At 45.0% G+C, this 72089-nt stretch overlaps 2 protein-coding genes across 3 annotated transcripts; one reads left to right on the top strand and one right to left on the bottom strand.

Annotated features, from left to right (window-relative positions):
- Nucleotides 1–14690: 14690 nt before the first annotated feature.
- On the top strand, nucleotides 14691–51538 carry LOC136510628 (bidirectional sugar transporter SWEET3a-like). The gene is made up of 6 exons (XM_066505016.1): nucleotides 14691–14727; nucleotides 14807–14843; nucleotides 14935–15158; nucleotides 50071–50231; nucleotides 50333–50458; nucleotides 51401–51538. The coding sequence occupies exons 1-6, from the start codon at nucleotides 14691–14693 to the stop codon at nucleotides 51536–51538; spliced, it is 723 nt and encodes a 240-aa protein (XP_066361113.1).
- Nucleotides 51539–52432: 894 nt separating this feature from the next.
- LOC136513064 (uncharacterized) lies at nucleotides 52433–64807 on the bottom strand. 2 transcript variants are annotated; one of them, XR_010773285.1, is made up of 3 exons: nucleotides 64364–64807; nucleotides 62793–64239; nucleotides 53113–53218 (listed from the first exon to the last, which is right to left on the bottom strand). XR_010773285.1 is itself a non-coding variant. In XM_066507062.1 (2 exons), the coding sequence occupies exons 1-2, from the start codon at nucleotides 64759–64761 to the stop codon at nucleotides 52801–52803; spliced, it is 816 nt and encodes a 271-aa protein (XP_066363159.1). In that variant the 5' UTR covers nucleotides 64762–64807; the 3' UTR covers nucleotides 52433–52800. The 2 variants fall into 2 exon arrangements, 1 of the variants encoding a protein (XP_066363159.1); XM_066507062.1 differs by lacking the exon at nucleotides 62793–64239 and having other exon boundaries at nucleotides 52433–53218.
- Nucleotides 64808–72089: the final 7282 nt, after the last annotated feature.

Raw genomic sequence — 72089 nt, 5'->3', positions numbered from 1 at the left:
AACACATGAACATTACTTCATCCACGCCTCGTCTGCACTTTACGCTACGTCTGGTCGTTAAGTATGGATTAAGGCCAAGCCTCATGAGTGTCAGCTGACAGTGGTTCTTTTTGCTAGTGGTTGTCTCGTCAGAGGGCAGTTGATTTGATAGTTGGTCTTTTTAGTGGTGATTATATTCAAAGAGTGTTAGTATGGCTTGGTGCAAGAACGTCGGGGGTGGTCCTAGCGATGATGAGAGTCGTCTGCCTCGCCTGACAGAGCAGGAGAAGGGGAAGGAGACAAAGAAGACAATTAAAAAGAAGAAGCGCAAGCATGGTGACATAGAGGCAGAGAGAGCAACAGCATTGGCCGCCGCCGTAGAGCATGCTGAGAGAGGTGGCAGAGGTAGTGGTATTCGCATTGGTGATCAGTTGTCACCAGCATAGAGGGCCGTAGTCGAGGAGCTTGAGGCTAGGCATGGTAGTTCATGTGGTACTAACATGCTTGGAGGTCAGCATGTCCCTCTAGAGGATGCACTAGAGGGCACTCGTGTAGAGGAGGTTGAGCCCTGGGAGGAGACTGAGCAGCATCAGGAGGAGGGAGAGCAGCATCAAGAGTAGCCACTATGATGCTCAGGTCATGCTCATGTTTAGGTGACACCCATACCAGAGAGGAAGAGGCATGGCTCTTGGCCACCTCCTAGACCACGAGGCCCACCGCTAGTAGAGCATTTGGACTTGAGGGTTGTCACAGCTCGATAGGTGCAGCAGCTATGCTTTGTGGAGGTTGAACCATCTTAGTGTGATGAGAGAGCTTCAGAGGGCTTCTACACTATGCTCTAAGAAGATTTCTATAATGCATATTTGAACAGTGGAGTAGGTTTTAGATCTCAGAGGGTGTGCCGTTTAGAGGCTATTGAGGCCGCTGGAGGAGAGCAGGTTCGTCCCCACCAAACTTACCTACCTGGCTTGGCAAACCTTTTGGGGCAGACCGGTAGGTACATTGCTAGCTGGGTCAGAGAGTTCTATGCCTCTTTGTGGATTGACCTCGGTCACAGGTTCATTCACTTCACCTTTAGAGGATGTGACCATAGGCTATACAGCAATAGAGTTAGAGAGATACTGTGGATTCTAGAGTTAGCCACCTAGATTCACTAGATTTGCTACAGACAGACTCAGCCACCGAGATGTCCTCATGGCGGCGAAGTGCCTCCCACTGACCTTGTCAGGGCCTATTTTTGAGAGCCATTCGACGAGGGCTTGTGACAGACTCCGGGTGCCCTTACACCTATGGCTCATCTCTTAGACATTGTTATGAGGAGGACTTTGCTACTGAGAGGTGGTTACCATGAGGGTTTGACTTGCATTCAGCTTTGGCTAGTCCACCACCTGATCTCTCAGATGTCGTTTGATATTTGGGACTTACTACTTTCAGAGATGGCGAACACTCTTGCAGAGGGATTCAAGGGCCACAGTCAGCTACCATATGCCCATTGGATCTGCTTTCTTATACTCAAGGCCTGTTCACATATACCCTATTAGGTAGTGTATGAGTTGACTAGCACTACTACTGAGTTCCCTGAGTACGACATGCACTAGCTGATGGGTTCTAGTACTAGGAGTAGGACACTAATGTCGAGTCGTCACTAGAGGCCAGAGGTGCCAGAGACTGCAAGAAAGTAGGATGAAGCCATCAGGGCTATTGCCGAGATAGAGCTCGAGCAACTTGAGGTACAGCAGGAGGACATGGTCGAGAGTGACCTGACTGATAGCTCAGATGATGACTACCAGCCTATTCCACTGATTCCCCCATGGGCTCACGACAGCGAGGCTGGTGGCTCCAGCTTAGCTCCACCCCAGCCATCAAAGATAGACCCCGCTCTGATAGCGATACTTGATAGGATGCAGCAGGAGCAGACTCACCAGGCATAGGCCACAACTGTTGCTCTCACTCAGCTATAGACCCATCAGGATTAGTTCCAGCAGCAGCAGCAGGCCATGCAGCAACAGCAGCTTGTCATTCAGCATCAACTTCTTGGGTTCATGTAGCATGTCTTTTCCGCTACAGGGATTGCTATTCACCAGCCCATGTTGTAGCTAGGTCAGCCTGCTACTACTACCCCAGTGACTCCAGCTATATAGCCCAGTGGGTTTCAGAGTTAGGAACAGCTGGCTGTATAGTTTGCCTCACCAACTGAGCAGGTGTCTCAGTGGTTTGCTTCACCAGGGATAGAGCAGGCTCAGCACTTCACTCCTATAGTCACGGGCTTCACTCCTACTCAGTCCATGTCAGTGCTAGTGATGGACACCCCTGTCTCTAGGAGTCTAGGTGCTACTTTCAGTGAACTCACAGGACAGCCTACACTGCCTGAGCTCAGAGCTCATGCTCCTACCATAGCAGCTCCCGTCATAGGGACTACTAAGACGATAATCCTCTGTTGCTTTGTCCGAGCTGCTTCTAAAAGTCACCCCACCCTTGAAGTTTCAGCGACAGCGATAGTTGAGGCTACACTTCCTACAATGACACCTTCTGAGCCACAAGGTCAGGCTACTACTTTAGGTTCTACTTCATAGCTAGCCAACCTAGTTACTGAGACCGCAGAGCAGACCCAGACCGCTTCACCTCCACTTCCAGTGATAGAGGGTCTAACCGCTCAGAGTTCTGGGTCCGAGGATGATGCAACTTAGTTTCAGATCTCTCACCGTACCTCAGCGCCCAACTCGTCTGCTACTACCCCGTTGTCCGATCCCTAGTGCTTGATGGCAAAGGGGGATTATGCCTTCTGAAAATCAAATTATTACCATTCCATTGCACAACAAAAACATTGTTGTCTTTCATTGGCTTTTCCAGGCATAGACTTCCAACCAAACATATCAACTCCCAACTTAGCTTGGCTAGGCAGACTTCAACAAATTTCTAGGCAACTCTGAGGCAACACTTTGCTAGGCAAATCAACCACGACACCAACCAAACAGTCCCTTAGAGCCCCGATATAATGTAGACAATCCCAAATAGCACTAAACAATCTAAACCTACAATGGACTTCAATATAACAATGATTTTGCATCTAATTCTAACTAAAAGAGACAAATTCTTGGTTAGTTCTTCATCGATGGATTTCTTCTGATTCACCTCTTCATGCACATCAGGTGCACTCTCTTCAGAGTGCTCAGCCACATTTTTTTGGCAAAAAGTATTGCGACAAGGGAGACAAGGATAGGAGATTGGGGATGAATGGGTTTGCACGGGTCAAACCAAGCAAATAAAGGCTTGGACCATATATTTCTGCCGGGTCAAAACATAAATCAACAGTGATAAAGGTGCATCACTGTTAGAACCTTTGCCTTCAATGCTTTGAGATGCTTTGAGTGTGGATAAGAAGGTCACTTTGCTCATGAGTGTGAAACTCCACCACCACAACCCTTGCCCAAGCATGCTAGAACCTTTGCCTTCAATGCTCACTACATGCTTAGAAAAGATTCTAGTGGAAAAATAAAAGTCATGTTCTTATGTCCACCCAACAAGAATAGGCCTAAGCAAATCTGGGTTGCTAAGTCACTAGTTGAGAAAGTCAAGGGCCCTCATCAAGTTTGGGTCCCTAAACAACAAGCTTGATCTCTTGTGTATGTAGGTGAACTACAAGACCGGTGGAAGTCATTGGGTTGTTGATAGTGGTTGTACTCAATATATGACCGGTGATCCTCGTATGTTCACCTCACTAGATGAAGAACTAGATGGTTAAGAAAGGATTACGTTTGGTGACAATTCAAAGGGAAAAGTACAAGGGTTGGGCAAAGTTGCAATATGAAATGATCACTCAATATCAAATGTGCTATATGTTGCTTCTTTGAGCTTCAACTTGCTATCCGTTAGTCAATTGTGTGATCTTGGTTTTCAATGTTTGTTCACCGAGAAGGAAGTGGTTGTGTCAAAGTAAGACGATCTTCAAGTTATATTCAAGGGCTTTAGATACAACAACCTATATCTAGTGGATTTCACCTCCAAAGATGCAAACTTGAAGACATGCTTATTCACCAAAATATCACTTGGGTGGCTTTGGCATAGAAGACTTGCACATATTGGGATGAGTTCACTCAAGAAGTTAATGAAAAATGAGTTGGTGAGAGATTTCAAGGATGTGAAATTTGAGAAGGACAACCTTTGTAGTGCATGTCAAGCCAGCAAGCAAGTTGCAAACACTCATCCAACCAAAGCTTACATGTCAACAACAAGAGTGTTAGAGCTTTTCCACATGGATCTATTTGGACCAACAACTTATAAGAGTTTGGGAGGTAATCTCTATTGTCTTGTGATAGTTGATGACTACTCTAGATACACTTGGGTGTTCTTCCTTCATGACAAGACCAAAGTGGCCGCATGTTTCAAGAAGTTTGCCAAGAGAGCACAAAATGAATTTGAAGTGAAGCTCAAGAAGATAAGAAGCAACAATGGAAAAGAATTTGACAACAAAAACGTTGAAGCATATTGTGATAAAGTTGGGATCAAGCATGAGGTCTCCGCAACCTACACTCCTCAATAAAATAGTGTAGTAGAGAGAAAGAACCAGACACTAATCACCTTTGTAAGAACAATGCTTGATGAGTACAATACACCTCAAGATCTATGGGTGGAAGTAATCAACACCGCATGCTATGCATCCAACCGCCTATTTCTCCAAAAGTTTCTTGGTAAGACCCCTTATGAGTTACTCAATGGGAAGAAGCCGGACGTCTCCTTCTTCTGGGTGTTTGGTTGCAAATGCTACATCTACAAGAAGCGCAACACCTAGGGAAGTTCTAAAGACATTGTGATATTGGTTTTTTTGTTGGTTACTCATCAAAGTCCAAAGCATATCGAGTATTTAATCATGCCACTGGCTTGGTTGAAGAAACATATGATGTGGAATTTGATGAATCTAACGGCTCCTAAGGAGCACATGAGAATCTTGATGATGTAGGTGATGAACCAATGAGGGAGGTCATGAAGAACATTCCTGTTGGAGACATCAAGCCCAAAGATGATGAAGATGATGTACAAGTGATTGATCCACCTTCTTCATCAAATGTGCCACAAGATGATGATAAAGATGGGAGAGTAGAAAATGAAGATACTCACGTCTCCCATGACCAAATGGTGGCACAATCCCAAGATGTTGATGCTCCACATCCTCCTCAAGTGGTTGATAGAAGAAATTCACCCCTACTACAAGCACATCCACAAGATCTCATCATAGGGAGTCCTTCAAAGGGTGTAATGACTCACTCTCAAAAACTCACTTCATTTATTAAACATCACTCGTTTGTTTTTTGCATTGAGCCTAAGAATGTAGAAGAAGCTCTTCATGATCCGGATTGGATAAATAACATGCATAAAGAATTGAACAACTTCACCCGCAATGAAATTTGGACACTTGAAGAGCGACCACAGGATCCAAGAGTCATTGGAACAAAGTGGGTGTTCCACAACAAGCAAGATGATCAAGGCATTGTTATGAGGAACAAGGCAAGGCTAGTTGCAAAGGGGTTCTCTCAAGTTGAAGGGTTGAATTTTAGAGAGACCTTTGCACAGGTTGCAAGACTTGAAGCCATTCGTATCCTTCTTGCATATGCATCTCATCATAAAATGGAATTATATCAAATGGATATTAAAAGTGCATTTTTAAATGGCTTCATAAATGAACTAGTCTATGTCGATCAACCTCCTAGGTTCAAAGACCCTAGATATCTTAATCATGTTTATAGGTTGTCCAAGGCACTATATGGGCTAAATCAAGCCCCAAGAGCTTGGTATGAGCACCTTCGGAATTTCCTCATTGAGAAGGGCTTCACCATTGGGAAGGTTGACACCACACTATTCACCAAGAAGCTTGATGGAGAGATCTTCATTTGTTAGGTATATGTTGATGATATCATATTTGGCTCATCAAATGAAGACTATTGCAAAGAGTTTGGTGAATTGATGTCGAAGGAGTTCGAGATGTCTATGATTGGAGAGCTTACATTCTTTCTTGGTTTTCAAGTCAAGCAAATGAGAGAAGGGATCTTCATCTCGCAAGAAAAATATACTAAGGATCTTCTCAAGAAGTTTAAAATGGATGAATGTAAGCCAATTAAGACACCAATGCCATCTAATGGACATCTTAACCTAGATGAGGGAGGTAAATTGGTTGATCAAACTCTCTACCATTCTATGATTGGTAGCTAGTTATACTTAACCGCATCTAGGCACGACATCATGTTTAGTGTGTATATGTGTGCTAGATTTTAAGTTAATCATAAGGAGGCTCACATAGTTGCCGTTAAAAGAATCCTTAGGTATCTTAAGCACACACCAAGCATTGGTCTTTGGTATCCCAAAGGAGCTAGATTTCATCTAGTTGGTTACTCCGATTCAGATTATGCTGGTTGTAAAATTGATAGAAAAAGCACATCCGGAGGGTGCTATTTACTTGGTAGATCACTAGTGTCTTGGACCTCTAAGAAGAAGAATAGTGTGGCCTTGTCCACCACCGAGGCAGAGTATATTTCCATGGGTGCATGTTGTGCACAAATCCTTTATATGAAGCAAACTCTTCTAGACTATGGTGTAGTTCTAGAAAAGGTACCTCTTTTATGTGATAATGAGAGTGTGGTAAAACTTGCTAATAACCCAGTTCAACAATCTCGCACCAAGCACATAGATATCTGGCATCACTTTCTTAGAGATCATGTTGCTAAAAATGATATATCACTAGAAGGTGTAAGGACCGAGGATCAATTGGCGGATATCTTCACAAAACCATTAGATGAGGCTACGTTTTGTCGGTTGAGGAATGAGATCAATATGCTTGACCTAAGTAACTTCACTAAAAAATGAGCTTATGTTGTCCCTTGCATTGCATTATAATATAAAACATGTTTAATTTTTAGTAAAGCACTTAGGGCTTGTCTAACATGGTTAAGATAATAGCCGAAAAGCATGTGAAAAAGCTTAATCTTGGATCAAACTTGGCAAGTAACTTGATTTTCCTTCAAGTATTGCATTGCATATGCATGTGTGTTGTTTTGTCATTTCTTTTTTGTTATTTTTTTGAGCATCCACTGTGTTCATCAACAAATAGGGAGAGCATTTGAAGCTCCTATTGGTTATAAACCCTACCACATGTTGCTCCTCGACTCTAGTGTTGCCTATTTTTCTAGAAAGAACTATAGCTGAAGGCAAATTATTTTGAAAAACTTGAGGGTTTGAGAGAGGTCTCTCATATCTATCCCAATTGGTGTTTATTTTGGTCTTATCGAAGTTGGGATTGGATTGGGACAAAGCATCACGAAGAAAGGAGGAGCTGCTGTGGAACATGGATCGGACGCTGGACCGAACTCACTGCTTGGCGCGTCCGATCACTCTACCTGCCGCATCTAGTCATTCGATATTCAAGTGAACTAACACATGAACATTACTTCATCCACGCCTCGTCTGCACTTTACGCTACGTCTGGTCGTTAAGTATGGATTAAGGCCAAGCCTCATGAGTGTCAGCTGACAGTGGTTCTTTTTGCTAGTGGTTGTCTCGTCAGAGGGCAGTTGATTTGATAGTTGGTCTTTTTAGTGGTGATTATATTCAAAGAGTGTTAGTATGGCTTGGTGCAAGAACGTCGGGGGTGGTCCTAGCGATGATGAGAGTCGTCTGCCTCGCCTGACAGAGCAGGAGAAGGGGAAGGAGACAAAGAAGACAATTAAAAAGAAGAAGCGCAAGCATGGTGACATAGAGGCAGAGAGAGCAACAGCATTGGCCGCCGCCGTAGAGCATGCTGAGAGAGGTGGCAGAGGTAGTGGTATTCGCATTGGTGATCAGTTGTCACCAGCATAGAGGGCCGTAGTCGAGGAGCTTGAGGCTAGGCATGGTAGTTCATGTGGTACTAACATGCTTGGAGGTCAGCATGTCCCTCTAGAGGATGCACTAGAGGGCACTCGTGTAGAGGAGGTTGAGCCCTGGGAGGAGACTGAGCAGCATCAGGAGGAGGGAGAGCAGCATCAAGAGTAGCCACTATGATGCTCAGGTCATGCTCATGTTTAGGTGACACCCATACCAGAGAGGAAGAGGCATGGCTCTTGGCCACCTCCTAGACCACGAGGCCCACCGCTAGTAGAGCATTTGGACTTGAGGGTTGTCACAGCTCGATAGGTGCAGCAGCTATGCTTTGTGGAGGTTGAACCATCTTAGTGTGATGAGAGAGCTTCAGAGGGCTTCTACACTATGCTCTAAGAAGATTTCTATAATGCATATTTGAACAGTGGAGTAGGTTTTAGATCTCAGAGGGTGTGCCGTTTAGAGGCTATTGAGGCCGCTGGAGGAGAGCAGGTTCGTCCCCACCAAACTTACCTACCTGGCTTGGCAAACCTTTTGGGGCAGACCGGTAGGTACATTGCTAGCTGGGTCAGAGAGTTCTATGCCTCTTTGTGGATTGACCTCGGTCACAGGTTCATTCACTTCACCTTTAGAGGATGTGACCATAGGCTATACAGCAATAGAGTTAGAGAGATACTGTGGATTCTAGAGTTAGCCACCTAGATTCACTAGATTTGCTACAGACAGACTCAGCCACCGAGATGTCCTCATGGCGGCGAAGTGCCTCCCACTGACCTTGTCAGGGCCTATTTTTGAGAGCCATTCGACGAGGGCTTGTGACAGACTCCGGGTGCCCTTACACCTATGGCTCATCTCTTAGACATTGTTATGAGGAGGACTTTGCTACTGAGAGGTGGTTACCATGAGGGTTTGACTTGCATTCAGCTTTGGCTAGTCCACCACCTGATCTCTCAGATGTCGTTTGATATTTGGGACTTACTACTTTCAGAGATGGCGAACACTCTTGCAGAGGGATTCAAGGGCCACAGTCAGCTACCATATGCCCATTGGATCTGCTTTCTTATACTCAAGGCCTGTTCACATATACCCTATTAGGTAGTGTATGAGTTGACTAGCACTACTACTGAGTTCCCTGAGTACGACATGCACTAGCTGATGGGTTCTAGTACTAGGAGTAGGACACTAATGTCGAGTCGTCACTAGAGGCCAGAGGTGCCAGAGACTGCAAGAAAGTAGGATGAAGCCATCAGGGCTATTGCCGAGATAGAGCTCGAGCAACTTGAGGTACAGCAGGAGGACATGGTCGAGAGTGACCTGACTGATAGCTCAGATGATGACTACCAGCCTATTCCACTGATTCCCCCATGGGCTCACGACAGCGAGGCTGGTGGCTCCAGCTTAGCTCCACCCCAGCCATCAAAGATAGACCCCGCTCTGATAGCGATACTTGATAGGATGCAGCAGGAGCAGACTCACCAGGCATAGGCCACAACTGTTGCTCTCACTCAGCTATAGACCCATCAGGATTAGTTCCAGCAGCAGCAGCAGGCCATGCAGCAACAGCAGCTTGTCATTCAGCATCAACTTCTTGGGTTCATGTAGCATGTCTTTTCCGCTACAGGGATTGCTATTCACCAGCCCATGTTGTAGCTAGGTCAGCCTGCTACTACTACCCCAGTGACTCCAGCTATATAGCCCAGTGGGTTTCAGAGTTAGGAACAGCTGGCTGTATAGTTTGCCTCACCAACTGAGCAGGTGTCTCAGTGGTTTGCTTCACCAGGGATAGAGCAGGCTCAGCACTTCACTCCTATAGTCACGGGCTTCACTCCTACTCAGTCCATGTCAGTGCTAGTGATGGACACCCCTGTCTCTAGGAGTCTAGGTGCTACTTTCAGTGAACTCACAGGACAGCCTACACTGCCTGAGCTCAGAGCTCATGCTCCTACCATAGCAGCTCCCGTCATAGGGACTACTAAGACGATAATCCTCTGTTGCTTTGTCCGAGCTGCTTCTAAAAGTCACCCCACCCTTGAAGTTTCAGCGACAGCGATAGTTGAGGCTACACTTCCTACAATGACACCTTCTGAGCCACAAGGTCAGGCTACTACTTTAGGTTCTACTTCATAGCTAGCCAACCTAGTTACTGAGACCGCAGAGCAGACCCAGACCGCTTCACCTCCACTTCCAGTGATAGAGGGTCTAACCGCTCAGAGTTCTGGGTCCGAGGATGATGCAACTTAGTTTCAGATCTCTCACCGTACCTCAGCGCCCAACTCGTCTGCTACTACCCCGTTGTCCGATCCCTAGTGCTTGATGGCAAAGGGGGAGAGGGAGCAAGTATGTTAGATTTAGGGGGAGCATGTGAGATGGACTCATTCTTTTGTGTGTGATACTTCATGCATTCATGTTTACTCTCATGCATTATGTTATATATGATATATGTGTGAGACTTATGTGACATGTGTGCTCTCTACCTTGATATATATGTCATGTCACTTGATTATGCTCATTTGCTTTGCTACCACGTTTTACTTCGATACAAATGTGCTTTACTTTGTGTACTTATGCTTATTTCATACCTTGTAAGTACATTGTGTTGGCTTGGATCATATAAGCATGCCTAACCCTCCTTTGTTTCTATTGTCAATTGCTTATATGAACCAAGCATGTTGAAAACCTCACTCATATTTTATACATACTCGAGGTTGTGTTGTCATCAATCACCAAAAAGGGGGAGATTGAAAGCATTTAGGCCCCTAGTTGGGTTTCAGTGATTAATGATGACACAAGATTACTATGACTAACGTGTGTTTTACAGAGGCAACTTGAGTTAGGTCATGGTAATGATGATTGATTGGGCAATTATGGTTTCATGCCCCTGTCGATGGAAATCGCTTAGGTTTTCAAAGGATGGACGATAAGGTTAAGGACGGACTAGTTCTAAGTGTCCTTTAGCGTTCGAGAGACACTTTGTTTCTTTTTCTTTGGCCGTACTATTAAGGGGTATGAATTAGTAGCTTGACCTAGATGAGTCTAATGGTTTAGGAGTGGTGCACACTTATCAAACTTAGCACTAGATAGCTCAAGGATAGCCCATAGATCAGTTGAAGTCGATGTCGTTCACAAAGTTGGTAAATTTTGAGGTGAATGGAGACTTGGATGATGACCGGACGCTGGATCGGACACACAGGTGTCGCGTCCGATCAGTGTTAGCTCACACAGCTAGGTTGTGTTCATCGACCGGACGCTGAACCGGACTCACAGATGTCGCGTCCGGTCAGTATTAGCTCGCGTTGCTAGGGTTTGCTTTTTGACCGGATGCTGAGGACGTTGTGACCTGATGCACTAGAGGTAGCGTCCGGTCATCAACAATAAGCATCCAGAGAAGGAAATTTTTGATGGGATGCGTCTGATGGGTGGCGACCGGACGCTAGTAAGAGTCTGGTCTCTGATAACTGGGCTGGCGTCATGTAGGCGTTGGCCACTGACCGGACACGTCTGGTCACTTTGACCTAAGCATCCGATCACCCCGAAATATGCTGAGTTGGACCCCAATGAGTATGTTTTGAAGTGGGGAGTATAAATACCTCTCCTACTCGTCCAACATAGCACTCTTGCCCATATGTTCAGCTGAGAAACACCTTTGGAGTACAAGGGAGAGCAAGATCCTAGTGGGGTGATTGAGATATGATAATCCAAGGTTAAGGACCTCATTAGTGTATAGGGAGTATCAAGTGTACATCCACCCTTCTCATTAGGCTTGTCTTGGTCAAGTGAGAGCTTGTGCTTGTTACTCTTGGTGATCGCTATCATCTAGACAGCTTGGTGGTGATTGGAAACTTGGTGATCATCTGGCAGAGCTTGTGGATGGCCCAAGTCATGGTGTGAGCGGTTGTGGACGATTCACCTCGATGGAGTATCAAAGAATCAGCCCATAGAGAGCACTTGATCCTTGCATGAATCAAGGGGGAGCTACACCCTTGCGCGGGTGCTCCAACGAGGACTAGTGGGGTGTGGCGACTCTCCGATACCTCAGAAAAATATCGACGCATTCCTCTTTCTCTCTTTACTTTGAGCATTTACATTTGAGCAATTTAATTCATGTCTCTATATTCCTAGAATTGTCATGCTAGAGTAGGATTGGAACCTAGGGTGCAAAACTCTTGTGCGATAGAACAATAGAAACACTTCTAGGCACAAGGGGTGAAATGGGCTAAGTGTAGGGCTTAATTATTGCAAGAAATTTAGAATTAGCCTAATTCACCCCCTCTTGGGCATCTTGATCCTTTCCGAACAGATTTTGGTTTTGGGAGAGAGAATTGTGTTCTTTGCGAGATCTGAAATTCCTGGTGATTGGCTAAGTTCTGGGCGATGGTCTCTTAGAGATAGCCTCCCAACAACCTTGTGACCATCTAGTTAAAATTTGGTGGAGGTTGGAGTTGATTTGGTCGAGATCCGAGCATTTCAATTTTGTTCATGCACTGTTTGTGGACACGAGACCAGGTGTCGGGGCACGGGACCATGAATAGGGGTGGTCCTGTGCGTGCGCTTCAGATCGACCCCGCACCGCCGCGTCTGCTGTACACCGGACCAGACCGGTGCACCTGACCGTGGCACTGCACCATTTGAGCAGAGGGGATTTTTGTCGGTGTCTTCTTGGTTTTGCCACACCAGACCAGTCCTGCGCAGCAGTTCTTGCAGCGCCATTTCGCCCGTTTCTTGTGCGTCTGAGATCTGTTTCGCGTTCCAATTTTTTGCGTTGGTTTTCTCCCGATGTAAGGATCTTTTCTAAGTACTCTTGTAACAAGTTGACTTGGGTATTTTGGGTTGGGAACTTACTCCTTCTCCATAGGAGTTGAGTGTACCGTTTTTGGATCTTCAGTTCTGTGCAAGTGTTTCTCGCTGGGTTGTGTGATGTCTCGCTGTGTTCCTAGGGAATATCCAGCCACTAGTTGGCTCGAGGGCATCACGGTTGTTGTGTCGTGCGTTTGGCGGGAACATGCAGCCACTAGTTGGGTCGAGGGCATCACGGTGGTTGTGTCATGCGTTTGGCTGTGATTTTAGGACAAGGTATTCGATCCTCCAGATGGTGAGATTTATGCTGTCAATGAGCTCGCAAATGTCATCAGGGGAGTATTTTGAGGACCTTTCAAGTTTCAACAATGTGCACGTCTAAAAGCATATCACTAGTACTGCAGTTATTGTAGCATTCTCATGTGCCAGCATCAAGAACGAAAACAACACATCTTAATTGCATGACTGTAATATGGGAATTTCAGAGAGGATTCCTGATGGAGCCGACAAACTTCGCCCATTTCATAAACATGCACATGTGCCGTAGATAAGAAACTCGTCTCTTTAAACACGCTGAGAAGCAGCCAGAAGCAGTTGGATGGTCCTCAGAAAAAGTGAGTTGGGTGCCAGCAGCATCATGAATGGTTCTCAGAAAAAGTGAATTGTCCACAAGGCAGCATCAGTTCTTCAAGCTTAATGATGCAGCCCTACTCAGTGGCGGAGCGTCGAGACAAATCAAGGGGGCGAGGGGGCCAATTTCACACCAAATTGAGGGTGCGTTTGGTATGCCGTAACATTCCGGTTTCTGGTCCGAAACACAATAATCACTTCCAAACGGCCAAAAATCACCATGAAAACATTTCTGGCTTTTACACTACTGGATTGAAACGGCAAAAGGATGGTTTCGCATGAGAATCACTCTTGTTTCTCTGTCTACGTCAGCGCTAACAATTTTATATTTCTTTCAGTTGTAATCCTTTTCTGGTGCAACAAATTAAATGGGTTGTATTTAAGTTGTTCTTTGCAGAAATTAAATGGGTAGTTGGTAGTGCAAAAAGATGACGATGGTGTGAGCAATCCTTTTTTGGTGCAACAAATTAAATGGGTACTTGGTAGTGCAGAAAGATAATGATGGTGTGAGCAATCCTTTTTTGGTGCAACAAACTAAATGGGTACTTGGTAGTGCAGAAAGATAACGATTGTGTGAGCAACTTAGAGAATGGTAATGCTGCATGCCTGTATGCCATAGAAACATAAAACGTGGCTCTAACGTGGCTCCGCCAGTGGCCCTACTCTTCCTGTATTTATTCGCGTCTAGGAAGGGACGTACGGATTCCTACGGGAAACTATTGGCTGTTCAAAAGTTGTAGCACATTTTGTCTTCAGCAGACAATACAACACTCTTTAAAATGTAAAAGACATGTAGGCATCCATTTAGAAAGTTATGCACATTCTTATTACGAAGCACTCTGGTCCATCAACAAGCGCTCTCGCATGGGCTAGGACCTTACGAAACATAAAACGTGTTTGTTTCTGATTAAAATTGGATTCGCGGCCATTCCACTGTGAGAATCGAAAAAATTCCACCAAGTGCCTTGCTGTGTCGATGATTCTTTTCACTTTGTAAGAGACAGAAACTGTGGTGCGGTGGTCCCAAACATGCCAATAAGCATCCTTTACTCTTTAAAATCTCAATAAAAGTAGTTATTTCTATTAGATACAACGTAGTATTATAAACCACAACAGATGCTCGGACATTTGCCACCTCTAACAAAAACGGACCAGGACTAAATAAACAATAAAAGCTTTTATGATGCTTGAAAGAACGGCAGTGGGATTCATTAGGTTGATGCTGGAGAATATATATGAACGATTTTGTTTGTATTATATTGCATTTGAAGCTTTAATGATCACCATTCGAGATTCTGTATCATAGTGGCTTCAGTGCAAGCCTTGTCGCCTGTAGTTTAATTTAAAACGACAGTTATATGCACTATAATAAATATAGACCAGTGTAGAAAACAGTTGTGCACATTTGGCTCCCGGACAACACTGCCTTTGAGAGCAACAATATGATTACTAGCATACGAGTAATAGTTGTAATTATAGGTATTTTCTTTTACAAGTACCTTGAAATTGGTTTCGTTTCATCTCTGATTTGAGGAATCGCTTTGTTTCTTTTTTGCAGGATCTGTAGTTTGTATAGCTCTCTATGCAGTTCCAATGTACGTAAATACATCGTTAACTAAAATGGCCAGAAACACAGTATATTGCATTTCCTAGTACTGTATTTCTAGATCTGACTTTGGTTTCCAGGTTGACATTTAAAAGAGTGATAAAGGAGGCTAGCGTAGGCGAATTCTCATGCGTCCCGTACATCCTAGCGTTGTTCAGCACACTCACCTATAGCTGGTATGGCTTTCCAGTTGTGAGTTCTGGATGGGAAAATCTGACAGCCTCTGGCACCTGCTTAATAGGAGTCCTCTTTCAAATATGGTTCATCAGTTTATACCTATGGTTTGCTCCAAGACAAAAAAAGGGTAGGTGATCAAATTATGAACTCATGAATCATGATGCATTAACATATCCTAGATCTCGGAAGGAAACTGAATGTTATCACTAATCTAATCAATGGTGAATGTACCTAACACTACTTTGCAGAAGTTTGTCATGCTAATGGTATCACTTTTTTTTCGCATCATTATATTAAGATAATAAAATAGGATAAGAATCCATACAACACAACACACAAAAACCACACACAACTCTACACACACGCACTACACTGCTGCTGCTAGAAAAACTAACGCGCCCGTGACATAAAGATCACGACCAAGGTAGACAGGGCTCTAACCACCCAGAGCGAGGGCATCCAAGAGGGATAATCATCGAGCCCCTGCCAAAGACCACGACCTTCTTTCATCTTCAGCTAGAGCAAATGCGCCTACAATATTTGGGGCTGCTCCATCAAAGATGCATTTGTTACGGTGTGTCCATAAGGTCCAAGCTCCAAGGATTATGAGAGAGTTGGTTCCCTTGCTTAACATGTCACTAGCAGCATTGCTCACTTTCTCCCACCAAAAATGGAAGGATGTTTCTGTCAGTTGTGGGGAAAAGGCTTGGAGTCCAATCTGAGAGAAGAAGCGGAACCAAAACTCTCTTGCAAAGACACACTGGACTAAGAGGTGATCAATAGTTTCCGCAGCCTGGTCACACAAAGGACAACACTTAGGATGAGGGAGCCCACGGCGTGCAAGGCGATCCGCAGCCCAACATCGGTTGTGAGCAACCAACCAAACAAAAAAGCGGCATTTGGGCGGTACCCAAGTCTTCCAGATTCTCTCATAAGGCTCAAAAGATATAGTCCCCACAAAAAATGCCTTGTATGCAGTCTTGGCCAAATATTGCCCATCTGATGAAAACCGCAAAATATGTCTATCTTCAACATCTGGTTGCAAAAAGAAATCAGATAGGACATCCCATAGGTGAAGATAATCAATAATTACACTTACTGTGGTGGCCCCTTTCATGTCAGAAATCCAAGACTGGTTGCTGAGGGCATCCTGGACAGTTCGTTGTTTGATCCTCCTTTTAGGAATGATGGCGAAAAGACGGGGCGCAAGATCTGTGATACATTGTCTATGGAGCCAACGGTCTGTCCAAAATAGGGTTTTTGTGCCATCTCTGAAAGGTCCTAGTATGGCTAGAGGAGGGGTGAATAGCCTATTTAAAAATCTATAAATCAACTAGAGCAATTTGATTAGTATGACAAGAGGCGAGATACAAGCTTGCTCTAGCTCTACAAGGGTTGCAAAGATTACTAGGCACACAACTTGCAATGTTACTACTCACTAAGAGCTCTCAAACTTGCTACTCTAAAGAGCTCCACTAGATGAAGTTAAAACAACAAAGCAAGCTCTCAATTCTAATTACACTAAAGAGCTTGTCACAACTAGTTTGCAAAAATATAAATGAATGAGTAGGATGATTATATCGCCGTGTAGAGGAATGAACCAATCACAAGATGAAGATTAAGCCAATCACCGGGAGAATGCCAATGACAAGAGACAACTGATTTTCTCCCGAGGTTCACGTGCTTGCCAACACGCTACGTCCCCGTTGTGTCGACCAACACTTGGTGGTTCGGCGGCTAAGAGGTGTTTCACAAACCTTGTCCACACGATTGGACACCGCAAGAACCTCCCCACAAGTGAGGTAACTCAATAACACGAGCAATTTACTAGAGTTACCTTTCGGCACTCCACTGGGAAAGGTACAACTCCCTTCACAATCACCGGAGGCGGCCACGAACAATCATCAACTCATGCCGATCCTCCACCGCTACACCAAGCCATCTAGGTGGTGGCAACCACCAAGAGTAACAAGCGAAATCCGCAGCGCAACACGAATACCAAGTGCCTCTAGATGCAATCACTCAAGCAATGTACTTGGATTCTCTCCCAATCTCACAAAGATGATGGATCAATGATGGAGATGAGTGGGAGTGCTTTGACTAAGCTCACAAGATTGCTATGTCAATAAAAATGTGCAAGAGTGTGGCTTCAACCGGCCATGGGTCTTAAATAGACGCCCCCACGAAATAGAGCCGTTGTACCCCTTCACTGGGCACAACGCGGGCTGACCGGACGCTCCGGTCAGTTGACCAGACGCTAAGCCCCCATCGTCCGGTCGCTCGTAGTTAGCCACGTGTCCTAACTTCAACGGTCATCAGTCTTGAATGGACACTGTGCTTGAGTTGACCGGACGCTGAACATCAGCGTCCGGTCGTTTACAGTAAGGTTCCAAAACTGACTTTTGCCGACCGGATGCGTCCGGTCATGCTCGACCGGACCCTGCCAGCGTCCGGTCACACTTGTGACTTCTTACTGTGCTGACCAACAACACGACCGGATGCAGCCCTTCAGCGTCCGGTCACTGAGCAACCCGGCGTCCGGTCAGTTGACCGACGCCAGCATCTTTGCGACCAACTCCATTTCACCTCTAACTTCTTCACCCTTGCTCAAATATGCCAACCACCAAGTGTATCACTTTGTGCACATGTGTTAGCATATTTTCACAAACATTTACAAGGGTGTTAGCATTCCACTAGATCCTAAATGCATATGCAATGAATTAGAGCATCTAGTGACACTTTGATAACCGCATTTCGATACGAGTTTCACTCCTCTTAATAGTACGGCTATCTATCCTAAATATGATCACACTCACTAAGTGTCTTGATCACTAAAACAAAATGGCTCCTATATTTTATACCTTTGCCTTGAGCCTTTTATTTTTCTCTTTCTTCTTTTCCAAGTTCAAGCCTTTGATCATAACCATGCCATCACCTAGTGTCATGATCTTCGTCATTGCTTCGACACTTGGAATAGTGCTACCTATCTCATGACCACTTTGATAAACTAGGTTAGCACTTAGGGTTTCATCAATTAACCAAAACCAAACTAGAGCTTTCAATCTCCCCCTTTTTGGTAATTGATGACAACCCTTTTCACAAAGATATAAAATAGGATTCAATTGAATTCATGTTGCTTGCCCAAGCATATTTACCATGTGTAAAGGATATGGACAAGTTTCATGAACTCCATATGGTAGCAATTGCTCCCCCTACATATGTGCTAAAAGTTTGGATTGTAGCTTTGCACATATGCTTAGATAGGAAGTATAGGAGACAATTTCTACCAAATGATGCTAAGGTATAAGAGATGGACCTTTGAAGCGTGATACCAATTGGAGTACACCATTATACCATCCTTAGTACCATTCGTAACTAGACATACATAAAAACTAGAATACCCTATGAGATCAATATTATAAGTAAGGGTCTAGTTTCCATATGATGAACATAAGTCTAGTTACTTTAGCTAGATACCATTTGATAGCTAGATGCCACATGTAAATACATGGGAATAAAATCATTAGATGTCCTATGCATACTAGATTTTCATTTCATCATGCAAATTTACAAATAGCGTACTCCACACAAGCATGGAGGTTGAAATTTTGAACTTGTGCCATGCAAGCAAACACATGAAATGCACATTCAAATGCACCATACAAGTTCATGAGCTTGCTCCCCCTACTTGTGTCCTCAAAATTTTAATTTAATTGATTCCCTTCCTTTGTCATATCTTATCTCTCTACACTATTTCTCCCCCTATCACTTATCTTTGTTTCTCTCCCCCTTTGTCATCAATGACCACAAAGGCTTAAAGTATAGATAGGTTCAAATTATAGATAGGTTGGGGTGAAACCATGTGAAATGAGGATCATTTTTCAATTTGGTTCAATCTAGTTTACTTGCAAAAGATATTTAACTCGGTTTGATCTAAGGACAAGCTTCTTCACACCTCTAAATAAGGGTTATCTTGTACCATGTTGAGTTAAACACTTATAGCTCATTTTATAGATTAAACACTAGGTTTACAAGCCCACAAACATGTCATATGCTACCACTAGATCATTTCAAGCATACAAGCAATAGTGGTACCATACAATCATCAAATTCATTTGATTTTCATGAATGAGCTTATTCAAATGTGGAATATGTCTAGATGCACTAATCGTGTCCTTAGCAAGGATGAATGTCATGCCAATCAATTTATACCTTGTATTGCTCGAAGGAGAGGCATGTCATATAATGGAGGTGCATCAACACATATTGGTGAAATCAAGTATGTTCAATTCATTCCTTAGCTTGCAAAACCTCTTCTCATCAAGTGGCTTGGTGAATATGTCAGCAAGTTGATCATCGGTGCCCACACTCTCTATGCAAATGTCCCCTTTTTGTTGGTGATCTCTTATGAAGTGATGACGGACATCTATATGCTTTGTTCTTGAGTGTTGAACTAGGTTGTTTGTGAGTTTGATGGCACTCTCATTGTCACATAGCAATGGCACTTGCTTGATCCTAATTCCAAAATCACTCAAAGTAGCCTTCATCCAAAGTAATTGAGCACAACAACTACCGGCCGAAATGTACTCTGCTTCAGCGGTTGAAAGTGCTACACTATTTTGCTTCTTTGATGACCAAGATACAAGTGATCTTCCCAATAGTTGACATGTGCCCGATGTGCTCTTTCTCTCAACTTTGCATCCCGCATAATCGGAGTCCGAATATCCAATCAACTTAAATCTTGCTCCTTTGGGATACCACAATCCAACATTTTGTGTATGCTTCAAGTACCTCAATATTCTCTTTGTCTCCTTCAAATGACTTTCTCTTGGTGAGGCTTGAAATCTAGCACACATGCATACACTAAACATCACATCTGGTCTTGATACGGTCACATAGAGCAGGCTTCCAATCATAGACCGATACATCTTTTAATCCACCATGTTGCCACTAGCATCACTATCCAAGCTTCCACTTGTCCCCATTGGTGTACTAATAGCTTTACTATCATCCATTCCAAATTTCTTGAGCGTGTCCTTGATATACTTGCCTTGACTCACAAATGTGCCATTCTTCATTTGTTTGATTTGAAGACCAAGGAAGTAACTAAGTTCTCCAATCATAAACATCTCAAACTCACTTGCCATCATTTTGACAAACTCCTCACAAAATTCTTGATTTGTTGACCCAAAAATGATATCATCAACATAGATTTGCATTACAAACAAGTCATTTCCAAGCTTCTTGGTGAAGAGAGTGGTGTCAACCTTTCCCATCTTGAATCCCTTAGAGAGTAGGAAATCCCTCAATCTCTCATACCATGCTCTAGGTGCTTGTTTCAATCCATACAAAGCCTTTCTCAACATGTAAACATGGTTGGGTTTCTTTTCATCTTCAAAACTGGGAGGTTGCTTAACATACACAAGCTCATTAATGTACCCATTGAGAAATGCACTCTTTACATCCATTTGGTACAACTTGATGTTGTGGGCACAAGCATAGGCTAACAAGATCCTAATTGCTTCCAATCTTGCAACCGAGGCATATGTTTCTCCAAAGTCAAGACCTTCAACTTGAGTGTAGCCTTGAGCCACTAATCTTGCTTTGTTCCTTATTACTATCCCATCTTGATCTTGCTTGTTCTGAAAGACCCACTTGGTTCCAATCATATTATGATCCTTAGGCCTCTCAACTAACTCCCATACTTGGTTTCTTGTAAAGTTGTTTAGCTCTTCATGCATAGCATTGACCCAATCAACATCCTTCAAAGCTTCATCTATCTTCTTAGGCTCAATGGATGACATAAATGAGAAATGCTCACAAAATGAAGCCAATCTTGATCTAGTTTGTACACCTCTTGAAATATCACCAATGATAGTGTCCAATGGATGATCTCTTGCAACATTGATTGGTTGAAGCACTTGCACTTGATTGCTAGCATTTGATTGATCACTTGGTTGAGATGATGAACTAGCCACTTGTTGATCTTGCACATTGCCATCACTAGTGCTTGCTTGGATTTGATCATGAGAACCACTAGCTTGCACATTTGGGTTAGAGAGCATTTGATCCTTGTCATCTTCAATATCAATCACCTCTCTAGGCCTTAACTCATCAATGTCCATGTTTCTCATTGCCTTGATCAATTGAGTGCCTTTCACGTCTTCTAGATTCTTATCTTCCTCTTGGAAACCATTTGTTTCATCAAACTCCACATCATGAACCTCCTCAAGAGTACCACTAGCCAAATTCCAAACTCTATAAGCCTTGCTAGTAGTGGAGTAACCAAGCAAGAAACCTTCATCACATTTCTTTTCAAACTTGCTCAATCTAGTGACTTTCTTCAATATGTAGCATTTACAACCAAAAACCCAAAAGTATGCTATGTTGAGCTTTCTTCAATTCAAAAGCTCATAAGCTATCTTCTCCATCATGGGGTGACAATAGAGTCGGTTGCTATAATAGCAAGCCATGTTGATTGCTTCGGCCCAAAATGAATGACTTACATTGTACTCACTCAACATTGATCTTGCCATGTCAATCAAAGTTCTACTCTTCCTTTCAACTAAGCCATTTGATTGAGGAGTGTACTTGGCCGAGAATTGATGTCTAATTCCAAATTCATCACACAACTCATCAATTCTAGTGTTCTTGAATTCACTACCATTGTCACTTCTAACCTTTTTTATAGTTGTTTCAAACTCATTGTGAATGCCCTTGACAAATGATTTAAATGCAGCAAACACATCACTCTTGTCAACAAGAAAGAATACCCATATGTATCTAGTAAAATCATCCACAATCATAAATCCATATTTGTTTCCACCAATGCTAGTGTATGTGGTTGGTCCAAACAAGTCCATGTGCATCAACTCAAATGCCTTAGATGTGCTCATCATGTTCTTCTTAGGATGTGTGTTACCAACTTGTTTTCCGGCTTGACATGCACTACATAGCTTATATTTCTCAAAAGTGACATCTTTCAAGCCTCTAACTAAGTCATGCTTAATCAACTTGTTCAATTGTTTCATTCCAACATGACCAAGCCTCCTATGCCATAACCAACCGATGCTAGATTTAGTGATCAAACATATTGATAATTGTGCTTCTCTAGCATTGAAATCAACCAAGTATAGATTCTCATATCTAAATCCTTTGAATATCAAGTTAGAGCCATCTACACTTATGATCTCTACATCATCCACACCAAATATGCACTTGAAACCAAGATCACATAATTGAGCTACCGACAAAAGGTTGAAGTTCAAGCTTTCTACTAGTAGCACATTTGAAATGCTCAAGTCATTGGATATTGCAATCTTACCAAGCCCTTTGACCTTGCCTTTTCCATTGTCACCAAAAGTGATACTATCAAACCCATTGCTCTTGTTTTCATTGATTGAATTGAACATTCTTGAATCACCGGTCATGTGTTGTGTGCACCCACTATCAAGCACCCAATGCCTTTCTCTGGCTTTATAATTCACCTACAAAAGAAGATCAATTCCTTTTAGGTACCCAAACTTGCTTGGGTCCTTGTAGGTTAGTCATCAAGGTCTTTGGTACCCAAATGGCCTTCTTCTTTGGGCCTACAATTGGTGTACCAATGAACTTAGCCTTCACACCGTTGGCACCCTTATAAAGCATGTAACAAGAATTAAATTTGATTGAGGATACATTAGGTAGCTTATTCTTGTTAGTCTTGCAATTTTGCTCTATATGCCCAACTTGCTTGCATCTATTGTAAAACCGACCATTGCCCTTCACAAAGCTAGCTTTGGGAGTGACAAAGGCCACCTTGCCTTTCTTGGGGGTATAGCTCAATCCCTCTTTGTTGAGAGAAAAAAATCTTTGGCTACCCTTTAGCAAGCGGGCTTCTCCACCATAGGCATTGCCTAAGGCATGAGTGAGCTCATTCACCTCCTTCTTGAGGGTCTCATTTTCCACTTTTAGTGAGGCATCACAAGTGGTGGTGCTACAAGGAGTGTTAGTGGGAGCAATAAAAATAGATTCATCAATAAGATCACATGTTAGTCCCACATCACATGATATGAACACTTGCTCCTTCTTGGCTTCCTCTACTTTGCATTGCTCTACGAGAGAGGAGTGAGCCTTTTCAAGCTTAGAGTGAGCTTTGCCAAGCTTCTCATGGGCCTCCATTAGCCTCTCATGAGTAGCATTTAGTTCATCAAAGGATTGCTCAAGAAGTTTTACTTTCTTGCATAATTCTTTGCACTCCTTTCTCTTTATCTCATTGCAAGCGTGCACTTGCTCACACATGTCCCAGAGCTCCTCCTTGGTGTACTCTTCATCTTCATCATCATCATTATTCCTACAAGAGTCACTTTCACATTCATCATCATCACTCTCATCATATTTTACCTTGGTAGGCTTTGCCATGAGGCATGTCGATGGAGTGTCAAAGATGGAGAGCTTCTTGTTGATGGCGATGCTTGCTAGTGCTCTTTTGATAGATTTCTTGTCATCATCACTAGAGCTATCACCATCCGATGAATCATCACTATCCCAAGTGACTACATATCCTCCACCCTTCTTCTTCTTTTGGAAGGTCATTCTCTTCTCCTTCTTCTCAATTTTATCTTTCTTGTGCTTCTTCTTCTCATCTTCATCATTATCACTATTGTAGGGATAATTTGCTACAACATGATCGGGGCTCTTGCAATTGTAGCATCTTCACATATATTCTTTGCTCTTGGTGTGATCTCTTCTCTTTCTTGCACCATAGCCCTTCTTCTTCATGAATTTGCCCATCTTGTGCACAAATAGGGCCATGGCTTCATCATCAATGTCACTAAGATCATTATCATCACTTGATTCTTTCTTGGACTTGCCCTTGTTCTTGGATGATGATGAGCTAGCCTTGAATGCTATACTCTTCTTCTTGTTGTCCTCTTCTTCCTTCTTGTTATCCTTGTCATCCCCCTCCCTTTCCACATGGTATGTCTCTTGTGTCATGACATCACCTAGTACTTGGTTGGGGGTAATGTCCTTCAATCCTTCTCTTATGATGAGCAATCTCAACATCTCAAATCTTGGAGGTAAGCACATCAAGAATCGATGAGAGACATCATCATCCTTGATCTTTTCTCCCAATACCTTCAAGTCGTTGACAATGACTTGCAATCGATGGAACATCTCCGAAATGCTCTCATCATCGTTCATCTTAAAACTTGTCAACTTGTCCTTGAGGATGTACAACTTGGCACTCTTTACCGCCGGTGTGCCCTCATATGTTTCCTCTAATCTTCTCCACACTTCATTTGCTCTTTCACAATCTTTGATTTGCTCAAACACCTTGGAATCAATAGCATTGTATATGGTGTTGAGAGCCATTGTGTTACATTGCTTGTTGATCTTGTCTTGGTTGGTAGGATCATTGGGATCGATGATAGCATAGTCATTCTCGGTCACTTCCCATACTTGATCATTTATTGAACCAAGATATATTCTCATCTTTCTCTTCCAATAACCATAGGATGTGCCATCAAAGAATAGTGATTTGCCCCCCCCCCACATGGTTGAACACAACTTGAGCCATAATTTGACACCGATGTTGTTAAGCCTTCAATCAAATGGTGACCACGGCTCTGATACCACTTGAAAGGTCCTAGTATGGCTAGTGGGGGGTGAATAGCCTATTTAAAAATCTACAAATCAACTAGAGCAATTTGATTAGTATGACAAGAGGCGAGATGCAAGCTTGCTCTAGCTCTACAAGGGTTGCAAAGATTACTAGGCACACAATGTGCAATGTTACTACTCACTAAGAGCTCTCAAACTTGCTACTCTAAAGAGCTCCACTAGATGAACTTAAAACAACAAAGAAAGCTCTCAATTCTAATTACACTAAAGACTTGTCACAACTAGTTTGCAAAAATATAAATGAGTGAGTAGGATGATTATACCGCCGTGTAGAGGAATGAACTAATCACAAGATGAAGATTAAGCCAATCACCAGGAGAATGCCAATGACAAGAGACAACTGATTTTCTCTCGAGGTTCATGTGCTTGCCAACACGCTACGTCCCCATTGTGTCGACCAACACTTGGTGGTTCGGCGGCTAAGAGGTGTTTCACAAACCTCATCCACATGATTGGACACCGCAAGAACCTCCCCACAAGTGAGGTAACTCAATGACACGAGCAATTTACTAGAGTTACCTTTCGGCACTCCGCCGGGGAAGGTACAACTCCCCTCACAATCACCGGAGGCGGCCACGAACAATCACCAACTCATGCCGATCCTCCACCGCTACACCAAGTTGTCTAGGTGGTGGCAACCACCAAGAGTAACAAGTGAAATCCATAGCGCAACATGAATACCAAGTGCCTCTAGATGCAATCACTCAAGCAATGCACTTGGATTCTCTCCCAATCTCACAAAGATGATGGATCAATGATGGAGATGAGTGGGAGTGCTTTGGCTAAGCTCACAAGATTGCTATGTCAATGAAAATGTGTAAGAGTGTGAGCTTCAACCGGCCATGGGGTTTAAATAGACGTCCCCACGAAATAGAGCCGTTGTACCCCTTTACTAGGCACAACGCGGGCTGACCGGACGCTCCGGTCAGTTGACCGGACGCTGAGCCCCCAGCGTCCGGTCGCTCACAATCAGCCATGTGTCCTAACTTCAACGGTCATTAGTCTTGAATGGACACTGTGCTTGAGTTGATCAGACGCTGAACATCAGCGTCTCGTCGTTTATAGTAAGATTCCAAAACCGACTTTTGCCGACCAGACGCATCCGATCATGCTCGATCGGACCCTGCTAGCGTCCGGTCACACTTGTGACTTCTTACTGTGCTGACCAACAACACTACCAGACGCTACCCTTCAACGTCCGGTCACTGAGCGACCTGGCGTCCAGTCAGTTGACCGACGCCAGCATCTTTGCGACCAACTCCATTTCACCTCTAACTTCTTCACCCTTGCTCAAATGTGCCAACCACCAAGTGTATCACCTTGTGCACATGTGTTAGCATATTTTCACAAACATTTACAAGGGTGTTAGCATTCCACTAGATCCTAAATGCATATGCAATGAATTAGAGCATCTAGTGGCACTTTGATAACCGCATTTCGATACGAGTTTCACTCTTAATAGTACGGCTATCTATCCTAAATGTGATCACACTCACTAAGTGTCTTGATCACTAAAACAAAATGGCTCCTACATTTTATACCTTTGCCTTGAGCCTTTTATTTTTCTCTTTCTTCTTTTCCAAGTTCAAGCCTTTGATCATAACAATGCCATCACCTAGTGTCATGATCTTCGTCATTGCTTCGACACTTGGAATAGTGCTACCTATCTCATGACCACTTTGATAAACTAGGTTAGCACTTAGGGTTTCATCAATTAACCAAAACCAAACTAGTGCTTTCAATCTCCTACTTCAGAATAAACAGCCACTTTGAAGAAGGCTCTGACTTGCTCTGGGACATGGATTGGAAGATTAGCCCATGGGTGATGCGGCTCTGTTTTTTGTAACTAGACTTGTCGCATTTACGGTGCCCAGCCCTAGAGATTTATGATCTAAAATTCCTGAACCTCCAAGTTCTTTAGGGAGACATACCTTAACCCAAGCAACGAGACAGTGCCCTCCTTTTGCATCTCTACTGGCCTCTCCAAAGGAACCCACACTGAATTTTATCCACTTCTCTAATAGCCCAAGGTGGGAAATCAAAAGCCATAACTAGATAGATGAGCATACCAGTGAGCACAAACTGAACTTGAACCTTTCTTCCGACCTTGGTCATCAAATCTGTTTCCTGCTAGGAAGCTGATCAGCAATGCGGTCCATAATGGGCTGAATTTGTTCCTTGGTGAGCTTCTTCAAAGAGAGAGAGGCAATCCCAAATATTTGCATGGGAAGTCTGTGAGTGCACATGGCAGCAGGTTTTTCACTGCTGCAAGCTCCGCATCACCACATCTGATGGCAACACATTGCACTTTTGTAAGTTTGTCTTGAGCCCCGTTGCTTCTCCAAACAAATTGAGGATACCCAAAGTTACATCAATGTCCCCAGCTTCTGAACGGAGGAACATAACCACATCATCCGCATAAATAGATATTCTGTATTGTAAGCTGCGCCTAGATAGTGGCTGCAACCGGCCATCATTCTCGGCCTTCGAAATCATGTACCCCAATACATCCATAACCAAGATAAACAACATCAGGGAGAGAGGGTCACCTTGCCGTAGCCCTCGTCGATGAGCAATATGATCACCCGGGATCCCATCTAGCAAGACTTGAGTTGACAAAGAGGATAGAAGTCCACTAATTATATCCCGCCAAATCTGTCCAAAACCGAGCTGCTGCAAGATCTCAAGTAGGAAGGGCCTAGGACACGGAATCAAATGCCTTCGAAATGTCCAACTTGAGTAGAATTCAGGGCTGCTTTTGTTGATGTAGGAACCTCGCTATTTGCTGAACCAACATGAAATTATCTTGTATAAAACGCCCTTTTATAAAGGCGCTTTGGTTAGGAGAGACAATCTATGGCAGCCTAGGTGCAAGGCGATTAGCAAGCAGCTTTGTGATTAGTTTTGTGAAACTATGGACCAAGCTTATGGGCCTGAAGTCCTTGGGCTGTTCCACACCTTCTTTTTTGGGGAGGAGGGTGATATAGGCTGAATTGAGAGTACCAAAATTCACCATCTTCCTGCTCCATACCGCTGAAATTGCCACCTATCTTGTTTTATAATAGCCCAGCAGGATTTATAGAAACGACCTGTGTACCCATACGGCCCAGGGGCTTTATCTGAAGGTAGCTGCTGGATTGTCCTCCACACCTCATCTTCAGTGAAGGGAAGTTCAAGCTCTGACATATCTTGTGCATTAATTCCCAAATCAGCCAAGTTGATCGTGTGCTCCCTTATTGTACAGGTTCCTAGCAGATTTTCATAAAACTCATCAATGACTTGCAGCCTTGTCCTCATGGCTAGTGCAAACCCATTCTCCCGCAATAAGCTTCCCAATAAAATTCTTCGTTTTTTGGTGTCGGGTGTGCATATGGAAGAGTATTGTATTAGCATCACCATCTTTGAGCCAACTGATCCATGAGCCATTGTACGCTTGAGGGATGCTAGGGCCAAGATGTGCTTCTTCAAATTGTTCTTGAGCCATAATTCTCCAGGAGAAAGCTGTCGGTTGTCTTGAGTGATCTCAAACTGATGCAAAATTTCTCTTGCCAAGGCAAGCTGAAAGCTAACTTGGCCCACCGCCTTATCACTCCAACTCTTCAGGCCCCTGGTAACAGCTTTCAACTTCCTGTTTAGAGTTAGAAAAGGGCACGGGCCAGCAGGGGTTGAAGCCCACGCTGAAGCGACAGCCCATTGAGTTTGGTCCAAAAGGACTCAAACTGAAATCTGGGTCGTCTTGGTCTATTACCTTGGAGGCCCAACAGAAGAGGGCAATGATTAGAATCATCTGAGCCATACTCTGAAGCAAGCAGTTGGGAAATTTCTCCTCCCAGTCGACTGAGCATAGCACTCGATCCAATTTCACCAAGGTTGGAGAGTTTTGTTGGTTTGACCACGTGTACTTGCGACCATGCAGGGGTATCTCTGTGAGAGCTAAATCATTGATGAACCTTCTGAAACCACCCATCATTGCCCTATTATAATTAGCATTATTCTTGTCCTCATCTTTGTAGATTAGATTAAAATCCCCAACCACCATCCATGGTCCTAGACATGCCGCACGAATATCCCTTAACTCCTACAGAAACTAAATTTTGTTGTCATTGCCTTAGGGTCCATACACACTGGTCAACCACCATGACGGTACATTTTCTATAGAGAACTGAACTGTTACGCTGTAGTTGTCAACCCATCGAGCTACAGAAACTCCAATATGCCAGTCTCCAAGCGTCAAGATTCCTCCACTGGCTCCAATAGAAGGAGCAGCAATGAAGTCAGAGAAATCCGAACCTAGACTAGAGAGAATAATTCTAGCGAGACATATCTATGACTTTGGTTTCCTGAATACACACAATGTCCGATCGAGAGGAATCCACAATAGAACGTATAGAGTCTTGCCTGGAGGTAGAATTTAGACCCCTAACATTCCAAATCAAAATTTTTGTAGGATCCATAAAAACACATTTGAAGCCGACCATCCATAAACCAGAGAGATATCCCAACATTTCACTCTCAACCCCATGGCCAAAGTCCTCAGGCAAGGACCACTTGAACAGAGCAGACAACGCTCGAAGGTGTGAAGATGTCTAAACAACTTGGCGTAATCATCCTGAGCTTGTTGGTCAATACCTTCATTTTTGCCGAGGATGTCCAACGATCGCATTGCCTTCTTCTTTGTCCTTCTGCTCAGATCATCTGGTAGAAACTCTGCTGCAGCCCCAGCAAGACGGCGACTGCGACACGGTGTGGCTCCGAACAATTGGGACTTGTGCCTTTGCTTGTTGATGACTGGCATCGGTAATAGACCATTTGTACGTCGAGCGAGGCCATTGAGAAAGGCAACTTGGGCCTCCAAAGGTGGGGGATTCCCAGACGGGGTGGAGTCACCAAGGGGACTACAATGCCCAGGGCCTAGGGAATGTTGTGCAAGTTCCACCAGAGCTGAGCCCTCCTCAGTATGGGAGCTGGAGGGGACCGAGTGTACTTCTGAAGGGAGCACAGCTACCAGAACCAGCACCGTGGAAGGAGACCAAGGATGGAGCTGCCTTTGCCACTACCACATCCCCGGCCGATGAAGCATCCACCATCGAAGTAACTAGGCACGGGGGCAAGTAGGCACTGCGACGGCAGGGAGAGCACTAGTGCTATCAGTGGACTGGTGCCTGGAGTAAATCTAGAGTGGCTTTGTCATAGTCTTGGATTGGGGATTGATTTTAGGTACGGACGATGGCGGGGGTGTTCGTGGAGAGGCCTGTAAGACCGTCGCCTCGTCCGGGAAGAACAGGGGTGAGTGTGGTGAAGCCGATCTCTCCGTTGCTTCACCAAGGCCTTGTGCATCCTGCAATTCCCCTGCCCCCTCAAGGGCCAGCCTTGTCCAAGCTTTTGGGAGTCATCTGCAAGTTTGACGTAGGTTCTGGCCCACTGCATAGCAAGGACCCAGCAGGATCTGGCCCACTACACAGCAACAACCCAGCATGATCTAGGAACTCAACCGAAGTCAAACTAACCGCAAGATCTGCAATTGATTTCTGCCCAGCCGAAGGAGCTGGCATGTCTAAACTGCAATTAAGGCCTTCCAAACCATTGGTCGCTGCCGTCTCCTCATTTCCAATGACAGGAGCCATCATAGTCGGGGCTTCATTACTTTGGCGAGCGTCGTTTAGGGGCTCTCACGCGTCTTGAATGGGCACATGGGATGCAACAACCAGTTTTGAGATGACAACCGGTGCAGTGACCACCTCGTGCGAAACGCTCGATGCAGATAGGCCCTCAGGATCCTAGGTAGGTGTGCATCATGAGCCACCGTCACCGGTCGCACTACCACCCGCCGGACCAGAGCCAGAGGATGGCGACGAAGGAGTAGAGAAGCAGCGCCGCTATCATGAAGTACCATCCTCCCCACTACCATCACCGCTGCTATCTCCATGGGGAGGTGGAGGGAGAGGGAAACCTTGTGTGGGGTCTTCAAGAAGATGCACAACCGAGGCCTGGACATCAATGGGATATGCCAGTAATCTCTTCATTGGAGGGTCTTCCACGACAACGGATGGAGGATCAGCAACCCATAGTTCCTTAGAATGTGGAATTGTGCTTGAATCTGCACACCATACCGAGCACCGAAAGGTGGACAAATTAGTCAACTCCAGGGTATCAGAATGCATGTGATCAATCCAGGCATGAGGGCTCAAGAATTGTTCCACTGTTGAAGTTTCCCATACACGAGCAGGGATGCCATGGAGCTCGATGTCGAGCAGACATGGCAAAGTCTGCCCAATCACACCAGCCAATCTGCTCCATCGTTTGCACAAAAGGCTGAACCTCGGCGAGCGAATAGGCTATCGTAGACCGACCAGACGATCCACCGATTTGGCATCCGGGAGAAAGAGGAGGTAACTAGACAAGGAGGCGCGATGCAGGACCAACAAAGCCGCCTCGACATCCATCCTGGTAGCAATCGCCGCTGCAACAGCATTTGCCGGCGTGAGCGGGGCAGAACCGATGACTATCACGACCACCGCCCGTGCAAGGTCTTCCTCTGCACGAGCCACCTAATCATTCCAACTGATGATGCAAGGAGAGGAGGCATCTCAGGGACTAGGGCTTGCATGATCATCTAAGTTGGGGCAGTATCCAGCATAGGGGCAACCGCTAGAGATGAGCCTAGGTGCCCAGGGTCCTCACATCGACGGTAACGTGGACGCCGGCGCCGATGCTGCCGACCAGTTCTGCCATCCACATTTCCTCTAGGGCAAGGCGCTGCTGATGATGAAACTTCCACCATGTCGCCCGGACCAGTCGCCGGAGCCGCTGCACCACACACCGAGACCGCCGGGAGAGATCGTTGCGGGGGATAGTGACAGCAGGCTCCTGGGCCGGGGAGATGCACCGCCAGACAGACTTGTGGTCCGGCTGGGAGGTACGACCACCTCGCACCATCTCGGGACACACGTAGGACCATAGTTTTAAATCTCCCGCTATAGCTGCTGTTATAGCTCGCTATAGGCTTTTGATGCGGGGTGCCGCTATTTGTGTTTATGTACAATTTAGCCGCTATATCCCGCTATAGCCCGATATAGCCCTACTTTTAGCTATTTTAGAGATATACCGTTAAATACCTCAGTCCGTTATTTAAAACATTGCGTAGGACTAGTATCCTAGAGAGCGGCAGTGGAAGCACCTCACCTGCAGGCGGCACCGAGCGGCAGCGGAAGATATACCGTTAAATACCTCAGTCCGTTATTTAAAACATTGCGTAGAACCGGTACCCTAGGGAGCGGCAGCGGAAGCACCTCACCTGCAGGCGGCACCGAGCAGCAGTGTGTGTGGCGGAGAAACAATTGAAGCACTTGCCAACAAGATCAGTAGGGACCCGGCGGTGAGGATGAGTAGAACGCCGGCGACCCAGATGCTGTAACAGAACCGACCAAATTATAAGACGTAAGTACAAAAACAATCACCGAAGTGATCAAATTCCTGTACTTAAGCTCCCATAATCCCGGTAGTCCAGAAATCATGAAGGATTTCAAACAACTCTCGACATACAAACCAAGATCGTAGTGATTCAATACAACACATCATTCGTTACAACATTTCGCAAGTGGCATCCGGATTACATCCATCAGAGTGCAAATAAAATATTACAAACCAAGTTCAAATTTGCGGAAGCAACATAGTTTAGTACATAACTTCATAGATTAAAATACATTGCCAGATCTTAGTCATGTCCCACAAAAGCATCATCAGGTACGAGAACTAGGAGAGACCGCGCCCAACGGTCTAGTCTTCATCCCTAGCCGGGAGAAGGCAATACTTGCAGCAACCAAAGTAGAACTGGTCATCTGCAACAGGTGGGAGATAAACCCTGAGTACGAGAAGGTACTCAGCTAGACTTACCCATCAAAACCAGAAATAAAGGACACCAAGGGTCATACAAGGCTTATGAGGTGGGCTAGCTTGACACAGTTGCATAAAAGAGCTTATGAATATAGTGACCAATTTAAACTTAGCATCAAGTTTATCATCATTTACCTGTCCACTAGATTAGCACCTGTACTATAGCACTCACTAATTAGGAGCAAACAATATTAACCATAGCAGGTATAATCAGGCTGTCATCATCATATCATCATTTCTGAACCATTATGTTATTTAGTGTACCTACTTTGGAGATAAGCCCGTCAAGTTCTCACTAACCGGGAGAGACGGCGACTCGAATCGAATTACAACTCAGCTGAGGAGGTATTCCTAACTCTCACCCTAGCATACTTTGCAAGGGTAGTCGTGGGTCACCTTTGGGACAACTCAGGAACCAAATTCGCGGGTTCGATCAGCGCTAGCACTCTCAGGGATTACCCTTCTGCCAGGACGATCAGGACTTTTAAATCACCTGCCCTTGGACTCACGCCTACGGCTTCCCTTCCGAGGCAGTACTTTATACTTATCGACTCCCGGCCTGAGGTGAGCTACTCGGCTTCGTGGTCGGTCTCCGGACCCGGCCAACTAAGAGGGAGGCATGCGTTCAACATGAATAGGAAAGGCTCCAAGATTCGGTCCTTAAGCGACACAGACGGAGTCACTACCAACCGACAAGCCTCCGCCCGGTCTTCATTTCAAATTAAGACAGGTTCTTTTCCACGATAGCAAATATAGCCAACCGTGCCACATGTATATCCCTATATCTCGCAGGTGACAGGAAATCACCTGACTTCTACCGCGTTTAAGCAGGGCTAAGCACTACACGAGCCTGAGCTACATAGGATTCAGGGTATTTATATCTAGACAAGGATTGGATAACCAATGCAGCAAGTGTTTGCATCCAACACCTAAACTTAATGCAACAATATATATGTAACAATAATACTTTAACTGCATTTCAGAAATTAGGAGGCTTAATATGCTCCGGGGCTTGCCTTTCACAAAGTTGCATGGACGATGATCCGGGCACTCAACAGCGACCTCGTCTGGCACTTCTCCCGAGGGCTGCACCTCCTGAACCTCCGGTGTTGGCTGCTGCTGCTTCCCGCTTGGGTCCTCGAATTCCAGCAGTGTCACTCCTTCCGGTACACCTATTGCATGCCGATGCACAAGATAAACATCATGGATGCATAAGGAATGACATGATGCTCATGATGAATGGATCACAGTAAGTGTTTAACAAAAACATCACTGGACACTCGTTTACCGATTAAGAACAGCTCTATTCAAATCACTTTAAAACATGTATCTAACTTAACTTGAAGAACAAGATCAACTTACCTAACTTGCATAACCTAAGATAAAGATGCTCATCTTCAGTTAAAGGCCTAACACCTAGGAACATTACCACAAGCTTAGGAATAGTAAAGGCATACTTAAATCAAATGTTAAGGTTTCATATGCAAACGAGCAGTTCCTTAATTCAATCACAACAAGAGTTCTACAAATTCAAATGACTTGCAAAAGGATATTCTAGAAAGCTTATGAAATTCTCTACCAATCATTTATAAACATCAAAGCATGATTCTTACGTTAATCGAATCTAATTCAAGTAAACGTAGAATCTATCCAGAAATGGCAGGTTTACTCAATTAAATATTTAGTAATGATGCAAAAGCAAAATTGGACCAAACCAAGTTTACCAACTTGTTGTGCATACCAGATGAACATCAGAAAGTATAGTGCCAACTTCTAAATAAATTATTTAATGTCCTTTTCTAATTTATTTAGTTAATTAGGTGATTAAAGCAACATATAGTAAAACTATACAGAAAAATCTACAAAAATTACAGTAGCTACCCCATGCTTCACAAAGACTACCATAAAAATTTCAAATCAATTGGACAAGCAGAACTTGCTGTATCAAAAATAACAGATGGTAGGTCTATTTCTAGCATAATTAGGAAACCCTATTGAGAAGTGTCAAGCAACAGATTTCACATTTTTTCTAGTATCATTCTAGCATAAGAATAGCATTCACCAAATTTTACCTTTCTTGGATCTATAGAAAAATTATGAAAATTCACACAAGATCCATCCATGCAAACAAGAGAATTACCTAACTCCTACATACAGCGTCCAAAATGCATGAAAATTTAACTACAAGCTATTCATGAGATGAGCAGTACACCATAAAAATTTCATGCCATTTGGAGCTACACAGAAAAAGATATAATTACCCCTATTTCCCACATGATTTATAGAGATAATTAGCAACTCCATTTTCATAACAAAACATGGCATAAATTATATTTTTAATATAAACTAAACATTACCAGGGACTCAACAAAATTGGAACCACATCATTTGGATCTACCAACCAAGAGATATACATTTCTGAATATGTACTCAAATCTGTGAAAAAGAATAAAACAGAATAAAATGGAAACCTAACCAACTACTGCTGGGCCGGCCTGGAAAAGCACGGCGGCCCGCGACGCGCGCGCATCAGCGCTTAGCGTAGCCCAGAAACAGCGTGGCCCACGACCGGCTCCCGCCTGCGCGGCTGCTGACGAGCGGGGCCCGCCGGTTAGAGAGACAGACAAGGGAGGAAGAAGAACGACGACGATAGCTCGTCGCCGGTGGCAGCTCCAGCGAGGCCATCAGTACCAGCGTGTTCACCTCACCCGTGCGCACCTAGGGGTACCATCAATTGCAGCTATACCAGCGGCTAGAGGAAATGGTGACGGCCATGGTGGCGCACGGCCGTGGGTTGGCCAGCTCCGGCGAGGTCCGACCCCGTAGGGCGCGGCTAAGCTCGGTATGAGCTTCAGGAGGTCACTACCATGCTACCCAAGCAAAGAGAAGGGGATGGGAAAGCCTCGGTGGTAGTCGGCCACATGGAGCGCCAACTCCGATGAGGTCCCATCATGGCGGCGGTGGTGGAAACGATGAATGCGCCCTTACCAAGACCCAATCGGCACGGCTGAGAGGTGGAGGAGGTAGAGGAGAACACGGCGGAGCTATTGATGAGCTGGTCGACGCGTTTTTGTGGTGGCGAGCAAGCTAGGCGATAGTGAAGCTCGTTCGGCAATGGCGGCGCTGTTGCGGCTCTGTTGCTGCGCGTGGTGGAGGCGAAGGAATGGAGAAAATGGGCTGTGAACCGGTCGACAGGCGCATGGGGTGCTCATGTCGTGGCTGGCCATGCTAGGGTGTCCACGGTGCAGTGGCAGCGTGATCAGACGATCGGCGACACGTGGTGTACATGCGGTCGTCGAATCCTAAACCTGTCGAACACTGTAGCTTGTCTGAACTCGATTCAGTTTTCAAATGAACCGACTGACAGGCGAAGTTGACAGCGTTGGATCTCTTAGACCATGACGAATTAGTGGAAGTGATGTATATAAAAGTTGTAGAGCTAGGGTAGGGCTACAACTTTGATTTAGAAATCAACAGCTAATTCTCCCTGGATCATGAGTTGTATCAAGCCAAAGTTGGCTCGATCCAACTGGAATGGTATGTATGACTTAGAAATTTTTCTAAGTATGAAACTAGCAGAGAAACTTGACTTGTGGGCCCTGTTTGAGTATGTTCTAGCCATTTTCATGAGATGGTCATATTGAGACTTTTGTTCCTTGATAAATTGGCTACAACTTTGGTAAAGGGTGCACATCCATCCAAGGTATCTAGGTTGGACTTTTGAATCAGTCAAACAGTGGCACTCTATAGGTCACCCTAAGTCAAACCTCCACCTAGAGGGCAATTTAGTCATTTTGGTCCACATGAACAATGTCCCATCAATTACCCTAAGTGTAGTTAAGGTGTATTAGACCATAATTAACCACTCTACATAAGTGTTACACCAACTTCTAAGGATCACATGTGATGAAACAACAAAACACTCAATTTACCCTAATGTTGCAATTCCATGTTTCATGCCTTTGTTGTAATTTTAACTTGTCATATTCCTACCATGTTGCCATGTTTCAAGGTATGAGAAACTCACATTGCATTCACATGTTGCACTACTACCATTCACAAGTAATCAAGTATGAAACAAACATAATTGAGAATGTTGCATATACATGTTTCAGTGACAATGACATGATGAGGTAGATGATGCACATGTTTATGAAATGAGATGCAATTTTGTGGGAGCCAAACACCTAGGGTGTTATAGCCCTCCCCCCTTAGAAAAATCTCATCCCGAGATTTGGAAAGCGTACCATTTAGTAAAGAAAGCTAGAAAAATTTCCTTTAGATAATCTTCCCACTCCCATGTTGCATCCCGATCACTATGATTACTCCAAACTACCTTGTATAACTTAACTACTCGCCTACGAGTCACTCTTTCTTGAGTATCTAGAACCCACATGGGCTTCTCCTCATAAGAAAGATCAGATTTCAATTTGATTCTCCTCGTTGCTACTCTTTCCTCGGGAATATGGAGACACTTCTTCAGCTGAGACACATGGAATACCAGGAATATAGCTCCCATTTCACGTGGTAGATCGAGTTTATAGGCTACTCTTCCACTTTTCTCGATAATTTGGTAAGGTCCAACATATCGAGGCTCAAGCTTCCTTTTAATTCCAAAACGTTTTACTCCTTTCATAGGGGATACCTTTAGATAAACATGGTCACCTACTTCAAACTCAATAGGTTTTCTTCTCTTATCAGCATAGCTCTTTTGTCTAGCCTGAGCGACAGTCATATTCTTCTATATAGTTCGGACTTGCTCTTTGGCTTCTTTTACAAAATCAATACCATAGAATCTTCTTTCTCCAGGTTCTACCTAGTTTAAAGGAGTCCTACACTTGCGGCCATATAGTGCTTCAAAAGGAGCCATTTTGATACTCTCTTGATAACTATTATTATAAGAGAATTCAGCGAGAGGCAACCATTCCTCCCAAGAGCCTTTGCAAGAGATAAGACAAGCTCTAAGCATGTCTTCAAGAATTTGATTAACACGCTCAGTCTGTCCTAATGTTTGTGAATGATAGGCAGAACTGCAGATTAGATGAGTGCCAAGATTCTGATGTAAGCATTCCTAAAAGCGAGCCATGAATTGCGGTCCTCTATCTGAAACAATGGATTTGGGTACACCATGGAGATGTACTACTTGTTGCAAATAAATATCAGCATAATTGTGAGGGTGATAGGTAGACTTGACCGGAATAAAGTGAGCAGATTTGGTTAGATGATCTACGATAACCCAGATGGAATCACAACCCTTTTTGGTAATGGGTAACCCAACAATGAAATCCATAACAATTTCTTCCCACTTCTAGCCAGGAATAGAGAGTGGCTGCAATAACCCGGGCCTCATATGAATAGCCTTGACTCTGCAACAGTTATCACACCTTGCCACGTAGGCTGCTGATTTCTTTCTTCATCTTGGTCCACCAATAATATAGCTTGAGATCTTGATATATTTTACTGCTACCAGGATGGATGGATAATCTAGAAGAATGTGCTTCAGCCATAATTTGATTTCTAAGTTCTTTGTCTTTGGGTACTACAAGCCTATCATTAAACTAGAGAATTCCTTTGTCATCGACCCTAAAGTGCTTGGTCTCCTGCTCTTTCATCTTCCACTTGATGTGAAACACACCCATATCAGTCTTCTGGAGTTTGATAATTTGACTTCTAAGAGAGCAATCCACAGTGATATTGTGGAGTACTACAGGATGGAGGTGTGCCAGATGAAAGTCTTCACTAACTAAGGAATTGCAATGGGCCTTTCTGCTTAAGGCATTAGCAACCACATTTGCCTTGCCAGGATGGTAGTGCACTTGAAGGTTGTAGTCTTTGATTAATTCTAACCATCGTCATTGACACATGTTCAACTTGGGTTGAGTAAAGATGTACTTGAGACTTTTATGGTCAGTATAGATGTTGCACACATTACCTAGCAAGTAATGTCTCCATATCTTCAGGGCATGAACAACCAGTGGCTAGCTCTAAGTCATGGGTAGGATAATTGATTTCATGCTTTCGAAGCTGGCGTGAAGCATAAGCAATGACTCGGCCCTCCTGCATAAGAACACATCCCAAACCGGTGCCACATGCATCACAATAGACATCAAAAGGCTTCTTGACGTCAGGTTGTGCCAATATAGGAGCAGAAGTTAGTAAGGTCCGCAAAGTGTGGAAAGCCTCTTCACACTTCAGGGTCCACACAAGCTTCTCATCCTTTTGAAAGTAGTCGAGTCATGGGCTTGGCGATTTTTGAGAAATCCAAGATAAAGCGACGATAGTAGCCAGCCAAACCCAGGAAACTTCAGACTTCTGTGACCGTAGTAGGTGCCTTCCAATCTAGGACTTCTTGCACCTTAGTAGGGTCAACCGAAATTCCATCTCTAGATAACACATGACCTAGAAAAGGTACCTTGTTCAACCAGAATTCACACTTGCTGAACTTAGCATAAAGCTAGTTGTCACGTAATCGAGTTAAAACAATTCTCAGATGTTCAGCATGCTCTTCTTCATTCTAAGAATATGCAAGGATATCATCAATGAACACGACGACGAACTTGTCCAATTCCAGCATGAATACCGAATTCATCAAGTACATAAAGTGTGCCAGAGCATTTGTCAACCCAAAGGACATGACAAGATATTCGAACAAGCCATAACGAGTAGAGAAAGTTGTCTTAGGTATATCTTCAGGACGAATTTTAATCTGATGGTAGCCAGACCTCAAATTGATCTTGGAGAATACCTTAGCTTTGGAGAGTTGATCAAACAGAATATCGATGCGAGGAAGAGGGTATTTGTTCTTGATAGTAACAGCATTAAGGGGGGCGATAATCCACGCACATGCGCAGAGACTCGTCCTTCTTCTTCACAAAGATAGCCGGACAACCCCAAGGAGAAGAACTAGGCCGAATCAAACCTTTCTTTAATAGCTCATTCTGCCAACTCATTGGGTGGCATTCTATAGGGCCTTTGAGAAATAGGAGCCGTACCCAGAATGAGTTCTATCTTGAATTCTACTTCACGGTCTGGAGGTAATCCGGGCAAGTCATCAGGGAAGACATCTGGAAACTCACAGACAACCGATATATCTTCAATGGCTTTGGCTAGGATAGCATTGGCGGTATTGTGGATAGCGATATCACGAGGCAACTGCACTAGAAAACCCTTCTTATCCATAGGATCCCTCAACATTACCACACGGGTTGATGTATCGATCAACACTCCATTCCCTCTCATCCACTTCATCCCTAGGATTACATCGATTCCTACCCCCCGGTAGAACTACAAGATCCACAAGGAACTCTCAATCCCCAATCTCAATCTTTACATCTTTAACTACTTGGTTAGTCATGATATTATTTCCTAGCAGCACTAATACAATAACCCCCCTTGACAATTGTAATCACATTCATCTTATGCTTAGATGCAAAAGTATAACTCACAAAGGAATGTGAAGCACCCGAATCAAAGAGCACAACTGTAGGGTGATCATTAATAAGAAACTTACCAGCGGTGACCACTTCACCAGCAGGAATTTCCTCCATAGTAGTGTAGTGAACACGCCCCTGACGGATGTTTCCCTGAGCATTTTTCTTAGGAGGATAGGGACAATTACTAGCCCAGTGACCAGGCTTGTTATAGTTCTAGCACGGCCTGTTAGCTGGTGGGACATTGGAGCTACCCTGCCCAGAGGTATTCTTTGGCAAGGAAACTGTGTACCCCTTGTGGAAACTAGTTTTAGCTTGATTCTTCTTCTGAGGTGGGCGATACCGGACATTAGCATTGGGTGGACGATATTGGGTTTTGGATACCACTGGTGCCTTAGACTGAGAAGCACTTGCCTCAAAGTTCCTTTTATGGGTCTTGGAAGCAGCATATACCTTATCATTATTCTCCTGAGTCAGGGTGTCACTGATAAACTCATTGAAGGTGACACACTTACAGTTGCCCATAGACTTCATCAGTTTAGGGGAAAGTCCCCTCTTGAAGCTAGCTATCTTTTTGGCATCAGTATCAATGAACTTGGGAGCATACCTCGCCAGGTTGTTAAATGCCTGGAGGTATTCATTAAGACTCTTGTTGCCTTGAGTTAGCTTCATGAACTCGGTATGCTTAATTGCCATGAGACCAGGAGGGATAAAATGTCCCCTAAAAGCTTCCTAGAACTGGTCCCAAACCACCTCGATGTTTGCAGGGAAGGTGGTCCTATGATGGTTCCACCAGATGCCTGTAGGGCCTTGGAGCTGGTGTCCTGCATACGAGGCCTTCATACCTTCTGTCAATCGGAGCAATCCAAACCTTTGCTCTATCGTACTCAACCATTCATCAGCTTGTAATGGTTCTTCTGCCTCTCTAAAGATAGGAGGCTTTGTGTCCATGAAGTCCTTAAAGCTGCTATACTGGTTTGGCTCTGGTCCCTGGCGGACATGTTGATCATCGCGGTTAGCCAGTTGGCGCATAGCCTCAGCTAGCATGCGCTGACTTTCAACGACTGTCTGCATTAGCTCAGCTGATGTGGGCGGTGGTGGAGGAGGTGGTTGTTCCTCATCTCCAAGGCTACGACCGCGACGAAGATTATAAGCCATCTACAAAATGTATAGCCAATGAGCACTGACGATGTGGAAATTTTTGTAGATGAATTGTATAATTATGCCAAACTGACTCCAATGGAGAAAATGAATTTATACTATCAACAGAGGCACAATCATCCATCACAATCACATAACTCATCAAGCGCATCGATTGACACATTAATGCGATGAACTTAACCAACAACGAGATCTATAGACCGCATAGATGGAATTTATCAAAGGCTCACATACGTGGAGCATAACACGTTTGATTGGTTACATCCAAGCCATAGAGGTTCCAAACTTACATCAAGGATAACATAGGGTTCGATATTACATCCCAACGATTAACTTATTACAAAGATACTCATTCATGCATGAAGATCAACAAAAGACTAGCTCTAGCGCATTAGCTAAGTAGTAAGCTAAACTACGCATCGTCCTCAGAGTCAGTGTCGAAGATCTCTCCTCCATCTTCATCACTAGCAGGTTCTAGCTCCTAATCTTCCTCCTCTTCAGGTGGAACGTCCTCAGGTCCATTCACCTCAATGTCATCATCATCTTCAGCCATGATGACACCAGAGCCCATCTCATCCTCATCATCAGGGGGCAAGAGAGGATGAAGCTGATTGTGTAACAGGTGAACCTCCTTATGGAGATGGTCATTGTACTCTTCTACAACTGCCAACTACTGCTCCAACTCCACCTGTCGCGCTCTCAACACATTCTCTTCATGCCAGGCTTCATTCCACTGGTTCAGCACGTGAATCAACATACGTTCACAGTTGCGGTGAGCAACTGTCAACCTCTGAATCTCTAGGGTCTCTTGATCCTGTTCCTGTGTTACTTGCTCCAAACGCTACTGAGCCGCACTCCTCTCAGCAGTCACCCGGGCCAGCTCTGCCCTCAGCCTTTCCTCCTCAGTAGGCTCAGGACAGGGCCCACGAGGAGCTAACTGGTGACAAGGCGCCCTGCCTCCGGCGGACTTGCGAGTAGTGCGTTTCGTGCGCGCCATCTATAGCAAAAAGTTGCAACGTAAGGGGAGAATCATTTAAGGGATACGAGATTTAATTAGTCGAGACCGTCAATTTTTAAAGGAGGGAGTAATGCAAGAATGCCATGTATGCTTGAACATGATGCATGCACGATCCGTATGTCCTCACAAACCTAGAAAAAAATTTAAAGGCTAGCGAAATATACGGTGGCATACATACGTTCTCTCGTATACGGTAGCTAGTCGATCTACAATGATACGTTGTTAGTGTACCTGCAGCAAATTTCATTTCAGCCCAATAATTTCCCAAAAAGGCATGTAAAGTAAGCAGTAAACTAAATACTTTCATACATACATCCCCCGATATATATACTCTAGTATCACAGCTACCCGACAGAGATACCCACACTTAAGTACTCTCATAGATACATGATCGAACATGTAAGTATGCGAGCAACCACAACTACTCTCCCCTAGACCGATGGTTGGACGGTCATGCTCTCACAACTCCCACTTACCAGAGCGTAGAGGTATTTTGATCCATACATTACCACCCAAGCGGATGGCATCCATACAATAGCATGCTGTATGAACAACGAAACAGAAACAAGTAGGAACCCCCAAGTTAGTACTTTAATAAGCCACCTAAGAGTCCTTATTTGGGCATAAGAGATATGACCACTGGCAACACTTAGTATTTAATTTAGAATTTTTACAAATACTTTTGTTTTAAATACACAAATGACATGTTTAGTGTCGAATCTTGCTCTGATGCCAGCTGTAACAGAACCGATCAAATTATAAGAATGTAAGTACAAAAACAATCACCGAAGTGATCAAATTCCTGTACTTAAGCTCCCATAATCCCGGTAGTCCAGAAATCACGAAGGATTTCAAACAACTCTCGACATACAAACCAAGATCGTAGTGATTCAACACAACACATCATTCGTTACAACATTTCGCAAGTGGCATCCAGATTACATCCATCAGAGTGCAAATAAAATATTACAAACCAAGTTCAAATTTGCGGAAGCAACATAGTTTAGTACATAACTTCATAGTTTCAAATACATTGCCAGATCTTAGTCATGTCCCACAAAAGCATCATCAGGTACAAGAACTAGGAGAGACCGCGCCCAACGGTCTAGGCTTCATCCCTAGCCGGGAGAAGGCAATACTTGTAGCAACCAAAGTAGAACTGGTCATCTGCAACAGGTGGGAGATAAACCCTGAGTATGAGAAGGTACTCAGCTAGACTTACCCGTCAAAACTAGAAATAAAGGACACCAAGGGTCATGCAAGGCTTATGAGGTGGGCTACCTTGACACAGTTGCAAAAAAGAGCTTATGAATATAGTGACCAATTTAAACTTAGCATCAAGTTTATCATCATTTACCTGTCCACTAGATTAGCACCTATACTATAGCACTCACTTATTAGGAGCAAACAATATTAACCATAGCAGGTATAATCAGGCTGTCATCATCATATCGTCATTTCTGAACCATTATGTTATTTAGTGTATCTACTTTGGAGATAAGCCCGTCAAGTTCTCACTAACCAGGAGAGACGGCGACTCGAATCGAATTACAACTCAGCTGAGGGGGTATTCCTAACTCTCACCCTAGCATACTTTGCAAGGGTAGCCGTGGGTCACCTTTAGGACAACTCAGGAACCAAATTCGCGAGTTCGATCAGCGCCAGCACTCTTAGGGATTACCCTTCTGCCAGGACGATCAGGACTTTTAAATCACCTGCCCTTGGACTCACGCCTACGGCTCCCTTCCGAGGTGTACTTTATACTTATCGACTCCCGGCCTGAGGTGAGCTACTCGGCTTCATGGTCGGTCTCTGGACCCGGCCAACTAAGAGAGAGGCATGCGTTCAACATGAACAGGAAAGGCTCCAAGATTCGGTCCTTAAGCGACACAGACGGAGTCACTACCAATCGACAAGCCTCCGCCCGGTCTTCATTTCAAATTAAGACAGGTTCTTTTCCACGATAGCAAATATAGCCAACCGTGCCACATGTATATCCCTATATCTCGCAGGTGACAGGAAATCACCTGACTTCTACCGCGTTTAAGCAGGGCTAAGTGAAAGGTCCTAATGGCTAGAGGGGGGGGGTGAATAGCCTAATAAAATTTCTACAACAACACTTAACAAAGTGGTTAGACAATTATGAGGCGAAGCGAGTGTTGCGCTAGCCTACTTAAAAATGCAAGCCACCTACCACAATTCTAGTTTAGATAGTGTCAATTCAAACAAGAGCAATGACACTACCCTATGTTAGTGTGCTCTCAAAGGCTAACTAAAGAGCCACACCAACCAAGCATGCAAGCTCTCACAACTAGCTACACTAAAGAGCTTGTCAACTAGTTTGCGGTAAAGTAAAGAGAGTGAGCAAGAGGGTTATACCGCCGTGTAGATGAACGAACCAATCAATCACGAAGATGAATAACAATGATGACCAATCACCTCGGAATCAAATGATGAACACAATGATTTTTACCGAGGTTCACTTGCTTGCCGGCAAGCTAGTCCTCGTTGTGGCGATTCACTCACTTGGAGGTTCACGCGCTGATTGGCATCACTCGCCAAACCCTCAATAGGGTGCCGCACAACCAACACAAGCTGAGGATCACACAAGCCACAAGCAATTTACTAGAGTACCTTTTGGCGCTCCGCCGGGGAAAGGTCAAGAACCCCTCACAATCACCACGATCGGAGTCGGAGACAATCACCTCCTCCACTCAACGATCCTTGCTGCTCCAAGCCGTCTAGGTGGCGGCAACCACCAAGAGTAACAAGAGAAATCCGCAGCGAAACACAATCACCAAGTGCCTCTAGATGCAATCACTCAAGCAATGCACTTGGATTCACTCCCAATCTCACTATGATGATGAATCAATGATCTAGATGAGTGGGAGGGCTTTGGCTAAGCTCACAAGTATGCTATGTCAATAGAAAATGGCCAAGAGTCACAGCTTGAGCCGGCCATGGGGCTATAAATAGAGCCCCAATCAAATAGAGCCGTTATACCCCTTCACTGGGCAAAACGCGTTCTGACCGGACGCTCCGGTCAGACTGACCGGACGCTGGCTCTCAGCGTCCGGTCGCTTGATGTCAGCCACGTGTCCAGACTCAACGGTCATCAGCCTTGACCGGACGCTGCTCCTTCGAACTGACCGGACGCTGAAGCCCCTACGTCCGGTCGTTTACAGTAAGCTCCCGAGCATGACCGGACACGTCCGATAAAACTGACCGGACGCTGAAGCCCCAGCGTCCGGTCGTTTCCAGTAAGCTCCCCGAGGCATGTTTTTTCGACCGGACGCGTCCGGTCCACCTTGACCGGACGCAGACCAGCGTCCGGTGCTCAACCCTATCCACTGTGCCGTCTGACAGCTCGACCGGACGCAGCCTTTCAGCGTTCGGTCGCTGAGTGACCCAGCGTCCGGTCAGTAGACCGACGCCAGCATCATTTCGATCAACTCCATTTCAACTCTAACTTCTTCACCCTTGCTCAAGTGTGCCAACCACCAAGAATTTTGCATCCGGCGCAATAGAAAATAGACATTTCATTTTTCCAAAAGCGCCGAATTTTCACATGCAAAACCATCTCAACCCTGCAAACACCTTGTGCACATGTGTTAGCATATTTTCACAAATATTTTCAAGGGTGTTAGCACTCCACTAGATCCTAAATGCATATGCAATGAGTTAGAGCATCTAGTGGCACTTTGACAACCGCATTCCGATACGAGTTTCACCCCTCTTAATAGTACGGCTATCAAACCTAAATGTGATCACACTCTCTAAGTATCTTGATCACCAAAACAAAATAGCTCCTATGGTTTATACCTTTGTCTTGAGCTTTTTGTTTTTCTCTTTCTTCTCTTCAAGTGTAAGCCCTTGATCATCTCCATGCTATCACCATTGTTATGTTATGATCTTCATTTGCTTCTCTACTTGAAGTGTGCTACCTATCTCATGATCACTTGATGAACTAGGTTAGCACTTAGGGTTTCATCAATTCACCAAAACCAAACTAGAGCTTTCACTAAGCACTACACGAGCCTGAGCTACATAGGATTCAGGGTATTTATATCTGGACAAGGATTGGATAACTAATGCAGCAAGTGTTTGCATCCAACACCTAAACTTAATGCAACAATATATATGTAACAATAATACTTTAACTGCATTTTGGAAATTAGGAGGCTTAATATGCTCCGGGGCTTGCCTTTCACAAAGTTGCATGGACGATGATCCGGGCACTCAACGGCGACCTCGTCTAGCACTTCTCCCGAGGGCTGCACCTCCTGAACCTCCGGTGTTGGCTGCTGCTGCTCCCCGCTCGGTTCCTCGAATTCCAGCAGTGTCACTCCTTCTGGTACACCTATTGCATGCCGATACACAAGATAAATATCATGGATGCATAAGGAATGACATGATGCTCATGATGAATGGATCACAGTAAGTGTTTAACAAAAACATCACTGGACACTCGTTTACCGATTAAGAACAGCTCTATTCAAATCACTTTAAAACATGTATCTAACTTAACTTGAAGAACAAGATCAACTTACCTAACTTGCATAACCTAAGATAAAGATGCTCATCTTCAGTTAAAGGCCTAACACCTAGGAACATTACCACAAGCTTAGGAATAGTAAAGGCATACTTAAATCAAATGTTAAGGTTTCATATGCAAACGAGCAGTTCCTTAATTCAATCACAACAAGAGTTCTACAAATTCAAATGACTTGCAAAAGGATATTCTGGAAAGCTTATGAAATTCTCTACCAATCATTTATAAACATCAAAGCATGATTCTTACGTTAATCGAATCGAATTCAAGTAAACATAGAATCTGTCCAGAAATGGCAGGTTTACTCAATTAAATATTTAGTGATGATACAAAAGCATAATTAGGACCAAACCAAGTTTACCAACTTGTTGTGCATACCAGAGGAACATCAGAAAGTATAGTGCCAACTTCTAAATAAATTATTTAATGTCCTTTTCTAATTTATTTAGTTAATTAGGTGATTAAAGCAACATATAGTAAAACTATACAGAAAAATCTACAAAAATTACAGTAGCTACCTCATGCTTCACAAAGACTACCATAAAAATTTCAAATCAATTGGACAAGCAGAACTTGCTGTATCAAAAATAACAGATGGCAGGTCTATTTCTAGCATAATTAGGAAACCCTATTGAAAAGTGTCAAGCAACAGATTTCACATTTTTTTCTAGTATCATTCTAGCATAAGAATAGCATTCACCAAATTTTACCTTTCCTGGATCTATAGAAAAATTATGAAAATTCACACAAGATCCATCCATGCAAACAAGAGAATTACGTAACGCCTACATACAGTGTCCAAAATGTATGAAAATTTAACTACAAGCTATTCATGAGATGAGCAGTACACCATAAAAATTTCATGCCATTTGGAGCTACACAGAAAAAGATATAATTACCCCTATTTCCCACATGATTATCAGAGATAATTAGCAACTCCATTTTTCATAACAAAACATGGCATAAATTATATTTTTAATATAAACTAGACATTACCAGGGACTCAACAAAATTAGAACCACATCATTTGGATCTACCAACCAAGAGATATACATTTTTGAATATGTACTCAAATCTGTGAAAAAGAATAAAACAGAATAAAATGGAAACCTAACCAACTACTGCTGGGCCGGACCAGAAAAGCACGGCGGCCCGCGACGCGCACGCGTCAACGCTCAGCGCGGCCCAGAAACGGCGCGGCCCACGGCCGGCTCCCGCCTGCGCGCGACTGTTGATGAGCGGGGCCCGCCGGTTAGAGAGACAAACAGGGGAGGAAGAAAAACGACGGCGTAGCTCGTCGCCGGTGGCAGCTCCGGCGAGGCCATCGGTACCAGCGTGTTCACCTCACCCATGCGCACCTAGGGGTACCATCAATTGTAGCTATACCAGCGGCTAGAGGAAATGGCGACGGCCATGGCGGCGCACGACCGCGGGTTGGCCAGCTCCGACGAGGTCCTGGACCCGTAGGGCACGGCTAAGCTCGGTACGAGCTTCAGGAGGTCACTACCATGCTACCCAAGCAAAGAGAAGGGGATGGGAAAGCCTTGGTGGTAGTTGGCCGCGTGGAGCGCCAACTCCGGTGAGGTCCCGTCATGGCGGCGGTGGTGGAAACGGCGAATGCGCCCTTACCAAGACCCAATTGGCACGACTGAGAGGTGGAGGAGGTAGAGGAGAACACGGCGGAGCTATTGACGAGCTGGCCAACACGTTTTTGCAGTGGCGAGCGAGCTAGGCGACGGCGAAGCTCGGTCGGCAACAGCGGAGCTGTTGCGGCTCTGTTGCTGCGTGCGGTGGAGGCGAAGGAATGGAGAAAATGGGCTGTGAACCGGTCGGCAGGCGCATGGGGTGCTCATGTCGTGGCTGGCCGTGCCAGGGCGTCCGTGGCACATGGCAGCACGATCAGACGACCGGCGACGCGCGGCGTACACGCGGCCATCGAATCCTGAACCTGTCGAACACTGTAGCTTGTCTGAACTCGATTCAGTTTTCAAATGAACCGACTGACAGGCGAAGTTGACAGCGTTGGATCTCTTAGACCGTGACGAATTAGTGGAAGTGATGTATATAAAAGTTATAGAGCTAGGGTAGGGCTACAACTTTGATTTAGAAATCAACAGCTAATTCTCCCTGGATCATTAGTTGTATCAAGCCAAAGTTGGCTCGATCCAACTGGAATGGTATGTATGACTTAGAAATTTTTCTAAGTATGAAACCAGCTGGGAAACTTGACTCGTGGGCCCTGTTTGAGTATGTTTTAGCCATTTTCATGAGATAGTCATATTGAGACTTTTGTTCCTTGATAAATTGGCTACAACTTTGGTAAAGGGTGCACATCCATGCAAGGTCTCTAGGTTGGACTTTTGAATCAGTCAAACAGTGGCACTCTATAGGTCACCCTAAGTCAAACCTCCACCTAGAGGGCAATTTAGTCATTTTGGTCCACATGAACAATGTCCCATCAATTACCCTAAGTGTAGTTAAGGTGTATTAGACCATAATTAACCACTCTACACAAGTGTTACACCAACTTCTAAGGATCACATGTGATGAAACAACAAAACACTCAATTTACCCTAATGTTGCAATTCCATGTTTCACATGTTTCATGCCTTTGTTGTAATTTTAACTTATCATATTCCTACCATGTTGCCATGTCATGTTGCACTACTACCATTCACGAGCAATCAAGTATGAAACAAACATAATTGAGAATGTTGAATATACATGTTTCAATGACAATGACATGATGAAGTAGATGATGCACATGTTTATGAAATGAGATGTAATTTTGTGGAAGCCAACACACCTAGGGGTGTTACAGATGCTCCCCGCCAGACCTGAACCTTTGCCACCCTTCGGGGTCAGGGACGAGAGGCCCTGCGCTGCTTGACGAAGCGCAAGCGCTCAGTAGCAGGACGACGCGATGCACCACGGACTGCACGCACAGGAGCAGCTGCCGGGCCAGGAGGCGGCCGGCCCGCCGCAGCACTCGCTGCCGAGGTACCCGCTTCCGAGCCCGCCGCAGCACTTGCCACCGAGAATGCGCCCGAGCCTGCTGCGCCGTCGCCTGGGGAAGCCCGACTCGTGTTCGATAGGACGACCTCGAGATAGGAGGGAGGCGCCCCGTCGTCGTCCGAAGACGCCGGGCTGGAGTCCCCCCCCAGCGCTCCTGCTTCCCCAGCACGTACAGGGGTGGAGACCGACGTCCGGGGGGAAGAACAGGGGATGGTGGCCGACGGGATAGGAGTGAGCTCCGGCGTGGGGTTGAGGAGGAGGCGAGACGTCGGGAGGGGAATCAGTGAGAGAGAGAGCCATCATGCAGTTGTGTTCTCTCCCGCGGTATCACTGGTTCTGGCAATCTTCTGCGTGACTGTATTTACCTCAAGCTTTATAGTCCACACCCATCATCTGCGCAAGGTATTTGTTGGAAGTATTGGTATAGAGAGGGCCATATCGATGTACAGCTCTCCGCTTGTAGCTGTGGTGAGTACCGTCAGGCGTCAGTTGTAGCCATCATTCCTGAATTAAGAAAGTCTTTGTTCGCACCTCATAATTGAAACCTTTTCATATTCCTACAACTGCAGAAACAAGTTATCAGGACGAAAAGTGTGGAGTTCATGCCTTTCTACTTGTCGTTGTTCTACTTCTTAGCCAGCTTAATCTGGATGATTTATGGAATCCTTGGAAGAGATCCTTATATATCACGGTCAGCATGCAATCTGGCTTTACAATAAGTACATTAGGAAGAAGTCTATTTTTCGTCATCAAAATCAAACTATTGCTCATGTCCGAATTTAGCTAGCATACTCTAAAGCTGAATATCTTTTTTTCCTCGAACTACACAAGAGAGTTGTATGCCATTTCATTAAAAAGAAAAATAAAAAGATACAAAAGTGAGGGAAGTAAGCCCCCCCCGGGCCACACGCACCCCCACACACATAGTCAATACAGCACGCTAAAAACCGAATATCTTTGGCCATCAAAATATAAAACCATATATCTTTGGCCCTCAACTTTTTCAAATATGCTTAAATTTCCAAAGAATTCATAACTAAGGATTTGTAAATAAAAAATTATAAAACTGGTACCATTTTTTCTAAATCTATTGGTAGTTTATTTAGAATTAATTGGACAATTGGTAGAGATTTATTGCTTGTAACTGCAACTGTTATTTATTTAAATTATTGTTTTGTGCTTTACTTTATGTTGATTACATGATTACATGCTTAAGCCCATTCCTTTTTGGAAATCTATTGCCTAGCCAAGCGATCAATATTTTTTAGAATGAATAGTTCTAAACAGAACACTAGATATATTATACTTTTAGGGAAATTTTGATATTGGTGTCATTTTTTTTACAATTTATTAGTTGTAGATTTGTAGAGGTTTAATCACATTTCTGTAATTTTGTAACACACACAAAATTAAACCATCTTTTAAACCAGCTTTATTTCAAGATTTCTGGTTTTGATACTTCGACGTCAAAGATATCCGATTTTAGGATTTGATAGGCAATACTGAATTTGGACTCGAGGGCCAAAAATAGACTTGTTTGAATACATTGTTGTCATGAAATTCTTGTGCCTTTGTCGGGCACTATGGTTATCACCACCAAATATAGTTACTAACCAACTCGTTTTGTTCTGATGAAGACGCCAAATGCTGCCGGATGTTTCACTGGCATTCTTCAGCTGGCTGTGTACTGCATTTACAGCAGATGCAAGGAACCTACAAAAATACTCAGTGATATCGAGCAGGCAAATGACATGGCCATGGCGACTAAGCCTTAACTCGAAACAGGACAATACATGCAGTCTATTCTCCAGAAACACAATTGTACGTTGTGCAGGCCAGGATGTTGTTTCGGTGAAACAAAGATTCCTTTATTTCCTTAAAAAAATATGTAATGCTAAGAAATACAATGGTCATAGGAGTATTTGTACCCAGTTATAGGTTACTCCACGAGCTAACTTTGATGGTATCCATGGTGGTTAATTAGGGGTGGAAACTGTCGGGAATGGATGGAAAACTCTCTAACTGTTTTTAATTTCATTTTACATGGAAACCGAAACGGAATCAGGAATGTCGGTCAGGTAAAAAGAAACAAGAAATCCGGGATATCAGGAACGATACAGTGCAGTCGAATACACGATAACGGACGGGAATGGTAAATAAAATCTGAAACAATGACACATGTAACCATTCCAAGTGTTCAACTCAACACAATAGATATAGCTATACATATATACTAGCAAATAGTCCTGTAATATTGTAGATATTTCATGACAGATTAAGAGAGTACATAAAAGACGCATGTGCCCTCACTTTATTTCCTAATCTGATGTTATGATCCACATGATTAATGGTGATTGGCTGATAAATAGCAAGTAACAATATAATGCCTACCAAAATTATGCAACTATTTAATGCAAACCTATTTTGTCCCTAAGAATTTCTCATATTTGAGTATAATAAATATTTGAATACTCTATATTCAGGACAGGAGGTAGTAGATTGGTAGATAGAATCATAAAGGCATACACAAATACCTGAGAGAAAAAGAAAAGAGAAGCAGTGTTGATAGCTGACAAAGGAAACTAGCTTTACCAAACAATATTTCATAGCTCCAATGATCTTCACAGATTAAAGCAACAGGAACGTAATACAATGAGATGTAACTAAACTCAGATCTCAAGAGAATTTCACATAAACAGGGAATCTGTGTTTTCTGCACTGCACTCATACAACGAATGCACCTTTTCATGTGGCAAAACTTCTGCTCCAAAAGCAAAACCTCGCGCAACTCAAAATAGAAATACATCACTACAGTACATGAGGATGCACAAGTTTCCCAGACATCTTTCAATTGCAGCACCTGACAAGAACAGCTTGCACGGCTCGGCCATGATGGACATCTATAGCTATTTTATCTAAATCATGGATTATAGCTGTACATACACGGCTGCTACAATTAAGTACTACTCATAGGTAAGTAGGTATAGTGCATTCCTGGCAAATTGGGACATTGGGTACATCCTCATCCAAGTCAAACTCAACCAAAATGAACCAAGCGAATCAGAGATAGACATGATGCCTCAAAATATGTTGGTTTCGGGGTGGATGGGCATCCAATTGATCTTATAAGCTCTACGACCCGCAATACCTTGAACTTTGTTGGTGAATTCCTGGCAATATTGTCCACCTTATGTTCATAGATCTTTCCATTTTTATCCAACTTATACTCTGAGGTGCCATCAAAGCGACCATTGCCCTCCCACGGAACTCTAGGGATGCCATTGACAATCCATCGAACCATAATTACATTCTCTACAGGCTGCCATATGCTGACAATGTCAATCCATGCCGCCTTGAAAAAAATTTGGCCAGTAATCCGCAGTGCCCAAAATATTCTTTTGTAATTACTGATGCCTGTGAAACTATTGAGAGGATCTTTGAAGATAATATCATCTCTGGCAAGAGTAAACGATATGTTAGGATAGAAAAGGTATTGAAAAATAAGCCTGCAGAGATGAATATGCCAGATTATATTAAAATCTACACGGGTGCACTATTCTATGCCATAATTAACTATTACAAAATACTGGGAGAGCCCAAAAAATTGCCAAAATGTTTCTGCAACAGCTAAGTCAGTGAGAACCATAACCCATTTCAGGTACTCCTCTGAGTGCCATAGCTGACGAAACTATATATATGCTAGCAATTTATGCTATGACAACATAACAAGTTTCATAGTAATGGAATGGGACTAACTATATATGAACCAGGAATAGGTAGCCCAGCTCTGGCAGTAGCACATTGTGGGAAGAACAGCAGCACAAGATAAGATAGCTTAAGTTTAATCTGGTAGTTTGATAGGAAGTTAACTTAAGAGTTTGAGACTTTTTAGATTCAGGGTCTTAATATCTTTGGTAGTTGGTTTCTGTAGATTCGAATGTTAGGGCTGATTCTACATAAGAAGTTAGCATGTCATCTCAGAAATTAAGCACGCAATGCCATCTCCCTACAATCCTTTGTGTCTATCTCTGCTTTTGCCCATGCCAAATTCTCATTCTTCTCTGCCACGAGCCCCATTTCTCTCAGTGCCAGCAGCTGTGTTATTTCTCCCCCCTTGCTCTGCTCCAAACTACTTGTTGCAGAGCCATGTATTCTCAAGGCATTTAATACTTTTATAGGTCTTGCACTGAAGGTAGCTAACCCCAGTAGCTCAGAAAGGCACACAGCAATTTGGTATCAGAGTCTCACCATGGCTTCTGTTGCCAACAAGATGAACAATAGAATTTCCAGTCTTGTGATGAAATCCCACAAAACTTTCCCTCAACAAAAGGAGAATTTCCAGAGGATGAGTATAGTGGCACTGTGTTAAGTTGTCCTGATGGCGCTCCTTAAGTTGCATGGTCTGTTACTTTACCATGGAAAAGGATGTTTTTATTCAAAGTTGTCTACTTGTATACCAGAAACTTATCACATGGCATGGCTTCAGAAGAAACAAGTGCTGGATGGATTTACACAACAGGTGAGGAAGCAGGGTGCCCAGCAAACATGGAAGAAATATGGCCGCATACAAATATGAATTCAGTAGAGATATCGATAGGAAAGAATACAGATTTGAAGAGAGAGAGAGAATAAAAAGGATGATGCTGTTTATAATTTTTACATTAATATCCTTGGGACGTGCTTGGACAGGGAGCATAAAATTAATTTGGATGAGTTAAAGCTTAGTTCTCATGGCCTCGTTGTGCTCTGTATGCCCTTCACTGAGGAGGAAATGTGGAGAACGATTTGCGAGCTGCCATCAGACAAAGCTCCGGGTCCCGACTGGTTTATTGGTAGGCTCTACAAATCCTGCTGGCCGATCATAAAAGAGAATGTTATGGCTGCTATCTTTGCGGTATGCAGTAGAAACCATGGTAATATGGGGCTGCTCAATTCTGTCTATATCATTCTTCTTCTCAAAAAAGAGGCCCTACATATCAAGGATTTTTGACCCATCGGTCTTGTGCATAATTTCGCTAAAGTTATCACCAAGATTCTTGCTGATCGTTTGGCTGGTTGGCTCCATGAGATGGTTTTAAAGTAGCTGGGTTTTTGGTTCAATCTGGTGTGGTAGCCTTAGCGGGTTGCTAGCTACTTCTTCAACCAGGTGCTCTTAAATGGTGTTCCCAGGGTTTTCATCCACCATCAAGGGAGGAATTCGCCAGAGGGATCCCCTCTCCCCAATGCTCTTCATCCTTGTTATGGATTTCTAAGCCACAGGGATATCTAGGGCGGCGGATGATGGTGTCTTGTAGCCCCTCTCTTCGAGGGCTCTGCAACACCGTATTTCGTTGTATGCTGACAACATGGTTACCTTCCTATGGCCTTCTGCCTTGTATATTACTATAACTCTTGACCTGCTGCAGCTTTTTTGTGAGGCCTCAGGTTTGAAGACAAATATGCAGAAGAGTAATGTGTATCCCCATCCAGTGCACAGAATCAGATATCACCACTGTTCAGGAGCACCTTCCCTGTGAGCGGTTTGATCTCCCGAGCAAATATCTTGGCCTTTGTCTTTGAAAAAACTTGCTAAGACAAATTTTAGCCTACTGTTGACCAGATTGCAGACCGTCTTCCAGGATGGCAAAGCTGATTTACTGACCCAGGATGGGAGAAGAATTCTGGTTCAGTTTTTTTATCACCTCTATGCTGGTTTATCTAGCTATGGCAGTGGATCTTCCCCCATGGGCGATCAAAGAAATTGACAAAATTCGGAGAAGATTCTTGTCGAGAAGAACGAAAAAGGCAAACGGTGGGCACTGTCTTGTGGCCTGGGTCAGGACTTGCAATTCCCCTGAGTGAGGCACCGCTTTCATCCGGAGAGCCACAACCACCGCTTGGGTCAGGATTGCAACAAATATTGGTCGTCCTTCCCTGTACATATTCATCAATGTGTAACACGTCCGATAAGACGTCCCCAACCCGCAGTCAATGGGCCAGCCGCGGCCCATAAGAAGGGCGCGAGCCCAGGAATGGCGGCTGCGCCTCTACGTTTTCATTCCCCATGAAGGAATTAGAAGGATAAAACAGAAATAGAAAGTAAATTAGGAGTTCCTTCCCCCCTGAAGAAATAGAAAGTAAATTAGGAGACTAAATGGAAGGGGCAGAAGGCGAAGGAGGTGGAAAATATCGGCTTCAAGCTCTGGTACACAGGGACAATTTCAAATAAAATTGGAGTAGGAGTTTTGATTGATAAGAGCCTCAAGGATGGTGTGATGGAGGTGAAAAGTCAAGGGGATAGGATCATCTTAGTTAAACTTGTCATTAGTGATATGGTCTTAAACGTAATTAGTGCGTATGCCCCCGAAGTAGGCCATGACGAGAGTGCTAAGCGGCTTTTCTGGGAAGACTTAGATCGCTTGGTTAGAGCTGTCCCTAGTAGCGAGAAATTCTTTATAGGAGGTGATCTTAATGGTCATGTAGGTACATCAAGTGCAGGTTTCGAGACGGTTCATGGGGGTTTTGGATATGATAGTAGGAACCAGGAGGGAGAGGAAGTCTTAGACTTCACCATAGCTTTTGATCTGATGATAGCTAACACTTTCTTTCGTAAAAGACAGTCCCATTTAGTGACCTTTAGTAGCGGCCAGTACTCTAGCCAAATCGACTTTGTCCTTACAAGGAGGGATAAACAAACATGCGTGGACTGTAAGGTGATACCTGAAGAATGTGTGGTCGCTCAACACAAGCTAGTGGTGGTTGACTTCCGCTTTCTGGTGCAAGCTCGTGGGAACGAACAAGCTAGGGTTGTTAGAACGAAGTGGTGGAAATTAGAAGAGGGAGGCATCAAAGGTATTTAAGGAAAAGGTCATTAAAGAGGGCCCTTGAAAGGATGAAGATGCAAACAACATGTGGGAGAAGATGGTAACATGCGTTTGGAAGGTTGCTTCAGAGGTGCTTGGAGTGACCAAAGGGAGCGGATGCGACTCGAAAGGCACTTGGTAGTGGAATGAAGATGTGCAAAAGGCTATTAAGGAAGAGAAGGAGTGTTATAAGCGCTTGTATCATGACAGGTGTGTAGACAATATAGAGAAGTACAATGTGGCAAAGAAGACTGCAAAACGAGCGGTGAGTGAGGCAAAGGGGCGGGCCTATGAGGACCTTTACCAATGTTTTAGTATGAAGGAAGGAGAGAATGACATTTATAGGATAGCTAGGGCTCGCGATAGGAAGACAGGGGACTTCAACCAAGTCAAGTGCATAAAGGATGAGAGGGAAGGATGGCTAGGGCTCACGATAGGAAGACAAGGGACTTCAACCAAGTCAAGTGCATAAAGGATGAGAGGGAGCAGCTCTTGGTGAAGGAGGATGAGATCAGACATAGATGGCAAGAGTATTTTGATAAATTGTTCAATGGTGAGAACGAGAATACCACCGTTCAGCTGGACGACTCGTTTGCTGACACTAACAAGCACTTTGTGCGAAGGATTCAAGAATCGAAAGTCAGAGAAGCCTTGAAAAGGATGAAAGGGGGCAAAGCGATGGACCCTAATAGTATCCCAATCAAGGCGTGGAGATGTCTCAGGGATATAGCTATAGTATAGTTAACCAAGATGTTCAACAATATCTTTCGATCGAGCAAGATACCTGAGGAGTGGAGAAGAAGTATATTGGTACCAATCTACAAAAACAAAGAAAATATCCAAAGTTGTACTAATTATCGAGAAGTTAAGTTGATGAGCCACACTATGAAGTTATGGGAGAGAGTCATCGAGCAGCGCCTGCGAGGAACGACGTAGATATCAACAAACCAATTTGGTTTCATGCCCGGAAGGTCAACCATAAAAGCAATCTTCTTAATAAGACAAGTGATGGAGCGGTTTAGAGAGCAGAAGGAAATCCACATGGTTTTCATTGACTTGGAGAAGACTTATGACAAGATACCAAGAAATGTTATGTGGTAGGCTTTGAACAAACATAAAGTCTCATCCAAGTACGTGACCCTCATCAAGGACATGTACAACAATATTGTGACTAGTGTTCGAACAAACGATGGTAACACAGATTACTTCCCGATTAAAATTGGACTTTATCAAGGATCAACTTTAAGCCTGTATCTTTTTGCCTTGGTAATGGATGAGGTTACCAGGCCTATCCCAACTTACTTAGGACTGAAAGACTACGTTGTTGTTGTTGTTGTTGAGAGTTTGGTTTATTTAGGAAAGGGGAATCCAATCTATAAAAATATCTCCCGTAGTTGCTTGGAACACAAGTCCTATAGGGACAATAAATATAGGAAAGATGCAATCAAGCAAGAATAGAGCTATTGCTCCATCCTCTATCCCTCTCTCTCTCTCTGCGCTGCCGCCTCCTCTTCTCCTCCCTGCGCCGCCCCCTCTTCCTCCCCTAAACCCTAGCTGCCACCTCCATAGCCGCCGCCACCCTAGCCCAAGCAACCCTAGCCTAGCAACGTGTTACACCTAGTATCTGGAGACCAGATCGATCCGATGTCCACCACCACAATGATCGCCGACATGAGGAAGTAGATCGCGACCTTCTCCACCTTCATGAACAACCGCTTCGACAAGATCAACGCGAACTTCGACAATCTCAACGCCCGCCTAGACAACATCGAGCGTGCACGCCCTAAGGTGGACGCCGAAAACGACATCCACAAGGTCCTTGATAATTGGAAGAAGTTTGTTGAGCTCTTCGCTCGTCGTGAAAATTCTCCTCCAATAGCAGACCCACCTCAACCGGAACTCACCACTCCGGAGATCGCGCACAAGGGAGGAGCACCACCACCAACAACGCTCTTCTCACAGCTCCCTCAACCGATAGCAGATCTTGAACTGCCTTTGGGGGAAATCTACGCAGCGCCCATATCTACATCAGCAATACTCGCACCAAGGACGCCCACAAAATCAACATTAACCATGGCTACAGTCACCTTCGGCTACATCAACAACCTCTGGTATGCATCTTATCATCTAACAGGCGGTGCCCAACAGTGGTACATGCGCCTCACGCAGGACAAGGTGGTGACCGATTGGGCGTTCTTCGCCCACTGCGTCAACGAGCACTTCGGGCCCCCTACCCGGCACAACCCACTGGGCGAGCTCGTGTCCCTGCACAAGACCGACACCGACGATGACTGCACGGAACGCTTCCTGGCGCACGTGGCTCGGGCCGGAGTACTAGACGAACAACAGCCATTGAACATCTACACCGTCGGGTTACTCGAGCCCCTGCAGACCGACGTCGAGTTCCAGAACCCGCAGGACATAGAGATGGCCATATCCCTCGCCAGGGCATACGAACAATGCCTAGCAGTGATCTCCGACGCCAACAAGTCAGCAACCTCCAAGTCGGCTAACCGACCGTTGGCCCTGAAGGCGCCTTCATCGACGACCATGACACCGACATCTACAACAACGACACCACTAGCTACACCACCACGCCCCTTCAAGCGCCTCACCACCGAGGAGATGGCGGAACGCCGCCTATCGGGGCTATGCTTCAACTATGATGAGCCCTTCACCCGCGGCCACAAGTGCACGCATCTCTTCGTCAGCACGGCCATCAACAACTACGACGCCGACGACGTCGACGATAGCCTCCTCATGATGATAGGTTCGACACAGTCCGCTGTTCGCGGCTGCCGCCCGACGATGTACCTTGTAGGAGCAGTGTTGGGCACTGGCACCCACATACTGATCAACACAGGCGCCACACACAACGACATCGACATCATCCTCGGTACATCGTGGTTGGCGAACCTTGGCCGTCTCACGTGGGACTTCTCCGCCATGGAGCTACAGTACTACCGCGATGGGCGCCCCATCTCCTTCACCACCGTCCTTCCTCAACGTGCTCCACAGCCCGTCCTCGCCCTACCAGCGCCACCGCCTATCACACTGGCACCACGGGAGCAGCCAACACCACCACAGGCACCATCATCGCCACATCATGAATCGGGCGAGCCGGTCCAGTCTCCCCAGCGCCCTCGACTACGTCAGCACCATATGCGCAGTCTTCGGCCATCTTCGCCGCGCCATACTCCAACAGCAGAAACTACGCCACATCGCCCTCGCCATCGGCAACACCATCGGCAATGGCACTGCCGCGCCAGCTTGGTCCATTGACCAAGGCCTGCTCTTCTTCGACAGGCGCTTCTACATCCCAACAACCTCACCACTGCGACTAGACCTGCTGGAAGTGCTCCTACTCAGCGGACCAGCACACATGACGTACCTCGTGCTCGGCTACCACCCACCCTCGACGGCGCCTCAGCATAATGCTGCCCCCTCGGGTATTCTGCTAGGTTGACCATGGCCACAGGGCACAGTCTCCTCCACTACGGTGATCTTCCTGGCGACTTGGGCCGCCAACTACTCCGCGTCGACAACGTCTACATCGGCCTGCAACTCAACTCCGACCGCCCTCGACTTTCCCCAGATGAATTCAATGGGGGCGACTTCATGTTCGGCACCATGCTCGACTTGACGCCGCCGCCGCCTTCACGTTCCACCTCAACCATCTGGCGCCGAGTACCTAGCCACATCCTTCCCAACGTCGGCAACCTCGCCTCTCCGCCACAACCAATGCACCAGCTCTACATCAACGCCAGCATCCCTCGCCCCGTGCTTATGGCTGCCCGCCAAGCTGCAGGCAATTTGGGAGGCACCGGAACCTTCAACTGCTACATCTTCGGCTACTGCCACTATTGCCTCGAGTTCTCCGCCGACAACATCAACTCTGAGCCGATGCACGACACTCTAGGACATCTCCTTGTTCGCATAAAGTAGATACCTTGGGGCAACAGGCTCACAACCGATGGAGTCAATGACTGGACAATGATTCAGCACGAGGACGCGTTGATCAGAGAGGGGGGGGGAGTGATGTAACACGTCCGATAAGACATCCCCAACCCGCAGCCAATGGGCCAGCCGCGGCCCATAAGAAGGGCGCGAGTCCAGGAACAGCGGCGGCGCCTCTACGTCTTCCTTCCCCTGGAAGGAATTAGAAGGATAAAATAGAAATAGAAATTAAATTAGGAGATTAGAGTTTGGTTTGTTTAGGAAAGGGGAATCCAATCTATAAGGATATCTCCCGTAGTTGCTTGGAACATAAGTCCTATAGGGACTATAAATATAGGGGGATGTAATCAATCTAATCAAGTAAGAATAGAGCTATTGCTCCTTCCTCTATCCCTCTCTCTCTCTCTCTGTGTGCACCGCCTCCTTTTCTCCTCCCTGCGTCGTCCCCTCTTCTTCCCCTAAACCCTAGCCGCCACCTCCATAGCCGCCGCCACCCCCAGCCCAAGCAACCCCAGCCTACTGACGTGTTATACAATGTGTCCGGGCTTTCTTCTCCATGGCGATCTGTACCAAAGTGAGTGATGAAGCACGCACCCTCTTCTAGTTAGATAAGTGGATACATGGTCAATCCGTCAATGTATAGCTGATATTGCTTCCTGTCTCTTCGCCATGGTGCCCAAGCAGAGAGCCAACAACCGGACGGTTTTGGAGGCTCTCACTGATCTGATGTGGATCACTGACTTGCAGGGGGCCTTGTTGGTGTCCTTGCTGAATTCCATGATCTATGGGATCTCCTTGCTCAAGTGATATAGCATGGCAGAGTGGATGACAGGCAAATTTGGCGTCTTGCAACTTCCAGGGAATATTCAGCAAGGTCAGCTTATGTTGGTCTCTTCGAAGGATCAGTTTCTTTTGGCCCTTTGAAAAGCATTTGGAAGAGTTGGGCTCCGGGTAAATGTCGCTTCTTCATGTGGTTGGTTGCCCATAACAAATGTTGGATGACTAGGTTTGGAGCATCCCCTCAGCCCTTGCTGACCATTGTATCATCAGGAAGGTGAAACAATTAATCACCTTTTGGTGGCATGTGTTTTCGCTTGGCAGTTTTGGTTTGAGTTGCGGTGATGGAGCTTGGCCATGAATAGAGAGGACGCCAAATATGATTTGAAAGGAAAAATAAGCACATCATTAGAAACTTTACTAGTTTTGGGGTCCTTGGCCCACTTTGGTCCTCACTAAGCTCCACCATTGCTGCGCTTCTACAAAGGATGGGGCTTCAGAACCTCTCCCCCCATCCAGGAGACTCTTCCTCTGATGACTGGTGGTCTAGAATCAACGAAGGGGTAGTCAGGCAGGTCTGGCAATGTCTCAATTCTATTATAATTCTTGGAGCCTAGACCACTTGGAATCATTATAATCACTGTGTTTTTTTATGCAGCCTCGCCAAATCTTAAGAGTATCACACTGCTGGCCATTGAGGAGATGAGATTATGAGGTTTGCCAGAGGCGAACAGCATTGCTTACCTAGCTGCCTTGTCTCATGAGGGGACTTAGAGGTGTTTTTTCCTCCTGGTCATGGTAGTGTTTTGTGGTGTAACATGGGCGATCTAGTCGCTCCAAGGAAGTGAGTGTGGTGCAGTGTGGTGCGGTGTTGGTGTATGTTCTGTAAGGGTTTCTCTACCCGGTTTTCTCTTCTTAATATAATGATATGCAGCTCTCCTGCATCTGCGTGTTCAAGAAAAACACGATCCATTCTAACTAAACAAAATGCTTAAATTCATAGTCAATCTAACAGATGAGAGTTAAAGAAATCAGTTGCTCCTGCAACCGCCACGATGCACCCTTAAGTAATCCCTAATAATTTAGCTACTAAAAGAATCCTACATTTCCAAACTTCCTTCGGGAAGAATGGAGAGGATGTGCAACATAAATTCCTAGGTATAATTAGGAGTGATGCCAAAGTGATTTCAACAAAGCTCTCCACCAAACCTGATGGGTTCAAGCTTCAGAGTTCAGACCCGAGAAAAAAGTTGTCTTTGAATCACCTTGAACATCACATATTGTTAGGTGATAAATCTGTTTGCTTCTGTGAATACTCAAAATTCATAAAATTCAGGCAATAAACCTACTTATCAATAAGTAAACATCATTACAACTCATCACAGAAAAAACATTTTAACCTAAAGCATAAACAGTGACTTCAACATAAACGAGCAAACAACTTTCCACAGACCAGAAATTTGAAAATGTAGATGGAAAAGTAGCATCGTCAACTTTATATCCTTCCAATTAGGATCCATGTACTTCCATAAGTTATGTTGGTTATTCCTTTTGAATCTTCCACGTACCTATTCAGTTAAATTATGATTACCTTTAAGAAAGAAAAAACAGTGTTGATTGCTGAAATATCATATTCATCAAGTAAGGTTTAATGTGTTTTGTGCTTTTATGTCATCCATAATACTTTGCATACTCAAGGCGTTACTTAGTTATTGAGTAAATGAGATCATTTTATGCCAACCTATATCGAGTGTTACTTCTTAGGTCAACATGTTACTTTCTTTTTAAAAAAAAAACTTGACCTGTAGGGGTTAAGACTGCCCCCATAGCATTCCAAATAAGAAGAAAACCTTCTCACCAAGCCGAGAAAACCTCTGAACCCCTGCCCCACCCTTACACGGTGGCTTTTCGTCGCCCAAGTGAGAATTGGGCCGTGCCCCCCCCAGTGCTTTGGATATGGGACGGACGAGGGGATTTTTTTTAACCTCAGCCTGAAATTCGCTCTCACGGGGAGTCGAACCCAGGACTTGAGGAGTGCCGCTGGGTACTCTGACCAACTGGACTAGAGGCCCTTTGGAGTGAAAGGCTATATATTAATTCCTGATAACACATAGTATTTCAAAGAAGATTTGCAACCTCCCCAAGTTCCCTACAATAAGAAATCGAATGAAATTTCTAGATCCAGAAATGACCAGCCATTCATCACAAGGATAAAAAATTTTTGGTCTGATCCCATTTTTTTAATAGAATGTCTAATTATGCGATGGCTCCATATTTGTACCTGACAGGTTACAATTTTGAATCTTGAATCGACTATATATGAATTAGAGACAAGAAACTTTCAAAGTTACAATAATAGAAATGGTCAAACATCTCAAATTTTATATTAAAAAAAGTCAATTCGATTGCAAGTGTACAACCTGCTTACTGGAAGAAATAATTTAGAAATTGTGTACTAGTTAGATGCTTACCACATTTAAATACAGCAGAATTCAAATATCACTCAACAAAGAGCTGATGTTCTACATTCACCCATGCACGTAATGGACTGGAATTGGAAAAGTTACCTAGGCTGAAGATACTTTCTAGTCTAGAACCAAATTGGGTAAAGACTGGTGGATAGCTGAAGTAGGAAAACTGCGACTAAGTTAATTAAAGCAAAAAATCACCATGTAGACATTATTTTCTTCAAACTTCAACAAGGATTAGAACCAAGCATAAATTTGACATAGCAAGGACAGGTAACTTTCATCTTACGGCTGGTTATACAGGGCCTGAAAATATCAAAACTCTTACAACCCCTTGTATCAGTTCGACCTAGGAGCATCTCGACAAACTACCCACCATTTCTTCCCTAATTCGTCTAGATGAAGTAGATGGTATTAAAGAAAACAAATTTCCTGCAGCCAGTAGAACAAAAACTGAATCGAGTAATCCACCATTCACCACAATTCACAGCGACTGTCTCTGCAAGCAGCTTGAGGTAACCGAAAAGATTGAGGAAATAGAAAAAATCGCACGAACCTGTAGACGTGGAAGTTGGGTTCCCGGTAGAACGCGACGGGGAGGTCCTCCCGCAGCGTCCGGATGGCGTCCCCCATGTTCACGTAATACTGCCCCTTAGCCTTCTCTCCGTCCTCGACACCCTGTCGCCTTCCCTCCTCCGGCTCCGGTGGAGGCACCGACGGCTCGTCTGGTGCGGAGAATAGCGGCGGCGGGAACCTCCTCTCCCGCACCGGGTCCGAGACTCTAATCACAATCTTCTCCTTCCCCACTCCCTTGGCCCCTTCCTCCTCCTTCAAGCGGCCACCGGACGCTGCAGCATATACTGTGAATCGACCGGCGCGGCAGCTCCGGTGGACCGCGGCGGCGGCCGGGCGCCGGACGCCGGCGACGTTGGGGAGCTGAACCAGAAGGACCATGCGAGCGAGGGTGCTTTTCCCTTTTTTTCTTTTTGTTATTATAGTTATAGTACAAAAATAATAACTAAATAAGAGACGAGATTTCTTTTTCCTACATTAAATTAAAAGATAAAAGATGGATTCGTGGACTAGAGGATATTCTATACATTTTATAGAGTGAAATGGTATTTCCTCTCTCAATATTCTCCACAAACTCGCGTTTCTAAATTTTTAGTTCCTAGTTTGGCCGGGAAGGGGGAAAAAGGGCCCATTGGGTCTGTCTACCATCCCCGCACAAGGAATCTGACACCCGAGTGTCAGATGTCTATTGAGCACTCGATTCTACCCATCATGGAAATCGAGTGTTTGAGGCCCAGGAAACACTCGATTTCCGTAAGCACACGATCTACATGTAAGGGACCAAATATAAAAGATCAAATAAATAAAAAAATTAAAATAAAAAATAGTAAAATAAGAATAAGATTAATAAAACAAATCAACAGATTATTTCTATGAAAAGCAAATGGTAAGAGTTTCAAAGAAAACATACAAATTTAAAATAAATATGCCAAACAAATTAACAGATTATTTATATGATAGATAAATTGAAAGAATTTCAAAAAAAAATCAAATAAAACATACACATTTCATAACAAAAGAGAAAGAACAATAAACAATCAGTTTATACCAATTAAACATAAAATTTACACCAAAACGAAATAGTAAAATATAATAATTGTAAATTTTTAATTAAAATAATATTTTTCTTTTATATTAAACTAACCCGCGATAATAATCGACGGTCCAGCAACCAGCCAGCCATCCGAGGTCCCTGCTAATTTAAGGACGAGGTGACGTGACCGAGGTCCCCGCTGCACCTGCACCCACCTGCAACTACTGCTCCACCGCGCATGCACAGTGCACCTACAGAGCACAGAGCAGCATGCACTACTCACCGCTAGCACTGCAGCAGGCACTGCACCACGCACTCAGCACTCAGCAGCGGTGCACGCCACACCCAACACGACCTGCCACCTTGGGTACCGCGCCCGCTTGGTAAATCGCCTCCGTTGACAGCGCCGAATCGAGTGACAGGAGCCTCAGGATCACCAGAGTGAGATTCAGATACAGATTTAGCCTAGGCCTGGTTTAGATGGTAGATTTTTGTAATCTGGACATCGTAGCACGTTTTGTTTGTATTTAACAAACTTTGTTTAATCATAGATTAACTAGGCTCAAAAGATTCGTCTCGTGATTTACAACTAAACTATGCAATTAGTTATTTTTTTTACCTACATTTAATGCTCCATGCATGCGTCCAAAAATTGATGTAATAGAGAGAGAGTGAAAAAACTTAGAATTTGAAGATAATCTAAACAAGACCCTAGTTCGCGTGCCTTAAACCCAACTCGATTCGTTTTTTTATCCGAAACAGTATTTTTCTCTCATAAATCTCTCCAAATTCATCTAAATCTCTTCGAAACTCCTCCAAACGAACGAACGGAGCCTTACTGATTTTATTTCAAGCTTAAAATAGTGTCCAACAGTTTTCCGGACCATTTTGGTCCTAATTCTGAGATGGGTCCACGTTTTAGAGTGCACTTGCTAACTTTTAGTATGGAAACGATTAAATTAATATTTTAGTACGAAAATATCTAAAATTAATAGTTGACGTTAGGTGCTAGCCGAAATTGTTGACCCTTGAGGTAGTGCGACCATGAACGCAAGGATATTTATCAAGACAAGATCATGTTTGGTTTTTTACTAAAATTCTTATCACATCGAATATTGAAATACATACATAGAGTATTCAATATAGACTAATTATAAAATTAATTACATAATTTACGACTAATTTACGAGATGAATCTTTTAAGCTTAATTAGTTCATGATTTGACAACGTGATGCTACAGTATACATGTACTAATAACAGATTAATTAGACTTAAAAAAATTGTCTCGTAAATTAACCTCCATCTATGCAATTGGTTTTATAATTAATTTATATTTAATGCTCCTTATTAGTATCTAAACATTTGATATGACATAAATTTTAGGAGCCACTAAAGAACCAAACACCCCCTAAGAACATAACATTTAAGTGTTGTCGATGCAAAAAGTGACCAACAAGTAAATATTTATAATTTTGCCATATATTATGATCAGATGTGGCGTAGCACTAAATGACACAGGATTTATGCTTGTTCAGGCAACGTGCCCTACGTTCAGTTTCAGCCGGTCGAAGACTTTATTCCTGAGCATAGGTGCTCGAAGCTCGCTGTGGGATTATAAACGAGTAGAAATAAGAAGGATGTGTTAAAGGCCCGGTCGAACTCTGAACCGAAGGGCCGAGAGTGACAGGGGCTCTAACGTGCGTTAAGTTTAGGACGTATGCTCTGTGAAGCTTTAGAGTTCTAGGGCTATTGAGTTATTTGAGTTCTCAGATCCTCGAGTGCTCGAATCGTCTAGCTTCTCTTTTTTAGAGAGCCAGAATAGTCAGATCCCTTTTTATGAGAGAACTCATCCCCTTTTATAGTCAAAGGGGATGGGCTCTTACAAGTCAGAGAAAGAGAGAGAATGTATACATGTGCTACCTAGTCTTGTTGCACACGCTGTCGGGTACGAGACGGTTGTCGGCGCCCACAATACTATTTATGTCCAGATGCATGTGGCAAGCTCTATTGTATTCGCCTGGTATGGCAAATATCGGCGCCTATAGTACTGTTTGGGTTCATACACGCCTCGAAGGTTGCATAATGCCTATCTGACATGGCCTGGTGGCACCGTACTACAGGTGCGTAGGGTATGGTAGGGTACGGTCCTCGGTATTGCTGTTTGACGTGAGCGTCTTACCTTATCTGCTCCGCCTGATCCCCGTGCCCTCACCGAGCGGGCGTCCCCAGTCGGTCGTTCTCAGTCGGCCCTACCCGTGTCGGTCGGGAAGAGCTGTAAACAGATGTCCAGTGTATCCCCGGTCGAAAATGGAGGTCGAAGACGGAGCGCCAACCCAAGTGTCGGGCGCGGCCGAGGGTTCGGGCAAGACAGAGCGCCAACCCAAGTGTCTAGTGCGGCCGAGGGTTCGGGCAAGAAAGAGTGCCAACCCAAGTGTCGGGCGCGGTCGAGGGGTTGGGCGAGATGGAGCGCCAACCCAAGTGTCGGGCGCTGCCGAGGGGTCAGTCTAGTTTCGTGCATTACCTCGTCTGTGGTTTCCGTAACCAGAAGGGTTGACCTAAAGTCGCTTGCCTCGATGGCTCTAGTGACGTGCTCGGTGAGCTTAATAACAGGTACGTCTGAGTGGAATCCGGGTCCGTCATTCGTGACGGGGTCGGCATAGCCCTCATGTGCCACTGCTCCTTAACCCGCCTCTCGGCAGATGCCCGAGCTGTTCCAAAGACCGGCTCAGGTGGCCCACTGGCCTCCCTCGATGGAGATTCTGTGGGCATGGCTCGAGATCAGGATCAAGTGAGAGCCGCTGGGGCTCATCTATGTTTTCTCCACTGGCTCTGTTTGATGTGAGGCGGCCTCGAGCCCTTTGTGGGACGGCCTTTGAACCTTGGTCGGTCGTCGCTCATATCGAATGAGGCAACTACTGCTTTATGATGCAACACGAAGCGTTGTGATGCAATAACTGCATATGCAATGCTTGGATGTATCATGTATGGGATGAATGTATGGATGAATGTATCAGAATGGATGAATGAATGATTATGTACTAGAAAACAAAAAGGGGGTTTGGTGAGGTTACCTTGATGGCTCAAGTGACGGGTCTAGGGAGCTCCTATCGAATATGTCTGAATGGGATTCGTGTCTGTCGTTCGTGATGGGGTTGGCATAACCCGCATGAGGCATCTCGCTGCTCCTTACTTGTCTCTCGATAGCCGCTCGAGCCGTCCGATCGACTCAGGTGACCGTTGGCCTCTCCTCGATGGAGATTCTGTTGGTAGGCCCTTCCAAATCCTGCCTAGGAAGGTGGAGGATCGTTTGCATGTAGTTGCGCCTTATTTCCCGTGCTTGGGTTGTGGTAGTGGTGGGCCTTGCCCAGGCCATGTCCTGCTAACCGAGCGATGTTTTGTTAGGCAGGGCGTGTCCCATCAGCCATGGCCACGTCTCACCACATGCTGTTTCGTATTAAATAGGGGGAAGGGAGAGGATTTCCCTCCTGTTCTTTTACCTTCCTTCAACCGCTGTCGTTCCTCCTTCCTCCCTTTCGCCAAGTCTGTTCGTGTGCCGCTACGGTTTCTACGAGAGAGGAGGGTAGAGCGAGGGAGAAGAGAACTCATAGATTCATTCGTAAATCCAAGGCGCGATGTCAAACTAGACGGCTTCCAACGTGGATGAGGAGGTGCTAGCCACCTTCACCGAGAAGGGGCTACTCCCATCGAAGGAGGTGGCGCATTGGAGGGCTCCTACGCCAGGAGAAGTTGTTCCGCAACCCAGGGCCGATGAGGTCGTCTCCTTCCTCGCCTTGCACGAGCGCGAGCTCGGGTATCCTGCACACTAATTCTTGCATGGGCTCCTCAACGAGTGGGGCCTAGAGCTGCAGCACCTCAACCCAACTGGGGTACTACACATCACTGGCTTTGTCACCGTCTGCGAGACCTTCCTCGGGATGGAGCCGCACGTGGACCTCTTCTGGTGGATCTTCAGCGGGCGAGCCCTGTCCGAGGGGAAGCCGCCTAGAATGGCGTCGGTTGGGGGATTTGCCTTGCAGAAGAAGCCAAAGACGTCAATCCTCTACCCTGCATACTCCCCCTGTGACTCCAACCGAGGGTGGCACGGTGAGTGGTTCTACATCAGGAACCCGACGGAAGTGCCATTCCTGACATTTACTGGTAAAAGGCCAGAGAGGAGGGAAAGCTAGTCGTGGAGTCCCACCGGTCGATAGAACAAGTCGGGTTATCGAGACAGAGCTTCAGAGGCTTTTGCAGCATGGTCTCGACGGGTTGCAGGTCTTCCATACCTTCTTCCACCGTCGGGTCACTCCATTGGTGGAAAGAATGTGACCGATGTGGGAATACTCTGGCCCAATGGATCCTGACCACATGTCGCCGAAGGAGTTGCCAAAGGATGAAGTCTGGAGTCATCTCGATTGGGTGCTGTAGTTGAGGGATAAAGACTCCCTCGAAGGGGCACCCGGTCCCCTTCATGCTGCGAAGCTGTCCAACTTGGTATGCCCCCCCTTTTTGTGACCTTTTCCTTCTTGTTTTGATGTTTTGATTGATTCTGAGTTGTCTGTTTTGAAGGAACTCACGGGCTATAAATCCCAGTCGCATCTTCGAAGAGGGCCGAAAGGCGAGGCTCGGCAAACTACCCAGAGGGAGGCGGTGCTTGCCAAGAAGAAGAAGAAAGCCGAAAAGGCCCTAGAGGAGATTCGATAAGGAGAAGGAGACCAACCAGTGGGTCCGGGTGGGCGAGAGCCTGAGCGATGTGGAGGCAGAGCTTGAGTTGGAGGAGCCCACGAAGATGGGTGACGACACAAGTGCCTTGGAGGATGAAGAAGTCAGGGGTGTTGTTGTGACCTCGGTGAAGCACGTGAGCCAGCGGCTATGTCCGTCGGCAGTGGGCGTGATGTGGAGACGTGCGATGACATTCCTGAGTAGAGGAAGCGTGCTGCGAGTGAAGACACCACCCTTGAACAAGAGGCAAAGCGGGCGCGGTCGCTGCGTGCTTCAGAGGTGTTGTTAGCTTCATGCCCCCCTGCTCCGAATGTGGCGGAGCACGCCGATCGGTCAGGGGGACGTGATCGTTCCCCTGCATATTTGGGGTCAGCGCGTGTGCGCGACCCCCAACGAGGGGATGCTCTGCTAGTTGCTCTAGTGGTTTCGCCATGAGCTGGTGGTCACAACCGTTCATGGGCCGATCAGGGACCGGTCGGGTCGGCCCCTCCCTCGACCGATGCGAGGGGGCACGTGTTGCGACCCGCAAGTGGTCCTCCTCTGGTTGTCTCATCGTTAGCCGGTTGGGGCTTCAGGGCTCTACCGCTTTCATCTAGGTATGCATTCATGCTCCTCTTTGTTCTCATAGTTGAGTTTTTGAGTGTGACTAACCTACGTTTGTTTGACAGCGGGCAGGGGTTGGCGAGACTAGGAATCTCCCCGCCTCCCATGCGAGAAGAGTGGAGACCCAGCCTACAGCGGGTCACGATGAGTGGCGGGGGAAGTAGGTTGGCAGCGGCGCGACCTTCCCCACTGGGGGTTGCGTCTTCCTGGCTGGTCATGAGAACGGCGGCAGCGGTGACGGCTATGATGGCTGCGATCCCCATGGTGATGACGGAGGTTAGGTCGGAGGTGACTCTCATGGTCCCTCCCCCAATAGTTGCGGAGGAGGAGAGGACGGAAACCGGGCTCCCTGCCTCACCTGGCGAAGGAGCACACGGTTTGCTCGCTTGGTCAGAGCTAGAGGGGTCGGGAGGAACCACGGCCAGGGCGGAGGTAGTGCATCCACCGGTGAGCCATCGAGTCCTGGCGGTGGACATCCCCTTCTCCAACGAAGAAGATACCAGGGTGGAGCCGCTATCCATCTCGCCATCCTAGGAGCTGGTTATGATCCGATCATCGCATGATACTACGATGGCTAGATCTTATAGTGGGTTGGGAGTGACCCACGAGCTGGTGTGTGTAACACCCTTGGTGTTACGCCTTAATCAAAACACTAAACCATATCATGAGCATCATGTTTATGTATTATTGCATGTGATAAATGAGAAATTAAAATTTATTGCACTAATTCTTGAATTGAGCTCTAATTTATTCCTTGTCCAAATACTCTCCAGCACAACTCAACTCACTATTGTCATCCTGATCCAACTCCATCTCTCATTATTCACCTTCTTCATAATCCCCGGAGCACGCCTCAGCACACTCGTAGAGCAAGCCCGCGTAGCACGTTTGCAGTACCCTTCACTAGCATGTTTCGCCACAGTGTCATTACTTCGTCGTGTCATGAATGACGAGTTAGGCAGTAGCCTCTAGCGTGTTGCACACGCTCTTCAGCAAACGAAGATGACCGACCGCAACAGCTCGTAGAATTTGTGTGTCATCCATTATTCTTGACCCCCACTAATGTACCCAAATAACATTCACTAGGATCCACCAGGTCATCAAGTCCAACAAGCGTCGTGAAGTCCAAGTTGTCCTTCCAGCGTCATCTCTCTCCACGTGAGAGCTCTATAGCCACAAAGTCAAATGATAAATTATTGTCATTCACTAATTATTAGCATACCACTTGACAAGATTTATATCTCCATCAATCTCGCGATGCGCCACTGTCATCTCTCGTTGTTCTAATTACCCCACCTTTACTTCGCTTGCTAATCACCTTGCTAAATTATCAGTGCACGCATCCTTTGT

Source organism: Miscanthus floridulus, chromosome 16, assembly GCF_019320115.1.
Source record: "Miscanthus floridulus cultivar M001 chromosome 16, ASM1932011v1, whole genome shotgun sequence".
Lineage (NCBI taxonomy): Eukaryota > Viridiplantae > Streptophyta > Magnoliopsida > Poales > Poaceae > Miscanthus > Miscanthus floridulus.
The sequence above is the reverse complement of the archived record's forward strand: the minus strand, read 5'-3'. Positions and strand labels throughout refer to the sequence as shown.

What these genes read in the sequence shown, in the direction of transcription:
- LOC136513064 (XM_066507062.1), bottom strand. Translation starts at nt 64,761, where the DNA reads ATGGTCCTTCTGGTTCAGCTCCCCAACGTCGCCGGCGTCCGGCGCCCG. An exon ending in CCCAACTTCCACGTCTACAG is followed by an intron (nt 53,219 to 64,363) that starts GTTCGTGCGATT and finishes TACTCTTGCCAG; the next exon opens with AGATGATATTATCTTCAAAG.
- LOC136510628 (XM_066505016.1), top strand. Translation starts at nt 14,691, where the DNA reads ATGATTACTAGCATACGAGTAATAGTTGTAATTATAG. An exon ending in TGCTCCAAGACAAAAAAAGG is followed by an intron (nt 15,159 to 50,070) that starts GTAGGTGATCAA and finishes GCCATCATGCAG; the next exon opens with TTGTGTTCTCTCCCGCGGTA. An exon ending in ATCCTTATATATCACGGTCA is followed by an intron (nt 50,459 to 51,400) that starts GCATGCAATCTG and finishes GTTCTGATGAAG; the next exon opens with ACGCCAAATGCTGCCGGATG.